Source organism: Eucyclogobius newberryi, unplaced genomic scaffold, assembly GCF_026437365.1.
Source record: "Eucyclogobius newberryi isolate DKJ021-1_F unplaced genomic scaffold, fEucNew1.0.hap1 SCAF_20, whole genome shotgun sequence".
Classification (NCBI taxonomy): domain Eukaryota; kingdom Metazoa; phylum Chordata; class Actinopteri; order Gobiiformes; family Gobiidae; genus Eucyclogobius; species Eucyclogobius newberryi.
In genome coordinates this window covers 6,421,662-6,493,750 of record NW_027315835.1, presented here as the reverse complement: position 1 = coordinate 6,493,750, position 72,089 = coordinate 6,421,662, and the positions used below count along the sequence as shown (strand labels likewise).

General features: G+C 44.4%; 2 protein-coding genes and 1 pseudogene across 2 annotated transcripts; 2 read left to right on the top strand and 1 right to left on the bottom strand.

The window, feature by feature from the left end:
- Positions 1-21,547: 21,547 nt before the first annotated feature.
- Positions 21,548-22,974, top strand: LOC140369420 (E3 ubiquitin-protein ligase TRIM39-like). Its single transcript, XM_072456769.1, has one exon. It carries the CDS (start codon positions 21,550-21,552, stop codon positions 22,972-22,974), a length of 1,425 nt encoding a protein of 474 aa, XP_072312870.1. The 5' UTR covers positions 21,548-21,549.
- An 11,869-nt stretch (positions 22,975-34,843) lies between these two features.
- On the bottom strand, positions 34,844-70,541 carry adam9b (ADAM metallopeptidase domain 9b). The gene is made up of 22 exons (XM_072456611.1): positions 70,416-70,541; positions 70,161-70,219; positions 69,969-70,042; positions 69,835-69,886; positions 67,869-67,945; positions 65,513-65,711; positions 57,900-57,962; positions 57,746-57,817; positions 56,636-56,805; positions 55,304-55,391; positions 53,839-53,966; positions 53,202-53,370; positions 52,219-52,308; positions 51,283-51,478; positions 50,277-50,388; positions 49,992-50,172; positions 41,250-41,336; positions 39,422-39,527; positions 38,632-38,761; positions 38,456-38,555; positions 37,546-37,577; positions 34,844-36,477 (listed from the first exon to the last, which is right to left on the bottom strand). The coding sequence occupies exons 1-22, from the start codon at positions 70,480-70,482 to the stop codon at positions 36,318-36,320; spliced, it is 2,412 nt and encodes an 803-aa protein (XP_072312712.1). The 5' UTR covers positions 70,483-70,541; the 3' UTR covers positions 34,844-36,317.
- Positions 45,706-47,608, top strand: LOC140368985 (E3 ubiquitin-protein ligase TRIM39-like; annotated as a pseudogene).
- Positions 70,542-72,089: the final 1,548 nt, after the last annotated feature.

Sequence of the window (72,089 nt, the reverse complement as noted above, 5' to 3'; positions counted from 1 at the left end):
AAACCAGGTCCAAACCAGGTCTAAACCAGGTCTGAACCGGGACTAAACCAGGACTAAACCGGGACTAAACCAGGACTAAACCGGGTCTAAACCGGGTCTAAACCAAGACTAAACCAGGACTAAACCAGGTCTAAACCAGGTCTAAACCAGGACTAAACCGGGTCTAAACCAGGGCTAAACCAGGACTAAACCAGGACTAAACCGGTCTAAACCAGGGCTAAACCAGGACTAAACCAAGACAAAACCGGGACTAAACCGGGACTAAACAGGGTCTAAACCGGGATTAAACCAGGACTAAAGGAGGACTAAACCAGGACTAAACCAGGACTAAACCAGGTCTAAACCAGGTCTAAACCAGGACTAAACTGGGTCTAAACCAGGGCTAAACCAGGACTAAACCAGGACTAAACCAGGTCTAAACCAGGTCTAAACCAGGTCTGAACCGGGACTAAACCAGGACTAAACCGGGACTAAACCAGGACTAAACCGGGTCTAAACCGGGTCTAAACCGGGTCTAAACCAAGACTAAACCAGGACTAAACCAGGACTAAACCGGGACTAAACCGGGACTAAACCAGGTCTAAACCAGGACTAAACCGGGTCTAAACCAGGACTAAACCAGGTCTAAACAAGGTCTGAACCAGGTCTGAACCAGGACTAAACCAGGACTAAACCGGGTCTAAACCAGGGCTAAACCAGGACTAAACCAGGACTAAACCAGGACTAAACCGGGTCTAAACCAGGACTAAACCGGGACTAAACCAGGACTAAACCAGGTCTAAACCAGGACTAAACCAGGACTAAACCGGGTCTAAACCGGGACTAAACCAGGACTAAACCGGGTCTAAACCAGGACTAAACCGGGTCTAAGTCGGTACTAAACCGGGACTAAGCCTGGACTAAACCAGGACTAAACCGGGTCTAAACCAGGGCTAAACCAGGACTAAACCAGGACTAAACCGGGTCTAAACCAGGACTAAACCAGGACTAAACCGGGTCTAAACCAGGAATAAACCAGGACTAAACCGGGTCCAAACCAGGACTAAACCAGGACTAAACCGGGTCTAAACCAGGACTAAACCGGGTCTAAACCGGGATTAAACCAGGACTAAACCAGGACTAAACCAGGTCTAAACCAGGTCTAAACCAGGACTAAACCGGGTCTAAACCAGGGCTAAACCAGGACTAAACCAGGACTAAACCGGGTCTAAACCAGGACTAAACCAGGACTAAACCAAGACTAAACCGGGACTAAACCGGGACTAAACCGGGTCCAAACCGGGATTAAACCAGGACTAAAGCAGGACTAAACCAGGACTAAACCAGGTCTAAACCGGGACTAAACCGGGACTAAACCAGGTCTAAACCAGGTCTAAACCAGGTCTAAACCAGGTCCGAACCAGGACTAAACCAGGTCCGAACCGGGACTAAAACGGGACTAAACCAGGTCTTAGTTGGGACTAAACCAGGACTAAACCGGGTCTAAACCAGGTCTAAACCAGGTCTACACCAGGAGTAAACCAGGACTAAACCAGGACTAAACCGGGACTAAACCAGGTCTAAACCGGGACTAAACCGGGACTAAACCGGGTCCACGCCGGGACTAAACCAGGACTAAACCGGGAATAAACCGGGACTAAACCAGGTCTAAACCAGGTCTAAACCAGGTCCGAACCAGGACTAAACCGGGTCTAAACCAGGTCTAAACCCGGTCTACACCTGGAGTAAACCAGGACTAAACCGGGACTAAACCAGGAGTAAACCGAGACTAAACCGGGAAAAAAACGGGACTAAACCAGGTCTAAACCGGGACAAAACCAGGACTAAACCGGGAATAAACCGGGACTAAACCAGGACTAAACCAGGTCTAAACCAGGTCTAAACCAGGTCTAAACCAGGACTAAACCAGGACTAAACGGGTCTAAACCGGGACTAAACCAGGTCTGAACCAGGATTAAACCGGGACTAAACCAGGAGTAAACCGGGACTAAACCAGGACTAAACCAGGACTAAACAAGGACTAAATCAGGACTAAATCTGGACTAAACCGGGTCTAAACCGGCATTAAACCAGGACTAAAGCAGGACTAAAGCAGGACTAAACCAGGTCTAAACCGGGACTAAACCAGGTCTGAACCAGGATTAAACCGGGACTAAACCAGGAGTAAACCGGGACTAAACCAGGACTAAACCAGGACTAAACAAGGACTAAATCAGGACTAAATCTGGACTAAACCGGGTCTAAACCGGCATTAAACCAGGACTAAACCAGGTCTAAACCAGGTCTAAACCAGGACTAAACCAGGACTAAACGGGTCTAAACCGGGACTAAACCAGGTCTGAACCAGGATTAAACCGGGACTAAACCAGGAGTAAACCGGGACTAAACCAGGACTAAACCAGGACTAAACAAGGACTAAATCAGGACTAAATCTGGACTAAACCGGGTCTAAACCGGCATTAAACCAGGACTAAAGCAGGACTAAAGCAGGACTAAACCAGGGCTAAACCAGGACTAAACCAGGACTAAACCAGGTCTAAACCAGGTCTAAACCAGGTCTGAACCGGGACTAAACCAGGACTAAACCGGGACTAAACCAGGACTAAACCGGGTCTAAACCGGGTCTAAACCAAGACTAAACCAGGACTAAACCAGGTCTAAACCAGGTCTAAACCAGGACTAAACCGGGTCTAAACCAGGGCTAAACCAGGACTAAACCAGGACTAAACCGGGTCAAAACCAGGGCTAAACCAGGACTAAACCAAGACTAAACCGGGACTAAACCGGGACTAAACAGGGTCTAAACCGGGATTAAACCAGGACTAAAGGAGGACTAAACCAGGACTAAACCAGGACTAAACCAGGTCTAAACCAGGTCTAAACCAGGACTAAACTGGGTCTAAACCAGGGCTAAACCAGGACTAAACCAGGACTAAACCAGGTCTAAACCAGGTCTAAACCAGGTCTGAACCGGGACTAAACCAGGACTAAACCGGGACTAAACCAGGACTAAACCGGGTCTAAACCGGGTCTAAACCAAGACTAAACCAGGACTAAACCAGGACTAAACCGGGACTAAACCGGGACTAAACCAGGTCTAAACCAGGACTAAACCGGGTCTAAACCAGGACTAAACCAGGTCTAAACAAGGTCTGAACCAGGTCTGAACCAGGACTAAACCAGGACTAAACCGGGTCTAAACCAGGGCTAAACCAGGACTAAACCAGGACTAAACCAGGACTAAACCGGGTCTAAACCAGGACTAAACCGGGACTAAACCAGGACTAAACCAGGTCTAAACCAGGACTAAACCAGGACTAAACCGGGTCTAAACCGGGACTAAACCAGGACTAAACCGGGTCTAAACCAGGACTAAACCGGGTCTAAGTCGGTACTAAACCGGGACTAAGCCTGGACTAAACCAGGACTAAACCGGGTCTAAACCAGGGCTAAACCAGGACTAAACCAGGACTAAACCAGGACTAAACCGGGTCTAAACCAGGACTAAACCAGGACTAAACCGGGTCTAAACCAGGAATAAACCAGGACTAAACCGGGTCCAAACCAGGACTAAACCAGGACTAAACCGGGTCTAAACCAGGACTAAACCGGGTCTAAACCGGGATTAAACCAGGACTAAACCAGGACTAAACCAGGTCTAAACCAGGTCTAAACCAGGACTAAACCGGGTCTAAACCAGGGCTAAACCAGGACTAAACCAGGACTAAACCGGGTCTAAACCAGGACTAAACCAGGACTAAACCAAGACTAAACCGGGACTAAACCGGGACTAAACCGGGTCCAAACCGGGATTAAACCAGGACTAAAGCAGGACTAAACCAGGACTAAACCAGGTCTAAACCGGGACTAAACCGGGACTAAACCAGGTCTAAACCAGGTCTAAACCAGGTCTAAACCAGGTCCGAACCAGGACTAAACCAGGTCCGAACTGGGACTAAAACGGGACTAAACCAGGTCTTAGTTGGGACTAAACCAGGACTAAACCGGGTCTAAACCAGGTCTAAACCAGGTCTACACCAGGAGTAAACCAGGACTAAACCAGGACTAAACCGGGACTAAACCAGGTCTAAACCGGGACTAAACCGGGACTAAACCGGGTCCACGCCGGGACTAAACCAGGACTAAACCGGGAATAAACCGGGACTAAACCAGGTCTAAACCAGGTCTAAACCAGGTCCGAACCAGGACTAAACCGGGTCTAAACCAGGTCTAAACCCGGTCTACACCTGGAGTAAACCAGGACTAAACCGGGACTAAACCAGGAGTAAACCGGGACTAAACCGGGAAAAAAAAGGGACTAAACCAGGTCTAAACCGGGACAAAACCAGGACTAAACCGGGAATAAACCGGGACTAAACCAGGACTAAACCAGGTCTAAACCAGGTCTAAACCAGGACTAAACCAGGACTAAACGGGTCTAAACCGGGACTAAACCAGGTCAGAACCAGGATTAAACCGGGACTAAACCAGGAGTAAACCGGGACTAAACCAGGACTAAACCAGGACTAAACAAGGACTAAATCAGGACTAAATCTGGACTAAACCGGGTCTAAACCGGCATTAAACCAGGACTAAAGCAGGACTAAAGCAGGACTAAACCAGGACCAAACCAGGACTAAACCAGGTCAGATGATTTGGAGGGCCGTATTTGGCCCACGGGCCGTGACTTGAATAGAACTACATTAGAGTGAATATATCGACCATAAATTCAATTCATTTTTGTAACGCCCAAAATCACAACAACAGTTTCCTCTGAGGGCGACAGTGAAAAACAGATGAAACAATGTCCGTGGGGACGAGGGACGATGTCCCAGAGTCCTCTGTCCTTAGCCCCTCCTTCTACAGGAAAAACTACAAAAAACCTCTTTGTGAAAAAGTCTAAACCTGGAGGAGTTCCAGATGAAGGAGAAATCTGACTCTCAGACACTAAAAGACTTCACTGTGTTTTTGTTTCATTCTTAATGTTGTTTTGGCTGAAGCAGCTCTGGACCTTTGATTTATGATGTTTGATTAAAAGATCTTAAATAATATATGTAATGGAATAATGTAATGGAATAATGTAATTAAATAATGTAATTAAATACATGCAATTAAACATGGACCGGCCTCCTGCTGGTGCCAGAGTCAGGACTAAACATGGACCGGCCTCCTGCTGGTGCCAGAGTCAGGACTAAACATGGACCGGCCTCCTGCTGGTGCCCAGAGTCAGGACTAAACATGGACCGGCCTCCTGCTGGTGCCAGAGTCAGGACTAAACATGGACCGGCCTCCTGCTGGTGCAAGAGTCAGGACTAAACATGGACCGGCCTCCTGCTGGTGCCAGAGTCAGGACTAAACATGGACCTCCTGCTGGTGCCAGAGTCAGGACTAAACATGGACCGGCCTCCTGCTGGTGCCAGAGTCAGGACTAAACATGGACCGGCCTCCTGCTGGTGCCAGAGTCAGGACTAAACATGGACCAGCCTCCTGCTGGTGCCAGAGTCAGGACTAAACATGGACCGGCCTCCTGCTGGTGCCAGAGTCAGGACTAAACATGGACCGGCCTCCTGCTGGTGCCAGAGTCAGGACTAAACATGGACCGGCCTCCTGCTGGTGCCCCGAGTCAGGACTAAACATGGACCGGCCTCCTGCTGGAGCCAGAGTCAGGACTAAACATGGACCGGCCTCCTGCTGGTGCCAGAGTCAGGACTAAACATGGACCGGCCTCCTGCTGGTGCCAGAGTCAGGACTAAACATGGACCGGCCTCCTGCTGGTGCCAGAGTCAGGACTAAACATGGACCGGCCTCCTGCTGGTGCCAGAGTCAGGACTAAACATGGACCGGCCTCCTGCTGGTGCAAGAGTCAGGACTAAACATGGACCGGCCTCCTGCTGGTGCCAGAGTCAGGACTAAACATGGACCGGCCTCCTGCTGGTGCCAGAGTCAGGACTAAACATGGACCGGCCTCCTGCTGGTGCCAGAGTCAGGACTAAACATGGACCGGCCTCCTGCTGGTGCCAGAGTCAGGACTAAACATGGACCGGCCTCCTGCTGGTGCCAGAGTCAGGACTAAACATGGACCGGCCTCCTGCTGGTGCCAGAGTCAGGACTAAACATGGACCGGCCTCCTGCTGGTGCCAGAGTCAGGACTAAACATGGACCGGCCTCCTGCTGGTGCCAGAGTCAGGACTAAACATGGACCGGCCTCCTGCTGGTGCCAGAGTCAGGACTAAACATGGACCGGCCTCCTGCTGGTGCCAGAGTCAGGACTAAACATGGACCGGCCTCCTGCTGGTGCCAGAGTCAGGACTAAACATGGACCGGCCTCCTGCTGGTGCCAGAGTCAGGACTAAACATGGGGAATCTGCGTTTCAGTTTTATGCAGCTAAAATCTGTTCTACTCTAACAATGTTCAAATCTAAGCTGAAAACAGTTTTGTTTAGCTGTGCATATGACTGAAAGGATTTTTCTTTGCACTCTTCTCTTTTATGACTTCAATTGTTTTTAATTAGTTAATTTTATTGTATTTCTGTTTCTGTAATATCTTTGTGATTTGAATGCATTTTTCCTGCTGTGAAGCACTTTGAATTGCCTTGTGTATGAAATGTGCTACAAATAAACTTGCCTTTACGCCTCTGAATTTGCTTCTAAAATTGTCACGATTGTTATTTTTTGGTCCTTTTAATTCATGTTGTGACTCAAATTGTTCGGTTAATCGTGATAATTCAGGTCACAATATAATAGTAAGGACTAAAAATGAATAATCGTGACAGTTGTAGAAGCAAAATTAAATATGTTTTGATCGTCAAAAAAATAAACCAAAATGTAAATAACTTTTTTATTTGGCTGTTTTATTTAAAGACATCAGAATACTTAAACACTTGTACATGCAGTGTCTTAAATACTTCTTAAATACTTTGTGTGGAAGTACGACACGTCCACGGTCCACGCACCTCCCCCGGCTCCTCCTCTCGCTCACGCCGGGACACGAACGCCTCCTCCGGGATCAGCTCGTCGTAGTTCACCGCCGCGGACCTCCAGCCGAGCTCCGCCGCGGGTCCACGGAGCTCCCGGGCCAGCGTGGACTTCCCCGCGGCCGGCAAGCCGCACAGGACCACCAGGCAGACCCCCGAGTCACGCGCCGAGAGAGATGCGGTCACGTGTTGTCGGCCCGAAGAAATAAAATAAATAAAGTGTGAAATTTATTTTACATTTCCGGACCATGAAATGGAAATGTAAAACAATAATTTAACTATAAAGTAGAAAATACATAATAGCTGAATATAAAACAAAACCAAAAAAGAAAAATTGTTTGAGGAATTAATTTAATTGGTTTTATACCGCTTTCTATAAATAGAATAGCAATATAGAAATGTTTATAATATTCTGAATGTTTGAATATCAAATACAGTTTTTAATCAAATAAACACCTAAAAATATGGCAAAAAGAGCAATTCTAAATTAATAAAATAAATTTCTGCACTTGAGTTTGTAATTTAAATAAATGTATTCAAACTATAATTTAGCACATTTCTGTCTGGAGAATATCAGCATATTTGTTTGTCGCAGCCTTGGTTAAAAATCTATCCAATCAAATCAAATCAAATCAATTTATTTTTGTAAGGCCCAAAATCACAACAACAGTTGCCTCTGAGGGCCACAGGGAGAAATGAATCAACAATGTCTGTGGTGGCGAGGGAGTCAGACAATGTCTGTGGTGGCGAGGGACGATGTCCCAGGGTCCTCTGTCCTTAGACTCTCCTTCTCGGCCAGGAAAATCTACAAAAAAACCCTCTTTGGGAAAAAAGCGTAGAAACCTGGAGGAGTTCCAGTGAAGGAGAGATCCGACTCTCACAGACGGACAGACGGACACGAGGGAGACTGGAGCTGGACCCACTCTTCAGGCAGATGAGGGACCGTCTGAGTCGAGCTGGACCCACTCTTCAGGCAGATGAGGGACCGACTGAGGCGAGCTGGACCCACTCTTCAGGCAGATGAGGGACCGTCTGAGGCGAGCTGGACCCACTCTTCAGGCAGATGAGGGACCGTCTGAGGCGAGCTGGACCCACTCTTCAGGCAGATGAGGGACCGTCTGAGGCGAGCTGGACCCACTCTTCAGGCAGATGAGGGACCGTCTGAGTCGAGCTGGAGCCACTCTTCAGGCAGATGAGGGACCGACTGAGGCGAGCTGGACCCACTCTTCAGGCAGATGAGGGACCGTCTGAGGCGAGCTGGACCCACTCTTCAGGCAGATGAGGGACCGTCGGAGGCGAGCTGGACCCACTCTTCAGGCAGATGAGGGACCGTCTGAGGCGAGCTGGACCCACTCTTCAGGCAGAAGAGGGACCGTCTGAGGCGAGCTGGACCCACTCTTCAGGCAGATGAGGGACCTTCGGGGGCGAGCTGGACCCACTCCTCAGGCAGATGAGGGACCGTCCACACAGGGCAGGGACCACTTCACCAGGGGAGGGGCATCTGGGTCCACAGGTCCTCAGGAGTGAGAGAAAGAAAAGAAGGCGGTGAACAGTTTGCAAGTGGAATCAAAAAATAAATATTGTTTGATAGCATAAGTAGTCAGGAGAAGAAGAGGATAGTGCTCAAGCTGCCATACTTCCCCCAGCATAGTTACTCCTAGGGCAGCGTAGCTGAAGCTGTGGGTTTATGTTTCTGTTCCTAACTACTCTGACCATAAGCGATTTCGAAGAGGAACGTTTTAAGCCTGGACTTAAATGAAGAGACTGTGTCAGCATATTTAACATGGGTCGGGAGCTGATTCCACAACACAGGAGCTTGGTAGCTAAACGCTCTACCTCCTACAGTACTTTTAGAGACTCTTGGCACCACCAGAAGGCCGGCATTCTGAGAGCGAAGAGCTCTGTTTGGATGATATGGTTCTATAGCATCTTTGAGGTAGGATGGGGCCATGTCATTTATGGCTTTGTAGGTCAAGAGTAGAATTTTGAATTTGATTCTAGACTCGACAGGGAGCCAGTGAAGAGACTTCAGCACTGGCGTAATGTGCTCTCTTCTTTTTGTTCCTGTTAGTAATCTTGCTGCTGCATTTTGAACCAGTTGAAAGCTTTTTATGGAGCTTTTAGGACACGCTGCAAACAGGGAGTTACAGTAGTCTAATCTAGTCGTTACAAATGCATGGATAAGTTTTTCGGCATCACTTTTAGGCAGAATTCTTCTGATTTTGGCTCTTGTTGCGCAAATGGAAATAGGCTGTTTTACAAGCTTGATTTATATGAGCTTTAAATGAGAGCTCCTGGTCAAATAAGACTCCAAGGTTTCTTACAGTAGAACTGGAGGCTACACTGACATTGTCCAGTGTGACTATCTGCTCAGATAGAGCGTCTCGTAGATGCTTAGGGCCAAGCACAATGACCTTGGTTTTTTCAGGGTTAAGAAGCAGGTAGTTAAGTGTCATCCAGGTTTTTATCTCCTTCACACAAGCACTAAGTCTGTCTACTTGATCGCTCTGATCAGGTTTCATTGATAAATACAGCTGAGTGTCATCTGCATAGCAGTGGAAGTTAATGTCATGCTTTCTGATAATGTTGCCTAATGGCAGCATATAGAGTAAACAGAATTGGACCGAGTACCGAACCCTGTGGCACACCGTAAATTACTTTAGAGCTTGGTGAGGAGCTCTTGTTTACATTAACAAATTGGAACCTATCAGATAAATAGGATTTAAACCAGCTGAGGGCTGTTCCTCCAACACCTACATCACATTCTAACCTCTGCAGTAGAATGTTGTGGTCGATGGTGTCAAACGCTGCGCTGAGGTCCAACAGAACCAGGATTGAGACCAGTCCATCGTCAGCGGCTAATAACAAATCATTTGTGACTTTTACTAGTGCAGTTTCAGTGCTGTGGTGGGCTCTGAACCCTGACTGGAAAACTTCAAATAAGTTATTGTCCTGCAGGTGGCGACAAAGCTGTTTTACTACAACTTTTTCAAGGATTTTAGAGACAAAGGGAAGATTTGAAATAGGTCTGTAGTTTACCAATAGGTCGGGATCTAGATTAGGCTTTTTCAGAAGAGGTTTAATGACTGCATGTTTGAAGGACTGTGGAACATAGCCACTTTCGAGTGAAGTATTTATTATATTAAGAATAGGGTCTATAATTAGGGGAAGAATGTCTTTGAGGAGTCTGCTTGGAATGGGGTCTAGGACACAAGTTGAGCTTTTAGAGGACATAATGGCTGAAGTGATCTCTGCTTGATCAACAGCTGTGAACCTTTCTAAGTTTACAGGTGGATTTATATGAGACGTTAGATTTACAGCTTGGGCTTGTTCAGGGCTAATAGCGGGGGTAATTTCATCTAATTTATCTCTGATTGTTTTTATTTTATTGTTAAAAAATAGGAGGAAATCATCAGAGCTGAGTGTAGCTGGGATTGAGGGCTCTACTGCGCTGTGACAGTTTGTTAGCCTAGCTACAGTGCTGAAAAGGAATTTAGTGTTACTTTTGTTGACTTCTATTAGATTTGAATAGTATCTGGTTTGGGCCTTACGCAGAGCCTGCTGATAGGACAGCAGGCAACTTTTGTGTGAGAGCGACGAAATAATCCCTCTAACTTTCTAACTCTTTGTTTATGTGAACGCAGTTATTAATGATAAAACAACAAGTTACATTTTCCTTCACATTATTTAGATTCCATATGTCAAATTGAACATTTATGAATAATTGTAACTTCTCTGCAGTGATGAACCACAAAAGTACAAACCAGTGACAAAACATGTTAGAAACTCTTTCATTTATAATTCATTCAAAAACGTCACACACAAAAATCCATTTGTTTAAAATCCATCATATTTACTCTTGTAACATACAATATTTCCATATTTGTCATATTTGACAACATTTATATTTTTTAATCCTTCATGTGAACTCAAGTGTTTATTCTGTAAAAAAACCTGAGCAGATTGAATTCATATTTAATTTCCCCCCAATCAAATATAAAGTGTAGAAACAGCACAAATCCATCTTCCTTGGATTTGTCTTTTGATTGAAAACTATAATATGAGTGACAGACAGGATTGTAGACAATTTGAAACTAAAAGAGAAACTACTTCATGAGCGACACATTCTTCCTGAAGCTGTTTTTATAAATGCTTCACATAAATAAGAGTAAAACCTGGATAAGAAGTAGAAGTTACTTATTCGACGCTCTGCAGCTAAAATCTAATCGTATTATTACAAAAACATGAGATAAACACAAACAAAAGACATCCATGATAAACATTGGGCCTGAGAATATAGTTTAGTCTGATATTACTGAAGTGGCTGCAGCACTTATCACGTGTTTAAGTGGTTGTACTGATGTGTCTGCACTTATTTAGTCTATTTTTAAATCAAAACAGGAACGGCATTGACATTTAAATCAGATAAACACGATAAACTACTTTAAAATAACATTGGAATCAGCTTTACTTTACGAATGTGCGATCGTCAAGTCGACTTTGGGGGATTTTAAAGGATTTATATTCACAACGGCAGAAAGGATCAAGTTTGTAGAGATGATTTGAGATTTGGGAGTTTAATCTAGTTTTAAACAGATAAATACACGGTTTACACTTGGTTTTCTGCAGAGACATGTGTAACTGTGCCGTCTGTTCAATTTATGAGAGCGTAAACGAGATTCTTGCTGCTCAGGATTTATAGTCGGATTCTTTTGGAGCATTTTCTTGAGCTGTAAAAAGCCGGATAAATCACTTGAAAACTGGCCGCACGTGTGTTTTATGCAGTTTGAGGCTCAGGGTAATTTTGACAGCGCGAACAATGCAGTAAAATAGTGTTAAATAGCACCCTCTAGAGGCAAAAATGTGGAGATTCGGGTGCAATTTAGACACTTTTCTGACAGTTTAAACCCTGATTGGACTAAATAAAGGTGTTTTATGGTGTTATTGTGTCAGATCAGAACTGTTGTGTCGTTTATGTGGAGTTTGGCTCTTGTTTACAGTCTGGTTGCTATGGTAACAGCTGTGGAATCACCTCTATCTGTGTCATATTTGTGCTCACGTCCAACCAGGAAGTACAATTATTAAAACAAATGGTCAAATAAACTGGAGACAAACGGGCCAAACGTTGAGTCGAATCTGAAATATGATGGTGTCGAGTGCGTTTTAGTCAAATGTGTCGTTCTAGACTTTAAAGCGTTTGAAGTTAGCGTTTTAGCCGCGCTTTCGATAAGAACTCCACGTACAGTCCGATAAGCGAGGGCCGATTGTGCGCTCCGGTTCCAGGGGTCACGCGTCCGCTTTGGGGGGTCTCGGCGGGATGGGTCTGGGGACTCCCGGACCCTGCCGGTGCGGCGGGGCGGGCGGGGCGGGCGGGGCGGGCGGGGCGGGCGGGATCACCTGGACCTGCGCCGGGTCCGGGACTTGGCCTTGGATGTTCCAGTAATCCAGCTCGCCGTACGTCCAACTGAGAGAGAGAGAGAGGAATAGGGCGTGGCGTTTGAATCCGGCGAGCGGCGACTTGAGAGAACGTGCTCGATAACGCGTGTACTCGGGATGTCACGAGTATTCGGTCGATGATGTCACGAGTATTCGGTCGATGATGTCACGAGTATTCGGTCGATGATGTCACGAGTATTCGGTCGATCGGGAGTATTTATGTCACGTATAGAAGTAAAACATAATGAGCGCGACTATTTTAGGATCAAAATGAAGTGGTTTTGATTCAATTCAAGGTTTAAAAAAATACATTTACAGAACTTCTAAGTCTAAAACAAGCTGAGCAATAGATTTGTGTTCAAATATTATGCTTTTTGCTTTATCATAAATGTATAAAAATAACTTTATTTCATCTTCAAAAATCAGTTCTATTCGATCGGTCGAGGCAATAACTGACGTATCGACTTTAAAAAAGTGTGTTAAATAAAATAATTCAATAACGATGCCACAATAGTCTTGTATAAACCTGTGGGAAACGCTGCGTTTCAATATAAATCTGTTCGTTTTTGTCACATTTAGGTTATTTTGTCACTCAGACAGTTGAATTTCATCAAACCTTGAGAAACTGTAACGTGTCAGACATTTTCACACTCAGTCTAATCGTGAGTCATGTTTTCACTCACAATAATCGTGACACCGTGACACCGTGACACCGTGACACCGTGACACCCTGACACCGTGACATCGTGACACCGTGACATCGTGACATCCTGACATCCTGACACCGTGACATCCTGACACCGTGACACCCTGACATCGTGACACCCTGACATCGTGACACCCTGACATCGTGACACCCTGACATCGTGACACCGTGACACCCTGACACCCTGACACCCTGACACCGTGACATCCTGACACCCTGACATCCTGACACCGTGACATCCTGACACCGTGACACCCTGACATCGTGACACCGTGACATCCTGACACCCTGACATCCTGACACCGTGACATCCTGACACCGTGACACCCTGACACCGTGACACCCTGACACCGTGACACCCTGACATCGTGACACCCTGACATCCTGACACCGTGACATCCTGACACCGTGACACCGTGACACCCTGACATCGTGACACCCTGACATCGTGACACCCTGACATCGTGACACCGTGACATCCTGACACCGTGACACCGTGACACCCTGACACCCTGACACCCTGACACCCTGACACCCTGACACCCTGACATCGTGACACCGTGACACCGTGACACCCTGACATCGTGACACCCTGACATTGTGACACCGTGACACCGTGACACCCTGACACCCTGACACCCTGACACCCTGACACCCTGACATCGTGACACCCTGACATCGTGACACCGTGACACCCTGACACCCTGACACCCTGACACCCTGACATCCTGACACCCTGACATCGTGACACCGTGACATCGTGACACCGTGACACCCTGACATCGTGACACCGTGACACCCTGACATCGTGACACCCTGACATCGTGACACCCTGACATCGTGACACCGTGACACCCTGACACCCTGACACCCTGACACCCTGACATCGTGACACCGTGACACCGTGACACCCTGACATCGTGACACCCTGACATCGTGACACCCTGACATCGTGACACCCTGACATCGTGACACCCTGACATCGTGACACCGTGACACCGTGACACCGTGACACCCTGACACCCTGACACCCTGACATCGTGACACCCTGACATCGTGACACCGTGACACCCTGACACCCTGACACCCTGACATCCTGACACCCTGACATCGTGACACCGTGACATCGTGACACCGTGACACCGTGACATCGTGACACCGTGACACCGTGACACCGTGACACCCTGACATCGTGACACCGTGACACCGTGACATCGTGACATCGTGACATCGTGACATCCCTCGTTCATAAATGTTCTTACCCAGGCCCTCCAGGCTGAGGTGGAGGTCCAGGCTGGAAAAGAGAAAAACGTCATTCATCAAAAGACACGATGCATCTCATGTTTTAGACAAGAGTAAATGATTTGGACATTTGCACCGCTTCTTCAGATACAATTTTAGTTCTTCTCGAGTTTCAATCTCTAACTCAATGTTTTGCCCTTTCAATTAAAGGACACATATTATGCAACATTGACTCTTTTAACCCTGTTCCAACATTGTCCCTCATCACAAACTCAGCTGGCATAGCATTTAGCTTCATTTGCGCTAGTTTGATGAATCCTGTTTAGAAAGTCTTCTCCCTCCTGTAGCTCCTCGATAACTGACGTTTCCTCCATAACCATCTTCTCTTCTGTTTTTAACTCCATAAATCGTCTCCAAACTCGCTCTGTGCTTTTCTATCGTCTTGTCATGATCAGTACAACTGCGTGCAGAGACCAGGAAGTGAAACCGCAGTGTGTTGTATGAAATATGCATCTTAAACTGTTGAGGTGGCACCATCTACCGGCTGCAAGGGGGAACTACACCATTTGGAGGGTTGGAAATAAGAGATCCAAATGTAATTTTGTTTGTTCTTTTTCTGTTCTAAAACATGAGCTGCCACTTGAGGCACTCGAGAGCGGGCTTAAAGGCCCAAAACAATAGAAATATTGCACAATGTGTGTCCTTTAAATGGAACAATTTATAAATCAGATGTTGCGTCCAGTTTCTCTTACTCGAGTAATAGTTTTGAAATACTTGAGAAACGATTACTTCTAAAAACATGATCTAGTGTGACCTCTGACCTCTGAGCGTCCTTCATGTTTGGCTGATAAAACTGACCCGTGTTAAACCCACAGACGCGGTTCGTAAAGGGCGGAGCTAAGCGGAGGATACATTTACCCTGTCCACGGTCTCCGGGGTCTGAGTGGTCGTGTGCGCCGGCGGCGGAGAGACGCTCCTCTGTGCGGCGGCAGATGTGCCGTTTGTCGAGCTGCGAGATCTGCAAAGATAGACAGAGTTTCAGCTGAAGCTTCTAGACAGAGAACATGTGCGTCTGTGCCGTCCAGAGCTCTGACTTGTGTCTTCTCTTGAGGCAGACGTCCAGCGAGTCTCGTCTGAACACGAAGAGAAGCAGCAACGCCGCGGCGACCAGCAGAGGGACCACCAACAGGAAGAAGATCAGGAGCCCGTTTCTCAGGGAGTGATCTGCAACACACACACACACACACACACACACACACACACACCTTCTTTGAGCGTTTAACGACCGTTCCCTCGTCAAAAACGCACCAGAGTCGCGTTTGGCGTCGTTTCACGCTCGATTCGTTAATCCCAGAGGTGAACAGATTTGTCTCATCATCAGAAAACCATAAATCATCTCCAGATTCATTCTGAGCATTTCTGACTCAAATCGCGATCGGTACAACTGCACTTTTACATTAACATGTCGGGCAAGCTAGCTTTTTCTCATCTCACGGCTGTAATTCCCTCTGCTGCCAGTAGATGACGCCCAAAGTCAATGGTGTTGGAGGCGACGTGTGGAGAATATTATAGTGTAGAGTATGTTTAACGGACAAGAATGATAAAAATAACACAATATTTGTCTAGTTTAGTCTCTAAACGTGACTCCAGACGCGTTCTCGGGCGAGGGAACGGCGCGGGAGCAACGTTACGAGGTCAAAAAAACACGCTGGACGACGGCGCGCGGGGCACAAACCGATGGTGGCCGGTCCGCTGTCGACGCTGCCCCCTCGTCCTGAAGCGGCGCAGTCTGGAGGGGCCCAGCCCACGTGGCAGTGGCAGTGGCCCCGGTTGTTACAGACCTGAAATGGACACAAACGAGGACATTACGACTGTAGTGCAGCGTTTACTCGTGTCCTCATTAAACGTCTTTGAGCGCCCCTCTCTCGCTCGTCGTTGTAAATCGGGTAATATTTTTGTAATCCATCAGAAATGTGCAGAAAAGTGCTGTTCATGTTTGTATTTGGATCAAAAAGTCAACGTCGTCGATACAAAGCATTTTCAACGGAACGCTTCACTAAGACGGCGCCGTTTTCACACATTTCCCGTGGATTTCAAAAACGCCATTTAATTATTGTTATCGGGAAAATCAGAACAAAGGTCGAGATGTTCATGATGATGTCATGCTTTGTGTGGCATTTGTGTGTTTTGACGACAAATGTTATTTATTTAAACCCCAAATGTAAAACCGGAAGTCTTCATTTTTCAAATAATACTAGATGAAACACTTGTTGGGCGGAGACAGGGCGGAGACAGGGCACAGACAGGGCACAGACAGGGCAGAGACAGGGCGGAGACAGGGCAGAGACAGGGCAGAGACAGGGCAGAGACAGACAGGGCAGGGCGGACACAGGGCAGAGACAGGGCAGAGACAGGGCAGAGACAGGGCAGAGACAGGGCGGACACAGGGCACAGACAGGGCGGACACAGGGCACAGACAGAGAAGCAGGAATCCACAACTTTGAGGAAACTGTCTCCGTTAAACCTAAATTATCCTTAAAATCCTGAACATCTTTCATCTTAAGTCTTTTGTGTTTTCAAACCTTAAAACCACTTCTGCTTCTAGATTAGATCAGATCACTACATTCCAATATTGCAGAAAAAGTATTATCTGTCGTGAAGATACTGCCCCAGTACTTTATTTATGTGTCTTGAATTACTTTTATTATTTGTACTTGTATGATGTTTTACAGTGCAGTGGGAAGTATGTCCAATGGAAACATGTCTTTGCAGTGCAGATATGTGTAAGTATTTTCCCCTGTACGTGTGGAATATGAGAGTTCTGTCAAAATCATGTCTAAATGAAGCCTCACTTTGTACTAATATTTGTCTTTTGGTCTTTTCTCTGCAGCTTCTTCTTACACTCATAAACTCTGATCAAACATGTCCTGTGGAAAGAGGGCGGGGCTAAAGACCACGTGTCCCTTTGTCTATTGTACTGTGTAAAAGTACTGTATACTGTGCAACTGTAAAAGTACTGTATACTGTGAAACTGTAAAAGTACTGTATACTGTGAAACTGTAAAAGTACTGTATACTGTGAAACTGTAAAAGTACTGTATACTGTGAAACTGTAAAAGTACTGTATACTGTGAAACTGTAAAAGTACTGTATACTGTGCAACTGTAAAAGTACTGTATACTGTGAAACTGTAAAAGTACTGTATACTGTGAAACTGTAAAAGTACTGTATACTGTGAAACTGTAAAAGTACTGTATACTGTGAAACTGTGTAAAAGTACTTTATACTGTGCAACTGTAAAAGTACTGTATACTGTGAAACTGTAAAAGTACTGTATACTGTGAAACTGTAAAAGTACTGTATACTGTGAAACTGTAAAAGTACTGTATACTGTGAAACTGTAAAAGTACTGTATACTGTGAAACTGTAAAAGTACTGTAGACTGTGAAACTGTAAAAGCACTGTAGACTGTGAAACTGTGTAAAAGTACTTTATACTGTGCAACTGTAAAAGTACTTTATACTGTGAAACTGTAAAAGTACTGTATACTGTGAAACTGTAAAAGTACTGTATACTGTGAAACTCTGTAAAAGTACTGTATACTGTGAAACTGTAAAAGTACTGTATACTGTGAAACTCTGTAAAAGTACTGTATACTGTGAAACTGTAAAAGTACTGTATACTGTGAAACTGTAAAAGTACTGTATACTGTGAAACTGTAAAAGTACTGTATACTGTGAAACTGTAAAAGTACTGTATACTGTGAAACTGTAAAAGTACTGTATACTGTGAAACTGTAAAAGTACTGTATACTGTGAAACTGTGTAAAAGTACTGTATACTGTGAAACTGTGTAAAAGTACTGTATAATGTGAAACTGTAAAAGTACTGTATACTGTGAAACTGTAAGGTATGTGTATTATTATTGTATTTGTCTATTATGTGTTTTAGACCTCAATAAATAATAGATAAAATAAATAAAATAAATAAAATAAATAAAAGTAAAATCAAAATTATCAATAATAATAATGAAAAAAAAATTATACAATACAAAAAAATACAAATAAATAAATAAATACAGATAAACACAAAAGTATATTGTAGATAGTAATACAATGCCAGAGCAGCTCAAAGGCGTGTGTATATACTTAGATCTCACCCCTCGTCCGTTGCAGGTGGTTTGGGCGTCGCAGTCGAGCTTTGGCAGAAGAACCGCGGCGTCCACACACTTAAAGTCCAGGCAGGTCTGAAACGGGAGCGTTTGACATGACTGAGAGCATTTGTGCCGTAACGCAGCGTCTCCATCCGGAACGAGGTACTAAATGTGAGTAAATGTGACTTCACTGTTGTCTCTGGAGGAGGCGTGTGAGAGCAGGAGGTCCTCTCTGCTGCACACTCAGGCTCAGAGCACATGGTGGAGCAGAGGAGGATATTTGGGCCTCGGGACTCTGTATTTGGGCCTCTTTTTGCTTTATTAATTGCTGGATGTCGACTGTTTTATTCTTCTGTGACGTTTGGCTCTCTGGTCTGGTTTTCGTATTTCATGGTGATTGTTTATATGTTTTTAAAAGAAAAATAATTTAAAAAAAAAAGAAATTCATCATCAGGAAAGAAAGATCCAGAGGTTTTGGTTTTCCAGGTTGAAGGAGCTCGTTTGTAAAGGAAATGTCTTGTTCTATTAATGATTGTCTGACTTTACTCGTTTACAACACGGTGTGACTCTTTAAGACGTTGAACATTAATCAAAATGATGATCTGTCGATGCTGTTTTATTTCTTCTGAGAAACAATAACCACATTATATTTGCTGAATGTCTCGTTTGAGCTTCACACCAAACATGACTGGACCGTGAAATTAAACTAAACTGTAGAAATATCAATTTATACAGTTGTTTGCAATGTTTCACAAGCTTTTCTTTATTTATGTATATATTTGTTTAACTCGAAATTGCACGAGAAAAATTGCAAATTGAAAAATCTAAAATAAGATAATAAGTAAGTGCTTGGAATAAGTGGTATTTATCTTGTTTCGAGTATATTTTTACCACCTTAAAGTAAGATTGCCAACGGAACAAGCATAAAATGTCTTGTTTTACTTATAGTTGTAACGGACGATTTTTCGCTGATTTGAGAACTCAAGTAGAAGGAAAGGGAAACATGCTGCTCTCCTGGGGACGAGCAGACGAGGCTCTGCAGGTGAACGAGGCTCTGCAGGTGAACGAGGCTCTGCAGGTGAACGAGGCTCTGCAGGTGAACGAGGCTCTGCAGGTGAACGAGGCTCTGCAGGTGAACGAGGCTCTGCAGGTGAACCAGGCTCTGCAGGTGAACGAGGCTCTGCAGGTGAACGAGGCTCTGCAGGTGAACGAGGCTCTGCAGGTGAACCAGGCTCTGCAGGTGAACGAGGCTCTGCAGGTGAACGAGGCTCTGCAGGTGAACGAGGCTCTGCAGGTGAACGAGGTGTCTTTGAAGATGGATGAAGACAATTTTTTTTTCTCCATTTTAGTTTTCTTCATTGTCGTGTTTCAACCTGGTTTTGTTTGTTTTTGCTTGAATATCTATGAAGTATTTTTACTCAAATATTTGTGTTTCAATGAATCGTCCCGACACTTTTGGACCATTGCTGCTGGTCATAAAATGTCATCATAACAGCGACTTTCCTGAGACGATTGTCCACAAATGTCTCAGCTGAGATGTGAGAATGTGCATCTGTTCACAACGCTACATTCATCTGCACAAACGCTTCAATCATCAAACTATTGATAATAAATATGACTCAAAGTTTATTTCCCTGTTATCTCAGTCTGTGATACAACGAGGCATTAATAAACTGACCTTTGGACCTTTTACAACATTCAAAGTGACCAAAGAGTGAACAATCTGAAGGTTTACAACATTTACAGCAGTTTTTCAGGCTGGAGCGTCTTTAGAAGGAGCCACGAGATTATCATTCACCTTTATTCAAAAGGATTTGTACAAGAAGTACTTTCAATACTTCATTTCTACTGCGAATACTTCAGTACTTCAGAGCAAGAGCCAAACTTACAAAAGGACTGACAGATAAAGGCGTTTGCTCAAAGGCACCTCAGCGGCTTCAAACCCTCAACAATCTGCTCCAGCACAGGTCAGTGTTACTAGGCCCACTACTATTACTGCTATTACTACTGCTACTACAACTACTACTACTATTGGTGGTGTAGTTTGGTACTTGGTCCTGCTCCAGGTCCATTTCTCTTCTGCTTCACACACTTACACTGTGATTCTCACTCTTATTCTTATTTAATACCACTAAAGAGAAAACTTCTGCTGCTGCTGTCAATCCTGCACTTTATGTCACCACTTCTTTCATTCAACTCAACATTAGTTTGTCAAATATCAAAATACACTGCAAGAAATGTCATTTCTGTGGAAGTGAAAGTCAAATTTAAAGTCCTCCATTTTGTCTTTGTTCTTTTTCTCTTCAAATGTGGATCTGGAACAGTTTTTACTCATGAAAGTTCAAAAGTTTGTTAGAATTTCATGTCAAACTGTGAAACTGGAGCAGAATGTAAAGAGGATTTAAATCTATCAATATATTTGATACTTTGATTCTCTCCAAATACCAAGAGTCAACAGCTTGTTTTAAATCTTTATGAAATCATTCTTTTAGAAGTGACTTGTTAAACCTTTATTTGATTGAACTCTGAGACTTTAAAGACATTTTGAAGCAGATAAAGGTGTAAATATGTGACTGAAGCTTCTCCACAGAGAATATTGATGAATAAAGTCTATTCTTGATGTTTCTTCTTTTTGGACACTTGAATGTCTCTGTGTTTGTTCTAAAAGCTCTTTTGGTTTGTGTTTTAGAGTCTGTTTAGTCCAGACAAACATGAACATGATTCAAACACTAGTTTAGTCACGATTAGTCCATGAATCTTCTGACGTTTGAATGTGGGAGAGAAAAAGATGAACAGAACACGAGAGAAACCAGATTTATGAAGCACAATGTTCATGTTCAACATGTCTGGACTCGGTCTGGACTCGGTCTGGACTCGGTCTGGACTCGGTCTGGACTCGGTCTGGACTCGGTCTGGACTCGGTCTGGACTCGGTCTGGACTCGGTCAGGTTCAGTTTTCTCTCTTTTCCTCCTGGTGTTTGACTTTTCTGATGGAAAAGACTGATTTTAGAGTCACTGATGTTGACCTTGTGTTTCAGAGATGTCCTCCACAAGTGAAAGGAGCTCTGAGGAGACGTTCTGGTGCTCCATCTGTCTGGAGGTGTTCTCTGAGCCAGTGTCCACTCCATGTGGACACAACTTCTGCAAACGCTGCATCACTGAGGGCCCCTGCACATGTCCTCTGTGTAAGAGGAGCTATGACAGAAGACCTGAGCTCAGCATCAACACACTGCTGCGAGAGCTGCTTTCAGAGGCTAAACTGGACAAGAACAAGAGCAGATCTATGAAGGACATGACCTTTAGTGAGGTCCAGTGTGACGTCTGCTCTGAGCCCAAGCTGAAGGCCCTGAAGTCCTGCCTGGTCTGTCTGTCCTCGTTCTGTGAGACCCACCTCCAGCCTCATCTCACAGTTTCTGGGCTGAAAAGACACCAGCTGATGGAGCCTGTGGAGAACCTGGAAGACATGATGTGTCCCACACACCAGCGCCCCCTGGAGCTCTTCTGTGGAACTGATGAGAAGATCGTGTGCATCACGTGCTCCGTTCTAGAGCACAAGAACCATGAGCTGTTGTCTCTGGAGGAGGCGTGTGAGAGCAGGAGGTCCTCTCTGCTGCACACTCAGGCTCAGAGCCAGCACATGGTGGAGCAGAGGAGGCTGAAGGTCCAGGAGATCCAGCGCTGTGTGGAGCTCAGTGACACAGAGGTCCACAGAGAGAGGGCTGTGGGGCTGCAGGCCTTCACTGATCTCATGCAGTCTGTTCAGAGGCGTCAGGACCGGTTCTTAGAGGAGCTGCAGGAGAAGCAGAGCCGGAGCCACAAACGAGCCCAGGAGCTGGTGCAGCAGCTGGAACAGGAGATCTGTGAGCTGGAGAAGAGCAGCACTGAGGCGGAGCGGCTCTCACGCTCTCAAGACCCCCTCCACTTTCTACAGAGCTGCCCTGCACTCACGCCCCCTGCTGGACTGAAGGAGTGGAGCAGCGTGAGCTTTGAGCCGGAGACGTGTGAGGGCAGTGCAGCCCGGGCTCTGACTGAGCTGGAGAAACATCTCTATAAAGACTTTAACAAAGTGTTTAAAGCTGAACTGAAGAGAGTGAAGCAGTTTGTGGTGGACGTCACTCTGGATCCAGACACTGCTCAACCTCATCTCGTTCTGTCTGAAGATCTCAAACAGGTTCATGACACTGATGTGTGGAAGAAGCTCCCAGATTCTCCTCTGAGGTTTGATCCTTGGCCTTGTGTTCTGGGAAAGCAGAGTTTCTCCTCAGGCAGGTTTTACTTTGAGGTTCAGGTCAAAGGGAAAACAGCCTGGGATTTAGGAGTGGCCCAAGAGTCCATCAACAGGAAGGGAAAGTTCACTCTGAGTCCTAAAAATGGATTCTGGTGCATCAGGTTGAGGAACAAAGATCAGTTCAAACTCTGCTCCTCTGGTCCTCACTGCAGTTTAGACTTTCAGAGGTCAAAGTGACTAAAACAAGAATAAAAGTTCTGAACTTCAGTCAAATGTAACTGTGGAACCTTTTGACTCCATTTTGGACTGAAAGTACAAAGTTCTTCTCTTTATTGTTTCAGTTCTTTTGAAATGTCTGAAGCTTTATTTGAATCCTGTTCATGGTGACCTCCTGTGAGAGGGTTTTGGGTTCAAGTCTCGGCTTTGAGCAAACTAAATATTTGTATAAAAATGTCTAGAAATTAGAAAATGTTTGGACAAACACTGAATTCAAAAGGAGATTAAAGACTAAAGGTCTAAACCAGATCTAAACCAGGAATACCCCAGGACTAAACCGGGACTAAACCAGGACTAAACCGGGACTAAACCGGGACTAAACCAGGTCTAAACCAGGACTAAACCAGGTCTAAACCAGAACTAAACCAGAACTAAACCAGGATTAAACCGGGACTAAACTGGGACTAAACCAGGACTAAACCAGGACTAAACCAGGTCTAAACCAGGACTAAACCGGGTCTAAACAAGGGCTAAACCAGGACTAAACCAGGACTAAACCGGGTCTAAACCAGGACTAAACCAGGACTAAACCAGGACTAAACCGCGTCTAAACCAGGACTAAACCAGGGCTAAACCGCGTCTAAACCAGGACTAAACCAGGACTAAACCGGGTCCAAACCAGGACTAAACCAGGACTAAACCAAGACTAAACCGGGAATAAACCGGGACTAAACCGGGTCTAAACCGGGATTAAACCAGGACTAAAGCAGGACTAAACCAGGACTAAACCAGGTCTAAACCGGGACTAAACCGGGACTAAACCAGGTCCAAACCAGGACTAAACCAGGTCTGAACCAGAACTAAACCAGAACTAAACCAGGATTGAACCGGGACTAAACTGGGACCAAACCAGGACTAAAACAGGAATAAACCAGAACTAAACCAGGACTAAACCAGGACTAAACCAGAACTAAACCAGGACTAAACCGGGTCTAAACCAGGACTAAACCGGGTCTAAACCAGGGCTAAACCAGGACTAAACCAAGACTAAACCGGGACAAAACCGGGACTAAACCGGGTCTAAACCGGGATTAAACCAGGACTAAAGGAGGACTAAACCAGGACTAAACCAGGACTAAACCAGGTCTAAACCAGGTCTAAACCAGGACTAAACTGGGTCTAAACCAGGGCTAAACCAGGACTAAACCAGGACTAAACCAGGTCCAAACCAGGTCTAAACCAGGTCTGAACCGGGACTAAACCAGGACTAAACCGGGACTAAACCAGGACTAAACCGGGTCTAAACCGGGTCTAAACCAAGACTAAACCAGGACTAAACCAGGTCTAAACCAGGTCTAAACCAGGACTAAACCGGGTCTAAACCAGGGCTAAACCAGGACTAAACCAGGACTAAACCGGTCTAAACCAGGGCTAAACCAGGACTAAACCAAGACAAAACCGGGACTAAACCGGGACTAAACCAGGACTAAACCGGTCTAAACCAGGGCTAAACCAGGACTAAACCAAGACAAAACCGGGACTAAACCGGGACTAAACAGGGTCTAAACCGGGATTAAACCAGGACTAAAGGAGGACTAAACCAGGACTAAACCAGGACTAAACCAGGTCTAAACCAGGTCTAAACCAGGACTAAACTGGGTCTAAACCAGGGCTAAACCAGGACTAAACCAGGACTAAACCAGGTCTAAACCAGGTCTAAACCAGGTCTGAACCGGGACTAAACCAGGACTAAACCGGGACTAAACCAGGACTAAACCGGGTCTAAACCGGGTCTAAACCGGGTCTAAACCAAGACTAAACCAGGACTAAACCAGGACTAAACCGGGACTAAACCGGGACTAAACCAGGTCTAAACCAGGACTAAACCGGGTCTAAACCAGGACTAAACCAGGTCTAAACAAGGTCTGAACCAGGTCTGAACCAGGACTAAACCAGGACTAAACCGGGTCTAAACCAGGGCTAAACCAGGACTAAACCAGGACTAAACCAGGACTAAACCGGGTCTAAACCAGGACTAAACCGGGACTAAACCAGGACTAAACCAGGTCTAAACCAGGACTAAACCAGGACTAAACCGGGTCTAAACCGGGACTAAACCAGGACTAAACCGGGTCTAAACCAGGACTAAACCGGGTCTAAGTCGGTACTAAACCGGGACTAAGCCTGGACTAAACCAGGACTAAACCGGGTCTAAACCAGGGCTAAACCAGGACTAAACCAGGACTAAACCGGGTCTAAACCAGGACTAAACCAGGACTAAACCGGGTCTAAACCAGGAATAAACCAGGACTAAACCGGGTCCAAACCAGGACTAAACCAGGACTAAACCGGGTCTAAACCAGGACTAAACCGGGTCTAAACCGGGATTAAACCAGGACTAAACCAGGACTAAACCAGGTCTAAACCAGGTCTAAACCAGGACTAAACCGGGTCTAAACCAGGGCTAAACCAGGACTAAACCAGGACTAAACCGGGTCTAAACCAGGACTAAACCAGGACTAAACCAAGACTAAACCGGGACTAAACCGGGACTAAACCGGGTCCAAACCGGGATTAAACCAGGACTAAAGCAGGACTAAACCAGGACTAAACCAGGTCTAAACCGGGACTAAACCGGGACTAAACCAGGTCTAAACCAGGTCTAAACCAGGTCTAAACCAGGTCCGAACCAGGACTAAACCAGGTCCAAACCGGGACTAAACCAGGTCCGAACCGGGTCTAAACCAGGACTAAACCAGGACTAAACCAAGACTAAACCGGGACTAAAACGGGACTAAACCAGGTCTTAGTTGGGACTAAACCAGGACTAAACCGGGTCTAAACCAGGTCTAAACCAGGTCTACACCAGGAGTAAACCAGGACTAAACCAGGACTAAACCGGGACTAAACCAGGTCTAAACCGGGACTAAACCGGGACTAAACCGGGTCCACGCCGGGACTAAACCAGGACTAAACCGGGAATAAACCGGGACTAAACCAGGTCTAAACCAGGTCTAAACCAGGTCCGAACCAGGACTAAACCGGGTCTAAACCAGGTCTAAACCCGGTCTACACCTGGAGTAAACCAGGACTAAACCGGGACTAAACCAGGAGTAAACCGAGACTAAACCGGGAAAAAAACGGGACTAAACCAGGTCTAAACCGGGACAAAACCAGGACTAAACCGGGAATAAACCGGGACTAAACCAGGACTAAACCAGGTCTAAACCAGGTCTAAACCAGGACTAAACCAGGACTAAACGGGTCTAAACCGGGACTAAACCAGGTCTGAACCAGGATTAAACCGGGACTAAACCAGGAGTAAACCGGGACTAAACCAGGACTAAACCAGGACTAAACAAGGACTAAATCAGGACTAAATCTGGACTAAACCGGGTCTAAACCGGCATTAAACCAGGACTAAAGCAGGACTAAAGCAGGACTAAACCAGGTCTAAACCGGGACTAAACCAGGTCTGAACCAGGATTAAACCGGGACTAAACCAGGAGTAAACCGGGACTAAACCAGGACTAAACCAGGACTAAACAAGGACTAAATCAGGACTAAATCTGGACTAAACCGGGTCTAAACCGGCATTAAACCAGGACTAAACCAGGTCTAAACCAGGTCTAAACCAGGACTAAACCAGGACTAAACGGGTCTAAACCGGGACTAAACCAGGTCTGAACCAGGATTAAACCGGGACTAAACCAGGAGTAAACCGGGACTAAACCAGGACTAAACCAGGACTAAACAAGGACTAAATCAGGACTAAATCTGGACTAAACCGGGTCTAAACCAGCATTAAACCAGGACTAAAGCAGGACTAAAGCAGGACTAAACCAGGGCTAAACCAGGACTAAACCAGGACTAAACCAGGTCTAAACCAGGTCTAAACCAGGTCTGAACCGGGACTAAACCAGGACTAAACCGGGACTAAACCAGGACTAAACCGGGTCTAAACCGGGTCTAAACCAAGACTAAACCAGGACTAAACCAGGTCTAAACCAGGTCTAAACCAGGACTAAACCGGGTCTAAACCAGGGCTAAACCAGGACTAAACCAGGACTAAACCGGGTCAAAACCAGGGCTAAACCAGGACTAAACCAAGACTAAACCGGGACTAAACCGGGACTAAACAGGGTCTAAACCGGGATTAAACCAGGACTAAAGGAGGACTAAACCAGGACTAAACCAGGACTAAACCAGGTCCAAACCAGGTCTAAACCAGGACTAAACTGGGTCTAAACCAGGGCTAAACCAGGACTAAACCAGGACTAAACCAGGTCTAAACCAGGTCTAAACCAGGTCTGAACCGGGACTAAACCAGGACTAAACCGGGACTAAACCAGGACTAAACCGGGTCTAAACCGGGTCTAAACCAAGACTAAACCAGGACTAAACCAGGACTAAACCGGGACTAAACCGGGACTAAACCAGGTCTAAACCAGGACTAAACCGGGTCTAAACCAGGACTAAACCAGGTCTAAACAAGGTCTGAACCAGGTCTGAACCAGGACTAAACCAGGACTAAACCGGGTCTAAACCAGGGCTAAACCAGGACTAAACCAGGACTAAACCAGGACTAAACCGGGTCTAAACCAGGACTAAACCGGGACTAAACCAGGACTAAACCAGGTCTAAACCAGGACTAAACCAGGACTAAACCGGGTCTAAACCGGGACTAAACCAGGACTAAACCGGGTCTAAACCAGGACTAAACCGGGTCTAAGTCGGTACTAAACCGGGACTAAGCCTGGACTAAACCAGGACTAAACCGGGTCTAAACCAGGGCTAAACCAGGACTAAACCAGGACTAAACCAGGACTAAACCGGGTCTAAACCAGGACTAAACCAGGACTAAACCGGGTCTAAACCAGGAATAAACCAGGACTAAACCGGGTCCAAACCAGGACTAAACCAGGACTAAACCGGGTCTAAACCAGGACTAAACCGGGTCTAAACCGGGATTAAACCAGGACTAAACCAGGACTAAACCAGGTCTAAACCAGGTCTAAACCAGGACTAAACCGGGTCTAAACCAGGGCTAAACCAGGACTAAACCAGGACTAAACCGGGTCTAAACCAGGACTAAACCAGGACTAAACCAAGACTAAACCGGGACTAAACCGGGACTAAACCGGGTCCAAACCGGGATTAAACCAGGACTAAAGCAGGACTAAACCAGGACTAAACCAGGTCTAAACCGGGACTAAACCGGGACTAAACCAGGTCTAAACCAGGTCTAAACCAGGTCTAAACCAGGTCCGAACCAGGACTAAACCAGGTCCGAACCGGGACTAAAACGGGACTAAACCAGGTCTTAGTTGGGACTAAACCAGGACTAAACCGGGTCTAAACCAGGTCTAAACCAGGTCTACACCAGGAGTAAACCAGGACTAAACCAGGACTAAACCGGGACTAAACCAGGTCTAAACCGGGACTAAACCGGGACTAAACCGGGTCCACGCCGGGACTAAACCAGGACTAAACCGGGAATAAACCGGGACTAAACCAGGTCTAAACCAGGTCTAAACCAGGTCCGAACCAGGACTAAACCGGGTCTAAACCAGGTCTAAACCCGGTCTACACCTGGAGTAAACCAGGACTAAACCGGGACTAAACCAGGAGTAAACCGGGACTAAACCGGGAAAAAAACGGGACTAAACCAGGTCTAAACCGGGACAAAACCAGGACTAAACCGGGAATAAACCGGGACTAAACCAGGTCTAAACCAGGTCTAAACCAGGACTAAACCAGGACTAAACGGGTCTAAACCGGGACTAAACCAGGTCAGAACCAGGATTAAACCGGGACTAAACCAGGAGTAAACCGGGACTAAACCAGGACTAAACCAGGACTAAACAAGGACTAAATCAGGACTAAATCTGGACTAAACCGGGTCTAAACCGGCATTAAACCAGGACTAAAGCAGGACTAAAGCAGGACTAAACCAGGACTAAACCAGGACTAAACCAGGACTAAACCAGGTCAGATGATTTGGAGGGCCGTATTTGGCCCACGGGCCGTGACTTGAATAGAACTACATTAGAGTGAATATATCGACCATAAATTCAATTCATTTTTGTAACGCCCAAAATCACAACACAGTTTCCTCTGAGGGCGACAGTGAAAAACAGATGAAACAATGTCCGTGGGGACGAGGGACGATGTCCCAGAGTCCTCTGTCCTTAGCCCCTCCTTCTACAGGAAAAACTACAAAAAACCTCTTTGTGAAAAAGTCTAAACCTGGAGGAGTTCCAGATGAAGGAGAAATCTGACTCTCAGACACTAAAAGACTTCACTGTGTTTTTGTTTCATTCTTAATGTTGTTTTGGCTGAAGCAGCTCTGGACCTTTGATTTATGATGTTTGATTAAAAGATCTTAAATAATATATGTAATGGAATAATGTAATGGAATAATGTAATTAAATAATGTAATTAAATACATGCAATTAAACATGGACCGGCCTCCTGCTGGTGCCAGAGTCAGGACTAAACATGGACCGGCCTCCTGCTGGTGCCAGAGTCAGGACTAAACATGGACCGGCCTCCTGCTGGTGCCCAGAGTCAGGACTAAACATGGACCGGCCTCCTGCTGGTGCCAGAGTCAGGACTAAACATGGACCGGCCTCCTGCTGGTGCAAGAGTCAGGACTAAACATGGACCGGCCTCCTGCTGGTGCCAGAGTCAGGACTAAACATGGACCTCCTGCTGGTGCCAGAGTCAGGACTAAACATGGACCGGCCTCCTGCTGGTGCCAGAGTCAGGACTAAACATGGACCGGCCTCCTGCTGGTGCCAGAGTCAGGACTAAACATGGACCAGCCTCCTGCTGGTGCCAGAGTCAGGACTAAACATGGACCGGCCTCCTGCTGGTGCCAGAGTCAGGACTAAACATGGACCGGCCTCCTGCTGGTGCCAGAGTCAGGACTAAACATGGACCGGCCTCCTGCTGGTGCCCCGAGTCAGGACTAAACATGGACCGGCCTCCTGCTGGAGCCAGAGTCAGGACTAAACATGGACCGGCCTCCTGCTGGTGCCAGAGTCAGGACTAAACATGGACCGGCCTCCTGCTGGTGCCAGAGTCAGGACTAAACATGGACCGGCCTCCTGCTGGTGCCAGAGTCAGGACTAAACATGGACCGGCCTCCTGCTGGTGCCAGAGTCAGGACTAAACATGGACCGGCCTCCTGCTGGTGCAAGAGTCAGGACTAAACATGGACCGGCCTCCTGCTGGTGCCAGAGTCAGGACTAAACATGGACCGGCCTCCTGCTGGTGCCAGAGTCAGGACTAAACATGGACCGGCCTCCTGCTGGTGCCAGAGTCAGGACTAAACATGGACCGGCCTCCTGCTGGTGCCAGAGTCAGGACTAAACATGGACCGGCCTCCTGCTGGTGCCAGAGTCAGGACTAAACATGGACCGGCCTCCTGCTGGTGCCAGAGTCAGGACTAAACATGGGGAATCTGCGTTTCAGTTTTATGCAGCTAAAATCTGTTCTACTCTAACAATGTTCAAATCTAAGCTGAAAACAGTTTTGTTTAGCTGTGCATATGACTGAAAGGATTTTTCTTTGCACTCTTCTCTTTTATGACTTCAATTGTTTTTAATTAGTTAATTTTATTGTATTTCTGTTTCTGTAATATCTTTGTGATTTGAATGCATTTTTCCTGCTGTGAAGCACTTTGAATTGCCTTGTGTATGAAATGTGCTACAAATAAACTTGCCTTTACGCCTCTGAATTTGCTTCTAAAATTGTCACGATTGTTATTTTTTGGTCCTTTTAATTCATGTTGTGACTCAAATTGTTCGGTTAATCGTGATAATTCAGGTCACAATATAATAGTAAGGACTAAAAATGAATAATCGTGACAGTTGTAGAAGCAAAATTAAATATGTTTTGATCGTCAAAAAAATAAACCAAAATGTAAATAACTTTTTTATTTGGCTGTTTTATTTAAAGACATCAGAATACTTAAACACTTGTACATGCAGTGTCTTAAATACTTCTTAAATACTTTGTGTGGAAGTACGACACGTCCACGGTCCACGCACCTCCCCCGGCTCCTCCTCTCGCTCACGCCGGGACACGAACGCCTCCTCCGGGATCAGCTCGTCGTAGTTCACCGCCGCGGACCTCCAGCCGAGCTCCGCCGCGGGTCCACGGAGCTCCCGGGCCAGCGTGGACTTCCCCGCGGCCGGCAAGCCGCACAGGACCACCAGGCAGACCCCCGAGTCACGCGCCGAGAGAGATGCGGTCACGTGTTGTCGGCCCGAAGAAATAAAATAAATAAAGTGTGAAATTTATTTTACATTTCCGGACCATGAAATGGAAATGTAAAACAATAATTTAACTATAAAGTAGAAAATACATAATAGCTGAATATAAAACAAAACCAAAAAAGAAAAATTGTTTGAGGAATTAATTTAATTGGTTTTATACCGCTTTCTATAAATAGAATAGCAATATAGAAATGTTTATAATATTCTGAATGTTTGAATATCAAATACAGTTTTTAATCAAATAAACACCTAAAAATATGGCAAAAAGAGCAATTCTAAATTAATAAAATAAATTTCTGCACTTGAGTTTGTAATTTAAATAAATGTATTCAAACTATAATTTAGCACATTTCTGTCTGGAGAATATCAGCATATTTGTTTGTCGCAGCCTTGGTTAAAAATCTATCCAATCAAATCAAATCAAATCAATTTATTTTTGTAAGGCCCAAAATCACAACAACAGTCGCCTCTGAGGGCCACAGGGAGAAATGAATCAACAATGTCTGTGGTGGCGAGGGAGTCAGACAATGTCTGTGGTGGCGAGGGACGATGTCCCAGGGTCCTCTGTCCTTAGACTCTCCTTCTCGGCCAGGAAAATCTACAAAAAAACCCTCTTTGGGAAAAAAGCGTAGAAACCTGGAGGAGTTCCAGTGAAGGAGAGATCCGACTCTCACAGACGGACAGACGGACACGAGGGAGACTGGAGCTGGAGCCACTCTTCAGGCAGATGAGGGACCGTCTGAGTCGAGCTGGACCCACTCTTCAGGCAGATGAGGGACCGACTGAGGCGAGCTGGACCCACTCTTCAGGCAGATGAGGGACCGTCTGAGGCGAGCTGGACCCACTCTTCAGGCAGATGAGGGACCGTCTGAGGCGAGCTGGACCCACTCTTCAGGCAGATGAGGGACCGTCTGAGGCGAGCTGGACCCACTCTTCAGGCAGATGAGGGACCGTCTGAGTCGAGCTGGAGCCACTCTTCAGGCAGATGAGGGACCGACTGAGGCGAGCTGGACCCACTCTTCAGGCAGATGAGGGACCGTCTGAGGCGAGCTGGACCCACTCTTCAGGCAGATGAGGGACCGTCGGAGGCGAGCTGGACCCACTCTTCAGGCAGATGAGGGACCGTCTGAGGCGAGCTGGACCCACTCTTCAGGCAGAAGAGGGACCGTCTGAGGCGAGCTGGACCCACTCTTCAGGCAGATGAGGGACCTTCGGGGGCGAGCTGGACCCACTCCTCAGGCAGATGAGGGACCGTCCACACAGGGCAGGGACCACTTCACCAGGGGAGGGGCATCTGGGTCCACAGGTCCTCAGGAGTGAGAGAAAGAAAAGAAGGCGGTGAACAGTTTGCAAGTGGAATCAAAAAATAAATATTGTTTGATAGCATAAGTAGTCAGGAGAAGAAGAGGATAGTGCTCAAGCTGTCATACTTCCCCCAGCATAGTTACTCCTAGGGCAGCGTAGCTGAAGCTGTGGGTTTATGTTTCTGTTCCTAACTACTCTGACCATAAGCGATTTCGAAGAGGAACGTTTTAAGCCTGGACTTAAATGAAGAGACTGTGTCAGCATATTTAACATGGGTCGGGAGCTGATTCCATAACACAGGAGCTTGGTAGCTAAACGCTCTACCTCCTACAGTACTTTTAGAGACTCTTGGCACCACCAGAAGGCCGGCATTCTGAGAGCGAAGAGCTCTGTTTGGATGATATGGTTCTATAGCATCTTTGAGGTAGGATGGGGCCATGTCATTTATGGCTTTGTAGGTCAAGAGTAGAATTTTGAATTTGATTCTAGACTCGACAGGGAGCCAGTGAAGAGACTTCAGCACTGGCGTAATGTGCTCTCTTCTTTTTGTTCCTGTTAGTAATCTTGCTGCTGCATTTTGAACCAGTTGAAAGCTTTTTATGGAGCTTTTAGGACACGCTGCAAACAGGGAGTTACAGTAGTCTAATCTAGTCGTTACAAATGCATGGATAAGTTTTTCGGCATCACTTTTAGGCAGAATTCTTCTGATTTTGGCTCTTGTTGCGCAAATGGAAATAGGCTGTTTTACAAGCTTGATTTATATGAGCTTTAAATGAGAGCTCCTGGTCAAATAAGACTCCAAGGTTTCTTACAGTAGAACTGGAGGCTACACTGACATTGTCCAGTGTGACTATCTGCTCAGATAGAGCGTCTCGTAGATGCTTAGGGCCAAGCACAATGACCTTGGTTTTTTCAGGGTTAAGAAGCAGGTAGTTAAGTGTCATCCAGGTTTTTATCTCCTTCACACAAGCACTAAGTCTGTCTACTTGATCGCTCTGATCAGGTTTCATTGATAAATACAGCTGAGTGTCATCTGCATAGCAGTGGAAGTTAATGTCATGCTTTCTGATAATGTTGCCTAATGGCAGCATATAGAGTAAACAGAATTGGACCGAGTACCGAACCCTGTGGCACACCGTAAATTACTTTAGAGCTTGGTGAGGAGCTCTTGTTTACATTAACAAATTGGAACCTATCAGATAAATAGGATTTAAACCAGCTGAGGGCTGTTCCTCCAACACCTACATCACATTCTAACCTCTGCAGTAGAATGTTGTGGTCGATGGTGTCAAACGCTGCGCTGAGGTCCAACAGAACCAGGATTGAGACCAGTCCATCGTCAGCGGCTAATAACAAATCATTTGTGACTTTTACTAGTGCAGTTTCAGTGCTGTGGTGGGCTCTGAACCCTGACTGGAAAACTTCAAATAAGTTATTGTCCTGCAGGTGGCGACAAAGCTGTTTTACTACAACTTTTTCAAGGATTTTAGAGACAAAGGGAAGATTTGAAATAGGTCTGTAGTTTACCAATAGGTCGGGATCTAGATTAGGCTTTTTCAGAAGAGGTTTAATGACTGCATGTTTGAAGGACTGTGGAACATAGCCACTTTCGAGTGAAGTATTTATTATATTAAGAATAGGGTCTATAATTAGGGGAAGAATGTCTTTGAGGAGTCTGCTTGGAATGGGGTCTAGGACACAAGTTGAGCTTTTAGAGGACATAATGGCTGAAGTGATCTCTGCTTGATCAACAGCTGTGAACCTTTCTAAGTTTACAGGTGGATTTATATGAGACGTTAGATTTACAGCTTGGGCTTGTTCAGGGCTAATAGCGGGGGTAATTTCATCTAATTTATCTCTGATTGTTTTTATTTTATTGTTAAAAAATAGGAGGAAATCATCAGAGCTGAGTGTAGCTGGGATTGAGGGCTCTACTGCGCTGTGACAGTTTGTTAGCCTAGCTACAGTGCTGAAAAGGAATTTAGTGTTACTTTTGTTGACTTCTATTAGATTTGAATAGTATCTGGTTTGGGCCTTACGCAGAGCCTGCTGATAGGACAGCAGGCAACTTTTGTGTGAGAGCGACGAAATAATCCCTCTAACTTTCTAACTCTTTGTTTATGTGAACGCAGTTATTAATGATAAAACAACAAGTTACATTTTCCTTCACATTATTTAGATTCCATATGTCAAATTGAACATTTATGAATAATTGTAACTTCTCTGCAGTGATGAACCACAAAAGTACAAACCAGTGACAAAACATGTTAGAAACTCTTTCATTTATAATTCATTCAAAAACGTCACACACAAAAATCCATTTGTTTAAAATCCATCATATTTACTCTTGTAACATACAATATTTCCATATTTGTCATATTTGACAACATTTATATTTTTTAATCCTTCATGTGAACTCAAGTGTTTATTCTGTAAAAAAACCTGAGCAGATTGAATTCATATTTAATTTCCCCCCAATCAAATATAAAGTGTAGAAACAGCACAAATCCATCTTCCTTGGATTTGTCTTTTGATTGAAAACTATAATATGAGTGACAGACAGGATTGTAGACAATTTGAAACTAAAAGAGAAACTACTTCATGAGCGACACATTCTTCCTGAAGCTGTTTTTATAAATGCTTCACATAAATAAGAGTAAAACCTGGATAAGAAGTAGAAGTTACTTATTCGACGCTCTGCAGCTAAAATCTAATCGTATTATTACAAAAACATGAGATAAACACAAACAAAAGACATCCATGATAAACATTGGGCCTGAGAATATAGTTTAGTCTGATATTACTGAAGTGGCTGCAGCACTTATCACGTGTTTAAGTGGTTGTACTGATGTGTCTGCACTTATTTAGTCTATTTTTAAATCAAAACAGGAACGGCATTGACATTTAAATCAGATAAACACGATAAACTACTTTAAAATAACATTGGAATCAGCTTTACTTTACGAATGTGCGATCGTCAAGTCGACTTTGGGGGATTTTAAAGGATTTATATTCACAACGGCAGAAAGGATCAAGTTTGTAGAGATGATTTGAGATTTGGGAGTTTAATCTAGTTTTAAACAGATAAATACACGGTTTACACTTGGTTTTCTGCAGAGACATGTGTAACTGTGCCGTCTGTTCAATTTATGAGAGCGTAAACGAGATTCTTGCTGCTCAGGATTTATAGTCGGATTCTTTTGGAGCATTTTCTTGAGCTGTAAAAAGCCGGATAAATCACTTGAAAACTGGCCGCACGTGTGTTTTATGCAGTTTGAGGCTCAGGGTAATTTTGACAGCGCGAACAATGCAGTAAAATAGTGTTAAATAGCACCCTCTAGAGGCAAAAATGTGGAGATTCGGGTGCAATTTAGACACTTTTCTGACAGTTTAAACCCTGATTGGACTAAATAAAGGTGTTTTATGGTGTTATTGTGTCAGATCAGAACTGTTGTGTCGTTTATGTGGAGTTTGGCTCTTGTTTACAGTCTGGTTGCTATGGTAACAGCTGTGGAATCACCTCTATCTGTGTCATATTTGTGCTCACGTCCAACCAGGAAGTACAATTATTAAAACAAATGGTCAAATAAACTGGAGACAAACGGGCCAAACGTTGAGTCGAATCTGAAATATGATGGTGTCGAGTGCGTTTTAGTCAAATGTGTCGTTCTAGACTTTAAAGCGTTTGAAGTTAGCGTTTTAGCCGCGCTTTCGATAAGAACTCCACGCACAGTCCGATAAGCGAGGGCCGATTGTGCGCTCCGGTTCCAGGGGTCACGCGTCCGCTTTGGGGGGTCTCGGCGGGATGGGTCTGGGGACTCCCGGACCCTGCCGGTGCGGCGGGGCGGGCGGGGCGGGCGGGATCACCTGGACCTGCGCCGGGTCCGGGACTTGGCCTTGGATGTTCCAGTAATCCAGCTCGCCGTACGTCCAACTGAGAGAGAGAGAGAGGAATAGGGCGTGGCGTTTGAATCCGGCGAGCGGCGACTTGAGAGAACGTGCTCGATAACGCGTGTACTCGGGATGTCACGAGTATTCGGTCGATGATGTCACGAGTATTCGGTCGATGATGTCACGAGTATTCGGTCGATGATGTCACGAGTATTCGGTCGATGATGTCACGAGTATTCGGTCGATCGGGAGTATTTATGTCACGTATAGAAGTAAAACATAATGAGCGCGACTATTTTAGGATCAAAATGAAGTGGTTTTGATTCAATTCAAGGTTTAAAAAAAATACATTTACAGAACTTCTAAGTCTAAAACAAGCTGAGCAATAGATTTGTGTTCAAATATTATGCTTTTTGCTTTATCATAAATGTATAAAAATAACTTTATTTCATCTTCAAAAATCAGTTCTATTCGATCGGTCGAGGCAATAACTGACGTATCGACTTTAAAAAAGTGTGTTAAATAAAATAATTCAATAACGATGCCACAATAGTCTTGTATAAACCTGTGGGAAACGCTGCGTTTCAATATAAATCTGTTCGTTTTTGTCACATTTAGGTTATTTTGTCACTCAGACAGTTGAATTTCATCAAACCTTGAGAAACTGTAACGTGTCAGACATTTTCACACTCAGTCTAATCGTGAGTCATGTTTTCACTCACAATAATCGTGACACCGTGACACCGTGACACCGTGACACCCTGACACCGTGACATCGTGACACCGTGACATCGTGACATCCTGACATCCTGACACCGTGACATCCTGACACCGTGACACCCTGACATCGTGACACCCTGACATCGTGACACCCTGACATCGTGACACCCTGACATCGTGACACCCTGACATCGTGACACCGTGACACCCTGACACCCTGACACCCTGACATCCTGACACCGTGACATCGTGACACCGTGACACCCTGACATCGTGACACCCTGACACCCTGACATCGTGACACCGTGACACCGTGACATCGTGACATCGTGACATCGTGACATCGTGACATCGTGACATCGTGACATCCCTCGTTCATAAATGTTCTTACCCAGGCCCTCCAGGCTGAGGCGGAGGTCCAGGCTTGAAAAGAGAAAAACGTCATTCATCAAAAGACACGATGCATCTCATGTTTTAGACAAGAGTAAATGATTTGGACATTTGCACCGCTTCTTCAGATACAATTTTAGTTCTTCTCGAGTTTCAATCTCTAACTCAATGTTTTGCCCTTTCAATTAAAGGACACATATTATGCAACATTGACTTTTTTAACCCTGTTCCAACATTGTTCCTCGTCACAAACTCAGCTGGCATAGCATTTAGCTTCATCTAGCTTCATTTGCGCTAGTTTGATGAATCCTGTTTAGAAAGTCTTCTCCCTCCTGTAGCTCCTCGATAACTGACGTTTCCTCCATAACCATCTTCTCTTCTGTTTTTAACTCCATAAATCGTCTCCAAACTCGCTCTGTGCTTTTCTATCGTCTTGTCATGATCAGTACAACTGCGTGCAGAGACCAGGAAGTGAAACCGCAGTGTGTTGTATGAAATATGCATCTTAAACTGTTGAGGTGGCACCATCTACCGGCTGCAAGGGGGAACTACACCATTTGGAGGGTTGGAAATAAGAGATCCAAATGTAATTTTGTTTGTTCTTTTTCTGTTCTAAAACATGAGCTGCCACTTGAGGCACTCGAGAGCGGGCTTAAAGGCCCAAAACAATAGAAATATTGCACAATGTGTGTGTCCTTTAAATGGAACAATTTATAAATCAGATGTTGCGTCCAGTTTCTCTTACTCGAGTAATAGTTTTGAAATACTTGAGAAACGATTACTTCTAAAAACATGATCTAGTGTGACCTCTGACCTCTGAGCGTCCTTCATGTTTGGCTGATAAAACTGACCCGTGTTAAACCCACAGACGCGGTTCGTAAAGGGCGGAGCTAAGCGGAGGATACATTTACCCTGTCCACGGTCTCCGGGGTCTGAGTGGTCGTGTGCGCCGGCGGCGGAGAGACGCTCCTCTGTGCGGCGGCAGATGTGCCGTTTGTCGAGCTGCGAGATCTGCAAAGATAGACAGAGTTTCAGCTGAAGCTTCTAGACAGAAAATATGTGCGTCTGTGCCGTCCAGAGCTCTGACTTGTGTCTTCTCTTGAGGCAGACGTCCAGCGAGTCTCGTCTGAACACGAAGAGAAGCAGCAACGCCGCGGCGACCAGCAGAGGGACCACCAACAGGAAGAAGATCAGGAGCCCGTTTCTCAGGGAGTGATCTGCAACACACACAACACACAACACACACACAAACAAACAAACAAACAAACAAACACACAAACAAACAAACACGAACACACACAAACGAACACACACAAACGAACACGAAAACACAAACACACACAAACACACACAAACACGAGGATTTAAAAAGACACAAATATTAAACAAAATGGACTTCTTTGAGCGTTTAACGACCGTTCCCTCGTCAAAAACGCACCAGAGTCGCGTTTGGAGTCGTTTCGCGCTCGTTTCACGCTCGTTTTGTTAATCCCAGAGTTGAACAGATTTGTCTTGTCATCAGAAAAACAATAAATCATCTCCAGATTCATTCTGAGCATTTCTGACTCAAATCGCGATCGGTACAACTGCACTTTTACATTAGCATGTCGGGCAAGCTAGCTTTTTCTCATCTCACGGCTGTAATTCCCTCTGCTGCCAGTAGATGACGCCCAAAGTCAATGGTGTTGGAGGCGACATGTGGAGAATATTATAGTGTAGAGTATGTTTGACGGACAAGAACAATAAAAATAACAGAATATTTGTTTAGTTTAGTCCCTAAACGTGACTCCGGACGCGTTCTCGGGCGAGGGAACGGCGCGGGAGCAACGTTACGAGGTCAAAAAAACACGCTGGACGACGGCGCGCGGGGCACAAACCGATGGTGGCCGGTCCGCTGTCGACGCTGCCCCCTCGTCCTGAAGCGGCGCAGTCTGGAGGGGCCCAGCCCACGTGGCAGTGGCAGTGGCCCCGGTTGTTACAGACCTGAAATGGACACAAACGAGGACATTACGACTGTAGTGCAGCGTTTACTCGTGTCCTCATTAAACGTCTTTGAGCGCCCCTCTCTCGCTCGTCGTCATAAATCGGGTAATATTTTTGTAATCCATCAGAAATGTGCAAAGAAAAGTGCTGTTCATGTTTGTATTTGGATCAAAAAGTCAACGTCGTCGATACAAAGCATTTTCAACGGAACGCTTCACTAAGACGGCGCCGTTTTCACACATTCCCTTGGATTTCAAAAACGCCATTTAATTATTGTTATCGGGAAAATCAGAACAAAGGTCGAGATGTTCATGATGATGTCATGCTTTGTGTGGCATTTGTGTGTTTTGACGACAAATGTTATTTATTTAAACCCCAAATGTAAAACCGGAAGTCTTCATTTTTCAAATAATACTAGATGAAACGCTTGTTGGGCGGAGACAGGGTAGAGACAGGGCAGAGACAGGGCAGAGACAGGGCGGAGACAGGGCGGAGACAGGGCAGAGACAGGGCAGAGACAGGGCAGAGACAGGGCGGAGACAGGGCGGAGACAGGGCAGAGACAGGGCAGAGACAGGGCGGAGACAGGGCGGAGACAGGGCGGAGACAGGGCAGAGACAGGGCAGAGACAGGGCAGAGACAGGGCAGAGACAGGGCAGAGACAGAGAAGCAGGAATCCACAACTTTGAGGAAACTGTCTCCGTTACACCTAAATTATTCTAAAAATCCTGAACATCTTTCATCTTATTTAAGTCTTTTGTGTTTTCAAACCTTAAAACCACTTCTGCTTCTAGATTAGATCAGATCACTACATTCCAATATTGCAGAAAAAGTATTATCTGTCGTGAAGATACTGCCCCAGTACTTTATTTATGTGTCTTGAATTACTTTTATTATTTGTACTTGTATGATGTTTTACAGTGCAGTGGGAAGTATGTCCAATGGAAACATGTCTTTGCAGTGCAGATATGTGTAAGTATTTTCCCCTGTACGTGTGGAATATGAGAGTTCTGTCAAAATCATGTCTAAATGAAGCCTCACTTTGTACTAATATTTGTCTTTTGGTCTTTTCTCTGCAGCTTCTTCTTACACTCATAAACTCTGATCAAACATGTCCTGTGGAAAGAGGGCGGGGCTAAAGACCACGTGTCCCTTTGTCTATTGTACTGTGTAAAAGTACTGTATACTGTGCAACTGTAAAAGTACTGTATACTGTGAAACTGTAAAAGTACTGTATACTGTGAAACTGTAAAAGTACTTTATACTGTGCAACTGTAAAAGTACTGTATACTGTGAAACTGTAAAAGTACTGTATACTGTGAAACTGTAAAAGTACTGTATACTGTGAAACTGTAAAAGCACTGTAGACTGTGAAACTGTGTAAAAGTACTTTATACTGTGCAACTGTAAAAGTACTTTATACTGTGAAACTGTAAAAGTACTGTATACTGTGAAACTGTAAAAGTACTGTATACTGTGAAACTAAGGTATGTGTATTATTATTGTATTTGTCTATTATGTGTTTTAGACCTCAATAAATGATAAAATAAATAAAATAAATAAAAGTAAAATCAAAATTATCAATAATAATAATGAAAAAAAAATTATACAATACAAAAAAATACAAATAAATAAATAAATACAGATAAACACAAAAGTATATTGTAGATAGTAATACAATGCCAGAGCAGCTCAAAGGCGTGTGTATATACTTAGATCTCACCCCTCGTCCGTTGCAGGTGGTTTGGGCGTCGCAGTCGAGCTTTGGCAGAAGAACCGCGGCGTCCACACACTTAAAGTCCAGGCAGGTCTGAAACGGGAGCGTTTGACATGACTGAGAGCATTTGTGCCGTAACGCAGCGTCTCCATCCGGAACGAGGTACTAAATGTGAGTAAATGTGAGTGAATGCAGGTGAATGAAAGAGACAGAATTAGACACGAGCTCAACTAATGCTTATGATGTCGTGATTATGAGCTCTTGATGTGTTAAAGGACAAATATTATGCATTATTTCTGTTTTTATTGGCTTTAAACATTAGTTTAGCATTTCATGTTTTAGAACAAAAAACACAATCTTAAGCCTCGGACAGACCGCGGCGGCCGAAGCGTCCAGTTTACATTCAAAGTCTATGTAAACGCGCGTCGAGCACGTCGTGCGTTTCCCGCGGCGCGATTTCTTCGTTTTTACGCTCTTGACGCTTTGCGGGAGGCGCCCGAAGCGGCCGGCGCGACATGTTCAGTTTTGTTCAGCTTTCTGCAGCAGATGCGCCGCAGCAGCCAATCAGAGATGACGAGCCGGAAAAAGACCCAAAACAAACCCGCAAAAAAAAAAAAAAAATCCTTAAAACGCAGCTCTTGGAGCAAATAATGATATTGACTAAACTCTGCTCAGCTCTGAATTATGTGCGGGTCCCAGACGGGCCCCGGGGCCCATCACCTCCGCTTTTGGACTTTGTAAAGTTAATAAACCAAAACCATCGTCCAACATTAAACTCCATTTACACCACGAGAAAAGTAACACAGCACAACTCCTCCACTGAGCATGTGCAGGATGACTCGACTCCACTGAGCATGTGCAGACGACTCGACTCCACTGAGCATGTGCAGACACACGTCTGCTGCTGAGTGTTTTTTACGGACATGAGTCCGAGGCGTTTGTCTTTCAAATGTACACGCGCTCAACAACTTCTGCGTCGGGCGCGATTCGGCCGCCGCGGTCTGTACGAGCCATAACTTTTCCACAGCCTTGGGATAAACTGAGCTTTGGCTCCATCTATTGGCTGCAGAGGGAATTACACAATGAAGTTGTCTCATGGTTTAGTCCTGGTTTAGTCCTGGTTTAGTCCTGGTTTAGTCCTGGTTTAGACCTGGTTTAGACCTGGTTTAGACCTGGTTTAGACCTGGTTTAGACCTGGTTTAGGAACGGGTGAAGTTCAGAGCTGGTTTTGTAGATAGTGTCTGTGACGTTTAAGGATTAAAACATACAAATCTAAAGCCTAATATAATCCTGCTTCATGTTCCATAGGTGTTTCCTGATGTGCAGAATGACACTCAAAGCACTAAACAAGCTGCTACAGATATAAGAATTACTCATGATGTTTCTGTGTTGGATTTGAGTCACTTTTTGTGCTTCCTGAACCTCAACACAAACATTTCCAGGTTTTGCATATTTCTGATGAGTAAAAAAAGGTCTGATTATGTTTGATCCTGAGAAGATAATAAACTAGAATTTGCAATGGCTGAAGCCATTGCGAGTGTCTGCATTCTTGCTAAAAGTGTGTAATAGTAAAACATGTGTGTAAGTACTAATTTGTTGACGTGTGAAGTTGTTTGAAGTAGTTTAATTGTGAAAAATTGCTGAATTTGTGTAAAAGTACGTTTGTGTAAAAGTACTTGTGTGTAAAAGTACTTGTGTGTAATAGTACTTTTTGTGTAAAAGTACTTTTTTGTGTAAAAGTACTGCATGTGTGTAAGAGTACTACATGTGTGTAAGAGTACTGCATGTGTGTAAGAGTACTACATGTGTGTAAGAGTACTGCATGTGTGTAAGAGTACTACATGTGTGTAAGAGTACTACATGTGTGTAAGAGTACTATGTGTGTAAATATTAATTTGTTGAAGTGTGAAGTGGTTTAAAGTAGTTTAATTGTGTAAAATTGCTGAATTTGTGTAAAAAGTACTTTTGTGTGTAAAAGTACTGCATGTGTGTAAAAGTACTACATATTTGTAAAAGTACTACATGTGTGTAAGTACTAATTTGTTGAATTCTGAATGTGTTGAAAGTGTTTAGAAGTGTGGAAGGGTTTCATATTTGTTGAAAAACTGAATTGTGTTCAATGCCACATTTATTACAATGGGATAAAGTACTTTTGAAAATACTGCAAAAAGTACAAGTAGTACAAATGTCAAAAGTAATAGCAATAATGAGGTATAACTTGTTGAAATCGGTTGAAGCGTTAAGGAGTTGAAACGCGCCGAATGGAAAATATAATAAAAATAAAAAACACAAGAACATATAGTGACATGACGGAGACTAAATAAAGAGTCGTTTGTCAAAGTCGCTCAGCTCGAGCCTGAATCTGCTTCAGTTTGAGGCGTTTTCATGTTTGGACAAAATAGAATGAAGAATTTACAACATTTGAACATTTAAACGTTTAGTTTGCTTTGTTTTTATTCAGTTTAAGTCAAATGTTGTGTTGTTCTTTCAGTTGGAGCCAGAACTGAGGTGATTTGAGTCCCTGGACCAGAGACCGGGTCCAGCCCAGGTCCAGATCTGGATCAAGTCCAAAGACCAGACCAGGACTACAGTCCAGACCAAGTCCAGACCAACAGCGCTCTGAATGCTTTTTACTGACTCATTTATTTATGAGGACAGATCTACTTTCTTCTGAGTTTGTCTTTTGTCTTTTCTTCAATTTTTTTCCTATTTTTTCCTATTTTTTTCTAATTTTGAAGTTGTAGCACATCTTATTTTTGATCCTTCTTCTTTTAAAGTGAATAAATCAGAATCACAAATAACTCCAAACTGTCCTTCAGCTCACGACTGAAGAATGTGGAGTACAAAAAGCTCAGGAGAGTTTATTAACAAATGTAAATGAGTCTAAAAAAAACGCAGTATTCTCTTGTGTGAATGTGAAACTTTCAAAATAAAAGCACACCTGACTTTTCTCCAGTTTGTTCTTTTATTTAGGAGAAAACTTTATTTGGAATTTTTCTAAAGTTTGAGGCTCTTTTTTGCCCCAAAAACTTTTCTCAAGCATCTTGTTGTATCTTAATCAATCTTTAGTAAAAATGTCAACACTGTAGCAGTACTTGTACTGCAGTACAAGTACTTTGTTACTTCCTTTGCAGACTGTGTTTTTTGTAGTTGCTCCAGAGCCGTTTACAATGTTGTACAGTGTGATTTAAACTGTCAACGTCACATGATCAGAGCCAGAACCAAAGTCTGCAGATAAACCTGTCTCACCTGTGCCCCGCCCCTCTGCCCTACCTGACTCCTCCCTCTTCCCTCCCTGACTCCTCCCTCTGCCGTCGCAGACTGAAGCAGGAAACACTCGTTTGCTCAAAGGCACCTCAGCGGCTTCAAACCCTCAACAATCTGCTCCAGCACAGGTCAGTGTTACTAGGCCCACTACTATTACTGCTATTACTACTGCTACTACAACTACTACTACTATTGGTGGTGTAGTTTGGTACTTGGTCCTGCTCCAGGTCCATTTCTCTTCTGCTTCACACACTTACACTGTGATTCTCACTCTTATTCTTATTTAATACCACTAAAGAGAAAACTTCTGCTGCTGCTGTCAATCCTGCACTTTATGTCACCACTTCTTTCATTCAACTCAACATTAGTTTGTCAAATATCAAAATAAACTGCAATAAATGTCATTTCTGTGGAAGTGAAAGTCAAACTTAAAGTCCTCCATTTTGTCTTTGTTCTTTTTCTCTTCAAATGTGGATCTGGAACAGTTTTTACTCATGAAAGTTCAAAAGTTTGTTAGAATTTCATGTCAAACTGTGAAACTGGAGCAGAATGTAAAGAGGATTTAAATCTATCAATATATTTGATGCTTTGATTCTCTCCAAATACCAAGAGTCAACAGCTTGTTTTAAATCTTTATGAAATCATTCTTTTAGAAGTGACTTGTTAAACCTTTATTTGATTGAACTCTGAGACTTTAAAGACATTTTGAAGCAGATAAAGATGTAAATATGTGACTGAAGCTTCTCCACAGAGAATATTGATGAATAAAGTCTATTCTTGATGTTTCTTCTTTTTGGACACTTGAATGTCTCTGTGTTTGTTCTAAAAGCTCTTTTGGTTTGTGTTTTAGAGTCTGTTTAGTCCAGACAAACATGAACATGATTCAAACACTAGTTTAGTCACGATTAGTCCATGAATCTTCTGACGTTTGAATGTGGGAGAGAAAAAGATGAACAGAACACGAGAGAGACCAGATTTATGAAGCACAATGTTCATGTTCAACATGTCTGGACTCGGTCTGGACTCGGTCTGGACTCGGTCTGGACTCGGTCTGGACTCGGTCTGGACTCGGTCTGGACTCGGTCTGGACTCGGTCTGGACTCGGTCTGGTTCAGTTTTCTCTCTTTTCCTCCTGGTGTTTGACTTTTCTGGTGGAAAAGACTGATTTTAGAGTCACTGATGTTGACCTTGTGTTTCAGAGATGTCCTCCACAAGTGAAAGGAGCTCTGAGGAGACGTTCTGGTGCTCCATCTGTCTGGAGGTGTTCTCTGAGCCAGTGTCCACTCCATGTGGACACAACTTCTGCAAACGCTGCATCACTGAGGGCCCCTGCACATGTCCTCTGTGTAAGAGGAGCTATGACAGAAGACCTGAGCTCAGCATCAACACACTGCTGCGAGATCTGGTTTCAGAGGCTAAACTGGACAAGAACAAGAGCAGATCTATGAAGGACATGACCTTTAGTGAGGTCCAGTGTGACCTCTGCTCTGAGCCCAAGCTGAAGGCCCTGAAGTCCTGCCTGGTCTGTCTGTCCTCGTTCTGTGAGACCCACCTCCAGCCTCATCTCACAGTCTCTGGGCTGAAAAGACACCAGCTGATGGAGCCTGTGGAGAACCTGGAAGACAGGATGTGTCCCACACACCAGCGCCCCCTGGAGCTCTTCTGTGGCACTGACCAGAGCTGTGTCTGTTCCCTGTGTGGCCTTCTAGAGCACAAGAACCATGAGCTGTTGTCTCTGGAGGAGGCGTGTGAGAGCAGGAGGTCCTCTCTGCTGCACACTCAGGCTCAGAGCCAGCACATGGTGGAGCAGAGGAAGCTGAAGGTCCAGGAGATCCAGCGCTGTGTGGAGCTCAGTGACACAGAGGTCCACAGAGAGAGGGCTGTGGGGCTGCAGGCCTTCACTGATCTCATGCAGTCTGTTCAGAGGCGTCAGGACCGGTTCTTAGAGGAGCTGCAGGAGAAGCAGAGCCGGAGCCACAAACGAGCCCAGGAGCTGGTGCAGCAGCTGGAACAGGAGATCTGTGAGCTGGAGAAGAGCAGCACTGAGGCGGAGCGGCTCTCACGCTCTCAAGACCCCCTCCACTTTCTACAGAGCTGCCCTGCACTCACGCCCCCTGCTGGACTGAAGGAGTGGAGCAGCGTGAGCTTTGAGCCGGAGACGTGTGAGGGCAGTGCAGCCCGGGCTCTGTCCGAGCTGGAGAAACATCTCTCTGAAGACTTTAAACAACTGTCTTCAAGATTAGAACTGAAGAGAGTGAAGCAGTTTGTGGTGGACGTCACTCTGGATCCAGACACTGCTCATCCTGATCTCGTTCTGTCTGAAGATCTCAAACAGGTTCATGACACTGATGTGAACTTCTTCACATCAGTGTCATGAACCTGTTTGAGATCTTCTCTGAGGTTTGATTATTGTGTTAATGTTCTGGGAAAGCAGAGTTTCTCCTCAGGCAGGTTTTACTTTGAGGTTCAGGTCAAAGGGAAAACAGGGTGGACTTTAGGAGTGGCCAAAGAGTCCATCAACAGGAAGGGAAGGATCCATCTGAAAAAAAATGGAATCTGGTGCATCGTGTTGAGAAACAAAGATCAGTACAAAGCTTGTTCAGACTCTCTTGTCCCTCTGTCTCTGCAGCGAGCTCCTCAGAAGGTCGGGGTGTTTGTGGACTATGGTGAGGGTCTGGTCTCCTTTTATGATGCAGATTCTGCAGATCTTCTCTTCTCCTTCAGCAGCTGCTGCTTCAGAGAGAAACTGTTTCCATTTTTCAGTCCCAGTAACAATGCTAAAGGTTCAAACTCTGCTCCTCTGGTCCTCACTGCAGTTTAGACTTTCAGAGGTCAAAGTGACTAAAACAAGAATAAAAGTTCTGAACTTCAGTCAAATGTAACTGTGGAACCTTTTGACTCCATTTTGGACTGAAAGTACAAAGTTCTTCTCTTTATTGTTTCAGTTCTTTTGAAATGTCTGAAGCTTTATTTGAATCCTGTTCATGGTGACCTCCTGTGAGAGGGTTTTGGGTTCAAGTCTCGGCTTTGAGCAAACTAAATATTTGTATAAAAATGTCTAGAAATTAGAAAATGTTTGGACTGAATTCAAAATGAGATTAAAGACTAAAGGTTTAAACCAGGTCTAAACCAGGACTAAACCAGCTCTAAACCAGGTCCGAACCGGGACTAAAACGGGACTAAACCAGGTGTAAGTTGGGATTAAACCGGGTCAAAGCCGGGCCTAAACCAGGACTAAACCAGGTCTAAACCGGGACTAAACCAGGTCAGATGATTTGGAGGGCCGTATTTGGCCCGCGGGCCGTGACTTGAATAGAACTACATTAGAGTGAATATATCGACCATAAATTCAATTCAATTCATTTTTGTCAAGACCAAAATCACAACAACAGTTTCCTCTGAGGGCGACAGTGAAAAACAGATGAAACAATGTCCGTGGGGACGAGGGACGATGTCCCAGAGTCCTCTGTCCTTAGCCCCTCCTTCTACAGGAAAAACTACAAAAAACCTCTTTGTGAAAAAGTCTAAACCTGGAGGAGTTCCAGATGAAGGAGAAATCTGACTCTCAGACACTAAAAGACTTCACTGTGTTTTTGTTTCATTCTTAATGTTGTTTTGGCTGAAGCAGCTCTGGACCTTTGATTTATGACGTTTGATTAAAAGATCTTAAATAAATGTAATTAAATACATGTAATTAAATATAATTAAACAGGGACCCGCCTCCAAATAAACTTGACTTGAACCTTTGTGAACTTTGTCCATTTGGCTCCTCCCATGAACCACTCCGTCACCTTTAATACCGACAAACTTGCTTTTTTCTTCAGTTTCAAAGCTCAACATTTGACCATCTTAGTTCTTCCCCTCGAAAAACGGCTTCTTCGCTCGCCACAAACGCGTTTGACTTCACGTGCCACTTCCTCAAGTCAACATTATTCAATGGTATAAAGGTGTGATGGGCCCTTTAAAGCTCGGGGGCGTGGTTACAAAGTGCACTCTGACCTGAACCCGGTCGTCTGTGGCATTGTGGATGTGACAGTTTAAACACAGAGCTGATGATTCTAACCAAGAGCTTTATTTGAACATGTACACGCTCTGAAGACACGTGTGGATGAGGGATGCAGACCTAAACCCACGTTCAGGTTCAGGCCCGGACCTAATGAGTCCGGGCCTGAACCCATGACAGATTTGCAGAATGTTAACACAGCATAACACAACTTGGCTCAGTTAAAAGGTGTAATGGACAATTTTTGGCGCCAAATCTGAGTCTCATTTCCTCGTGGCGTGGACTGTCCATTAGTCCTGCCACGTATCCTTCTGGCTCGTCCACAGGAGAGCGAGTTTACGAGTACTTTTCTGTATATATGTTGTTTTTTTGCGTCGACTACTCGGTTGAGAGGGCATGTCTTTGGTCTACTTGGAGTTTCTTTAGCCTTAACGGTCGTTGTATTTGATGAAAACACTCTTCAGTCCATAAAACGGCTTCACTTCAGCTTCATCTACGTCAAATCCAGTGAAAATACTTCCACTGTGTGACTAAACAACTTATCAGTTAATCAGAACAATAGCGCATTATCCGGAGCATGAGTTGCACCAGCCAAAAAATGCATAATAGAGAAGAAAAAAACATAAGTTGCACTGGAGTAGAAGTCGCATTTTTTGAGGTAATGTATTTGATCAAATCCAAGACCAAGAACAGACATTTCATCTTGAAATGCAGTTTAAAATAATTAAAGAAAATGGTGAATAGGTGTACGTATGCTAACGCTAACACCTTCAGCTACATGACGTATGCTAACGCTAACACCTTCAGCTACATAAGATAAGATAAGATAAGATATTCCTTTATTGTCCCACATGGGGAAATTTCATTGGTGCAACGCAGGTAGATACAGAGGCAGATACAGAAGAACAGATCACTTATAGGAAGTCTGAAAAACACTTTCAGTAGAAGATCTCCTATGAATAAATAAAAACTCCCATAGACAAATAAATAAATAAATACATGAGGCACAGACAGAACTGTGGTAAGTGTCTGGTATGTTAGCGTAACATATGAACAGTTATTCAGATAACTATAGCATAAAGAACATGCTAACAAGTTTAGCAAAGCATCAGTTTTACCCCAAATCACTAAATCCATTGAATTCTTCTTCCTCTGTGTCACTTCTAAACAACTCCACAAACTCCAGAGGAAGAGGAAGTGCAGATTCTTCTTCTGCGTCGCTTAGAGCCTAGAGCGCCCTCTTGTGGTTGTCAGTGTGAAAATAACGAATAATATCACATATAAGTCGCTCTGGAGTATAAGTCGCACCCCGACCACACTATGAAAAAAGGTGCAACTTATAGTCCGGAAAATACGGTATTCACTGGACTAAATAATGAGCGAAATGGCCATCAGTCGCAGAGCTGGTGTGAAACTTCGTGCACATGTATTAATCGTTTGTCTGTACTTTGTCATTTTCTTTTGTCAGTTTCTCTCACCATTCCCGGAGCGCAGGGGCTGCCCGGGTTACTGTAGCCCGGGTCCAGCACGTCGGGGCCCAGGTTGAAGTGGGCGTTCACGCAGCTCGACCCGTTTATCTCCTGGATGCTGATGCTGCCCCCCGGTGGAGGGTTGTTGGCGTCCACGTTCGTACACTGCACCTTCCCGCACATCACGTCTCTGCGGCCAAACAGAGTTATATAGATATTATAAGCGACTCGTTTCCATGCCGCTGGAGCAGCTCGAAGCCGCGGTCGGTGACGCCAGCGGGGCGGGCGACTTACGCTATCGGGCACTTGATGAAGCCTTCGGAGTTGGTTGGACCGCAGTTGCCGAACTCTGTCCCTTTAATGTTCGCCGTCTTGAAGCAAATGTCTGCGGCTTTGATGGCCGGGTCTGCGAAATAAGAACCAGAAGAATAAGAACCGGGAGAACAGGCTTTTAGATAGAGGGACGTCCTTCGGTATTTTGGATGGGGTATTTTAAAATGTGGACGGGCATTTTTGAGTGCAGGGACGGCGCACACGGCACACACACGGTAAACGAGCGCACGGCGTAACTTCAGATGGCGCACGGCGTTAAAAGCGCCGCTTTAGTTAGTAAAAGATACGGCGCAATATGCCGCTCCTAAGTGGTGAAGTGTGATCATAATTTTGGCTTTCCACATTCGGCTCGCGCGCCGTAGGCTTAAGTACTTTTTGCAGACAAAATTATTTGGACGGGGTGTTTTCAAATCCTATCTAAAAGCCTGCGGGAGAATAAGAACCAGAAGAAGAGCGGTTTGTTTCAGCAGCTAATGCTAACGCTAGCGGCTATGCTAATAAATGTTTGCCTACTCGCAGACAGTTTTAAGGAGCCTCATTTCCAACTGTTCAGTTGTTATATTTTAGGATCAGACACAAAGCTTTGAGGGCGTGTCCAGAGCAGAGGGCGTGTCCGGAGCAGAGGGCGTGTGGACAACCCTTTTCATGTTCACTTTTAAGCTCTGTTCTTTGTCACGACTCTCAAACAGCGAGAGGCGACAATCATGTGACCTTTTCAACATTTGACAAGAACCAATGACAAGCACGTGAACAGTATGATTACTACACATTCTCTGGATCGTCAGCTGTTCACAGACACTTCTTATGGCTACTCGAGTTCCCTACTGACAAATCATAGTCCGTCTCTTGTGTGTAACTCAAAATTTATTGCCCAAGTCCGCATTTCAAAGGACCATCTTTCCGAGCGGCGAGGAAGCGTCCCGTTGAACTCAAAGCCACACCCTGGAGCAGAAAAGGGGGTGTGGACCTGGGCTGAAGAGCTGCCTGCACTGGTAGTCGTAGGTCTGGCAGCGTCCCTCGTAGCAGTATGCGGCGCCGCTCTGACACTGAAGCCCGTCCATCAGGTAAAAGTCGTCGGGACAGAAGGCGTCCGTCCCGTTGCAGAACTCGGGCAGGTCGCAGCCGTCCTCGGAGCTCCTGCAGGGGGAACCGGCCACTTTGAGCTGGAAACGAGAGGCAAACGAGACGAGCTTGACTAGGATTCATCGCGTTTGATTGAACTGTGAGCAAATACTTCATCTAGTTACTCTGTTGTTATGCATTTACATTGAATCACAAGTAAATTTTATTTCTAGTAACTTATTTTATGTATACAATTGTCATCTAGACTTTGCAAATGTTAAAACGCATAAGAAAAGACCTTTAATAACACAGACAGCAGCATTTTCAAATCAAAATGTCCCAAAAATCATTAAAAATGGCAGATTTTCATCAATAAAACACTTTATTCATAGATATTCTCCATTTAGAAGCAGTCAATCCCCATATTTCAACTCTTATTTGGTTAAAAATGCAAAAAAAAAGAATAATGTGACTAGTCGACTACTAAAGTAATTGTTGGTCGCAGCCCTACATTTTATTTTCTCACATTTTACCACCATTTGTCGCCACAGTACATTCCTATTTTCAAAATGTTGTTCACTATCAAAGGCAATAAAGCGTGTAGGATTAAGTGTTGTCGACTGTGATAATAACCGTGGGGGATTTTAATCTGCATTTCCAATATCGTAGCAGTTATTCTTGTTCCTCATATTTACGCCACATTTTGTCACATAAACCGCCAGTTACCGCTTCACAATCCCTCATTCGCTCGTAAACCTCGTCTCTAGCTCTTAAAACCGACATATTTTGGAGTCATTTGTGGTATTTCTCCAGGTTGAAAGTCCAGTGAAGCGTTACTGACCTGACAGTTCTCACAACACCTCCCGGCCGCGCACACCGAGCCTCGAGTGAAGCTGCAGGTCGCGGCGTCGCAACATTTGTCTTTGCACTTCTGAATGAAAACAACACAAGTATTCATAAGAGTGTGAGAGAGAGAGACAGACAGACAGACACACACACTCACTAAGTGAGTATGCTAACGCTAACACCTTCAGCTACATGACGTATGCTAACGCTAACACCTTCAGCTACATGAGGCACAGACAGAACTGTGGTAAGTGTCTGGTATGTTAACGTAACATATGAACAGTTATTCAGATAACTATAGCATAAAGAACATGCTAACAAGTTTAGCAAAGCATCAGTTTAACCCCAAATCACTAAATCCATTGAATTCTTCTTCCTCTGTGTCACTTCTAAACAACTCTACAAACTCGAGAGGCAGAGGAAGTGCAGATTCTTCTTCTGCGTCGCTTACAGCCTAGAGCGCCCTCTTGTGGTTGCCAGTGTTAAAATAATGAATAATATCACGTATAAGTCGCTCTGGAGTATAAGCCACAACTATGAAAAAAGGTGCGACTTAAAGTGCGGAAAATACGGTACAAAAGTGTTTACGTCCTTTAAAAAAAAAAAAACCTTGGTGCGTCTCTTATTTGCAACAACTTATGCGTAACTAGCGTGAATTCCTAACGCGAGTCAAGTTCTGTCAAAACAAAACTCAGTTGGTCATGTAGAGTAGATAACCAACCGGGAGATCATAAAGTTGAATTATTGTTTTAATTATATCATTTTTTGGGTTTGCCATATATGCCAGGCCATCGAGGACTACATGACGATACAATGAACTTAGAGCGCCCCCTACAGGTCGGACGAACCATTGAACTAAAACGTAAAAAACGTATAATTGTACTTCCTGGTTGGACGTGAGCACAAATATGACAGAGGTGATTCTACAGCTGTTACCATAGCAACCAGACTGTAAACACGCCCTTCCTCCGTTCTCACCTGGGGCGTCCCGCAGTCGCACTGCTCCCCGTCCTCCAGGAGGCCGTTGCCGCACTTGGCGACGCCCACGATGTCCGAGTGCGACGGGACGTTCCTCAGGCACGCGCCCCTCCCCAGAAAGATGAGCTTCTCGAAGTCGCTACCGCTGCAGGAGCTGAAGGTCGAGCCGCTGCAGAAAGAACCGACACAAGACGGCGGCTGAACATGCGGGAAACTTTACTTTTACAAACGGAGGTCGAGAGTGAGTAATTTAACCCTGGACGGCGAAAAGGTTCAGGTTTTAACTCTTCAGAATGTGTGAATCTGGCATGATCATGGGGCCGCGTCTTTGGCGTTCGAGACCGTCCGGTACCGCATTTCCAGCACTATAAGGCGCACTGGATTATAAAGCGCACTGTTAATGAATGGTCCATTTTCGATCAATTTTTCATGCATAAGGCGCATTAAGAGAAACAAAACGTGTACCACACAAAACTGCTTCCAGGTCCGTAAAAACAACCAGAATCAATCCATATATAATATGGATTATAAGGATTAAAGGCTTTCAAGTGCGCCTTATAGTGCGGAAAATACGGTAATCGTGTCCCTGCCGTTCAGCTGAAGGTTTTACTTAAGAATAAAGAGTGCTGCGTCCTACCCTCCTCCTCCCATGATGCAGCCTCCGTCACAGGTGCATCGCTTGTCGTCGTGGTTCATGCCCAGGTTGTGCCCGATCTCGTGAGCGACGATGGTGGAGAAGTACGGCAACTTCGCTGTGTCTGTGAACTGCGGAGAAAAGACTTTGGGTTCCCGGCTCGCTTTGGGTTCCCGGCTCGCTTTGGGTTCCCGGCTCGCTTTGGGTTCCCGGCTCGCTTTGGGTTCCCGGCTCGCTTTGGGTTCCCGGCTCGCTTTGGGTTCCCGGCTCGCTTTGGGTTCCCGGCTCGCTTTGGGTTCCCGGCTCGCTTCGGGTTCCCGGCTCGCTTCGGGTTCCCGGCTCGCTTCGGGTTCCCGGCTCGCTTTATCAAAGTAACATCAAACTTGGGAAACTGGTGCGTAAGCTGTCACTGAACCGCTGTCGTTAAAAGCCGCTAACCAGAAGCACACCGAGTCTCTTTACATTTGTTGACTTTAAACGGCTTGTATTATTGCGTTATTGAATTCGCTCGTGCATCCTTTCTGAACTGGTGCAATAACTTCACACCTAAATTGTTGTTCTTTCATATTCAGACCCTCAGACTATCATTTTGACTCCTTTGGTACGTTTTGTGATTTTAATGCATCCCACTTATTCCCGTCAAGTATTTTGAGTTACAGATTGCAAACGAGCCCTTGGACGTGCTTCGAGCCTTTTGTCAGCCAATTTTCCACAAAGGAAACTGGATATCTCGCGAGTAAACGTGCCACAAAACCAGCCGCTTATTGCGTTTTCTCAGAGGAATGTTTGGAGTGGAAGAGCGGCTTCACGGCGGCACTTTCAGGAGCACGTTCAACCCGTTCGGCGTCTGTTATGGAGAAAGACTTTTCATAAATTATGCAAAAGCGGGGATCGGTTTCTGTCGAGACAAAAGGAGAAGGCGGCAGGTGTCGGCCCGAGTTAAACGTGAAAAAAGCATTTGACCTGGTGAAATAAAAAAAGAGGGAAATCCACTTGAAATTCCAACGCGAATAAATACAAATGGGAATGATTTACATAAAATGACCAAACTAAATGTCCTTGCGTCTCCATGGGTTCTTGTTCGGAGTAAACAACCTGATAATAAAGTAGTTTAGACCAATCTACACAAGTAAATGTTTCGAAGTACTCCTTTAAAAATGTACTTTAAGAGGAAAAAGTACTTCATATGGATTTTGAAAGCTGTTCAATGGCGGTGATGTGTATATTTGGGACGTGAACTCAAAACCTTTAGGTAGAGCGTCACCAAAAGTACAGTTTACTTTTCCTTTTCAGTTCTAAACTTTGACGGAGTAGAAAGTACAAATCCTGCTCTCAAATGTAGCGACGTAGAAAGTTGAAAAGTATTCACGGCAATAGTACCTGAAGCAAAGTACAGATACCTACGTTCCTCCGAAGAACAGTACTTTTACTTTACCTACTTGTACTTTGTTGCGGGGTTTGAACTCACCACGTTGATGCCGCCGCCGGAGGCCACGGAGCAAACGGTCCCGACGAAGGCCATTCCCAACACGTTTCCGTAAGCGCCGGGGCGACCGCTGGAGCGAGCGGCGGGGCGAGGGCGGGGCAAGGCGAGGTCAAAGCGTGGCAAAGTTAAAACGTGTTAGAGGACAGACAGGACAGAAAGAGGACAGACAGAGGCCCGTGTAAATATGGGCCGTTGGTGAAGGAAATACACAAACAGAAACGACACGAATATTGAAGTTTGTGATTTTAAATCGTGTTTTTCTACAATTTTCACCCAATTATAAAACTTTACTCTACATCACATCCCTTTGATTAATAAAAGTGAATTCTTGAGCAGCGTTTCTCCAGTAGGTCTAGTGTTTAGTCACACTTTTACACACATTGTTGTTCATTTCACAGGTTAAACTACTGTGGCAGAGGTGTTTTCCGACTTAAGACCGGGTTTCGGCCTTATTTACACCTGCAGGAGTGTTTTACAGGCACGATTTAGACCTGGTGCGACACGGAAAGCCACTTGTTTTCAATGCCTTGTAATGTCGAGATTATTGGGTTTTCACGTCACAATAGAATCGTGAGAACTAAAAACTAAATCTCAATGTAAAGAACTTTATTTTATCTGGCAGTTTTTGTCACATTTAACTATATTTTGTCTTTCAGAGAGTTCGGTTTCTTGAAGCTGGTCACAAATATGAGGAAATATAACATGTTAAAACAACAAGCAATTAAAGAGTTCCCTGTTTGGTCACAGTTTCAATAATCGCGAATAATCGTTAAGTCGTGATACATTTTCTCACAATGATGGTAAAACTAAAAGTCGATATCGTGACATCTCCAGTCCTTTGCTAGTGCTGTGGACACTAATTTTGTATTATGATTTTAGCATAAATTGAGCTCTACAAATAGCTCCGAGCTCTTCCATTCTTATAATAAAGACAGTAAATTAAAGTTCTTGGGGTCAAAATGAGTCCACTGTGCACCGTCTGCATCTAATAATACAGGGTTTTAATCCCTTTAAATCAGGACGTGCAAAACGCCACTTAGAGCTCTGAAAAGTTGTAAAAAACGACCTCAAACTCCTCGCAGTGAAGAGTTATGATGCTAGGACAGTGTTTGGAAAGTGAGGAATAAGTTTGTACCGCTGCAAACTATTTAAAATTAATTCGTTTTTAGACAAAATCTGTGAAAAAAATGTGCACAAAAGCTGTTCAAGTTGGTAAACATGTAAAAAAACGTGCGTTAATCCTGCGCAGTATTAACACAAATGTCTGACTGAACCCGTCTCTTTACCTCACGTCAAAAACAAAGCTGCACTCACATCACAAACTGCCCCACGTCGTTCCGCACTCGGGGCATCAGGTTCTCTTTACGCCACGCGACGAAGCGTCCCAGGACTTCTCCGGCCGTGCCCTCCACGCTGAACGGATTGGACTCTTTGAAGATGTCCAGGTGAACCAGCATCACGCGGATGTTCAGGCGCTTGTAGTACTGAGGGAGGCCACACGAGGGACAGGTTCAATACGCGATACTTTCTCAGACAATACACACCGAGTAATAGTACTTTAGTAGCATCACACGGATGTTCAGGCGCTTGTAGTACCGAGGGAGGCCACACGAGTAATAGTACTTTAAGATAAGATAAGATAGTCCTTTAGTAGCATCACAAGGATGTTCAGGCGCTTGTAGTACCGAGGGAGGCCACACGAGGGACAGCTTCAATACGCGATACTTTCTCAGACAATACACACAGAGTAATAGTACTTTCTTCTTGTTACCTAGTGGTTTTCTGCTAGTTCTGGTAAAGCTCGAGATGGTTCTAAAACGTTTCGGGAAAGGTCCAATTCTGTCCCGTTTATGTACTTTTAGCTATCGATGAGTTCTAATGAGTTTTAGTTTTGTTAGTATCTGATTTTCAACGAATACTACAACTAATACTCAATTAATAGTGCTCAATTTTGTCAAAAGTACTAACACAGGAGCAAAAAATAAACAAATACTCCAGTGAAAGTAAAAGTAGCGCGTACGAAAATCATCGTTTGACTTTGAGTCTAGTATAGTCTAGATAACTTATTATGAAAACACAACTACAATAAAAATGTGTTATAGTTGACTGGTCACGATAAGTCAGTTAATCGTTGAAGCCAGATTGATTTCTCTGCAAAAAACACATGTAAAACTTTAAAAATTCAAAAAATAATAATAATAACCAAGCGGTTTTTAAATTAATTAATCAGATTTTGAATTAAATTGAAGGCCTTTTGTTCATTAGTTTCCACATCACAAGTACTCAAGATTTTAATATATATCCTTTTTCAAATGGCCTTTGGGAAAAATAAAAATTTACTTCCAGCACAAACAGAAATCCTCTCAATCTGGAAATGTTATCTACTTATTAATGGTGCATATGAATGTTGAAATCACCCCTCACCCCATCGACCAAATTGACCGTTTCCACCATCTCCTCACGAACCGCCGTCTCGTTTTTCTTCTTGAAGTTATACTGAAAAGACAAAAAACACCATGAGCGATTTGAATTCATCGACAAAGACGATGTAGAAAGAAGATAAAAAGTGGCGAGTCACCCTATTATTATCCACGAGCAAAGCCAGCTCCACGTAACTGGTGGTCGGCAAATCCCGCTTTTTCTGTTCACAGACAAAACAGAAGAAATTGTGCTTTAAGTTAACGTTTAAAACAGGTAAAACGTCTGCAAATGTGACACGCTTGATAAAAATTCTATTAGACGTTTTTTATGTCATTTTTGAGACCGAACCAGGACAGACAGAACCACGACAGGCAGAAGCAGGACAGACAGAAGGCTCAACACATTTAGTAGTCTCATTGACACGTTCAGTAGTCATAATATTATTATTATTAATATTATTAATATTAATATTAATATTAATATTAATATTAATATTAATATTAATATTAATATTAATATTAATATTAATATTAATATTAATATTAATATTAATATTAATATTAATATTAATATTAATATTAATATTAATATTAATATTAATAATAATAATAATATTAATATTAATAATAATAATAATAATAATAATAATAATAATAATAATAATAATAATAATAATAATAATAATAATAATAATAATTAATATTAATTATTATTATTATTATTATTATTATTATTATTATTATTATTATTATTATTATTATTATTATTATTATTATTATTATTATTATTATTATTATTATTATTATTATTATTATTATTATTATTATTATTATTATTATTATTAATAATAATAATAATAAATATAGCCGCAAGCGGCAATGATCGGCCCTCGCCACGCCGCCGCCACGCCGCAAGAGGAGGGGGCGCTAACGCGCCCCAATTGTCCTTTTATCACACCTACTGCTGAATCTGTGACGCTGTCACATGTTCTCCCCTTTGTTTTACCATCAAAAAGCAATTTTATTTTGAATTCTTGGCAAAATGTGCGGCTTTGCCGCACAGACACCGTGACTCTTTGAATGAAAATGTGGATAACTTTTGATGGTCCTGAAGATGAGTCTCACCAAATTTCAGGTTAATAGGGCTGACGCCCTGGGAGGAGTTTGTGAAAGTCTAAAGTGTAAACATGTTCTGGCCCCATTGGAATAACATGGGAGGTTTCGGTCATCGTTACGGCAACGCCATAACAATTATGACATGGGTCTCATTGACTTTTTTGATGGGGATGCTAAAATTGAGTTGTGTGTCAAATTTCATATAATTTCGCAAAACTAAACATTTAACCTCCATATAAAATCTGTAGGGGGCGCTGTGGCGCCAAATGAATTTATTTCACTTCAAGTAGGTTTAGGGCAAAGAGTTTAACAACTGATTCTAATTTGACGCAATTCGGACTTTATCTGCGCAAACGGCAGAAATTTTAAATATGGGAGATTTCTGAAATTTTAGTTACAGTTTGCGGCTTCGCCGCACAGAGACCGTGAGAGGTATCAATGTAATTTGGATAACTTTTGATGTCCCACTCCTCAGTAGCATTTTCACCAAATTTCAGCTTTTTAGGGCCAACGCCCTGGGAGGAGTTCGTAAAAGTACGACGTTTGGAAAAACTCCGAAGTCATGTTTAGCCATTTTTGAAGCAATATGGCCGACATTTGGTTCGGGGGACGGCGTTGCCGTAATAATATTTTTTACTTCTCTTGTCACCATCTACCTCTGCGCCAAATTTCATGATTCTACGATCAGATTTTTTTTGGGTCATTTCCCATCTCTCAATGCATTTTTGGTACATTTGGTGGCGCTGACGCGCCAATTTTTTTTATTTTAGAAAAGGGAAATAGCCAGAATGTAGAGAGGCACGATTTTTAGAGGTGTGCAAATTTTTGTGACTTTTCGTCAATGTTCACTGGGTGAAAAATAGGGGGGTTGGTCCCGAGAAGAAGAAAGAAAGAAAGAAAGAATAATATTCCGATGCGAAAACAATGTTTCCCATTTTTCAAATATCATAAACTATACATTTTCGGAAAGCGCTCGCGCTTTCCTACCTCATGGTGTGGGTCCCTGGTCACTGACGGGTACTTTCGATAATTTTGAGTGGGCTCCGCCCACTTTGTGTTTTTGGCCCTCTATACAGTAATAATGTTCAATTTTTGCATTACATGCTTATATGCACGGAACATGCAAGAGATGGGGAACGTATTCGTGAGCTACTTAGCGCAAATGAGTGCTTTATATGGGGATGACGACCGCTTCGCGGTCGTCATCCCAATGTAAAGTGCTCGTTTAGTGCGAACTTTTGCACGGGCTTCGCCCGTTTACAACGGTAATGTTTCATTTTCCTACAACTAATTAGTATGCACGGGGCGTGCATGAGTGGAGGAGTGCGTTAGTGAGTGTTTGGAAGTGGGCGAGCGCTTTGCGCTCGATTTCGTGCGCACTACGTGCGCACTTTCGCAGCCGTGCTTCGCACGGCCTTACGAGATTAATAGGCCTCTCGGCAGCTTGTGGCGCTCGGGCCTAATAATGATAATAATAACTTTTATTTATATAGCGCTTTGCAGTGACCCAAAGACGCTGAACATAATAAAAACAAGGGGGGGTATTTACAGACAGGGGGGGACAACACGTACAATACACATTAATATACAGATAAAATGAACAAGACAGAAGAAGTAGAGAGAAAAAGATGGGGATGTAAAAGGGGGTAGAAGAGTAGGCAATGGGGTAGAGGAGGCTAGGGGAGGTCATAGGCTTGGGTGAAGAGGTATGTTTTTAGGCGGGATTTGAATGTTGTGAGTGAGGGAGAGTGGCGGACAGGTTGGGGGAGGGAGTTCCAGAGTCGGGGTGCTGTTCGGGAGAATGCTCTGTCGCCAAAAGTTTTGAGTCGGGATGTTGGTGCAGTCAGGGTGAGAGAGGAGGAGGATCGGAGAGCTCGGGTGGGGCGGTGGGGGATGAGGAGGTCAGACAGGTAGGGGGGGGCAAGGTGGTGAAGAGCTTTGAAGGTGAGGAGGAGTATTTTAAAGTTTATGCGCTGCTTGATGGGGAGCCAGTGGAAAGAGCGGAGAACGGGAGTGATGTGATCACGGGACCGGGTGTGGGTGAGGAGGCGGGCAGCGGAGTTTTGGACCATTTGGAGTCTGTGGAGGGAATGGGAGGAGATGCCTGTGAGGAGGGAGTTGCAGTAGTCGAGGCGGGAGGAGATGAAGGCATGGATGAGGGATTCAGCAGCGGGGAGGGTGAGGCAGTGTCGGATTTTGGCGATGCGGCGGAGGTGGAAGTATGAGGTCTTGACGATGTGGCTGACATGGGGAGTGAAGGAGAGGGTGGGGTCCATGATGACACCGAGATTGCGTACCAGGGTAGAGGGGGTGATGGTCGAGGTGTCGATGCTGAGTGAAAAGGGACCAGTTTTATTGAGAGTGGATTTGGTGCCAATGAGGAGGAGCTCTGTTTTGTCACTGTTCAGTTTGAGGAAGTTGAGAGTGAGCCATGATTTTATTGTAGAGATGCAGGTTTCGATGTGGCTGAGGGGAGGGTTTTGGGTGGATTTGGTGGTGAGGTATATCTGGGTGTCGTCAGCGTAGCAGTGAAAGTCCAGGTTGAGTTGGCGGAGGATGTGACCAAGGGGGAAGATGTAGCAGATGAAGAGGAGGGGGCCGAGGACTGAGCCCTGGGGGACCCCTGCGTTACTGGGGAGAGGGTGGATGAGTGATGGAGTTAATGGAGACGGCAGTCATGGAGCTGTTGATTTTGGAAATTTTGTCATTGAAGGCAAGGAGGAAAGAGTTGCAGAGGTCAGGGGAGGAGGGTGGAGTGATGTCCGGTGGCTGGAGCAGCTTGTTGACGGTGGAGACCAGGGTGCGAGGGCTCCGGTGGGAGCTGTTGATGAGGGTGGAGAGGTGGGCAGATTTGGCGGCTTGGAGAGCGTCACGGTAGGAGGAGATGTGTAATTTGAAAGCTTCGGCGTGGACGGTGAGGCGGGTTCTTTTGAGGAGTCGTTCGAGTTGGCGGCCAGTCTGCTTCATGGTGCGGAGTTCAGGGGTGTACCAGGGGGCGGGGTTGATGTATGAGACGGAGGTTTTCCAGGGGGCTAGGGAGTCAAGGGAGTCGGAGAGGGTGGTGTTGAGCATGACAGCATAGTCGTCGGGGGAAGAGGGGGGGAGTCAGGGGGGAAAGCAGAGGATATGAGCTGGGAGAGCGTGATGGGGGTTGACTGACTTGATATTGCGGTAGGTGATGGTGCGTTTTTTGGGGTTGTGGGGCGAGGGTAGGGGGGCGGAGAAAAGGATGCAGAGATGATCAGAGAGTGGGAAGGGGAGGGGGTGGGGCTTAGATATGGGTAGGAGAGAGGAACAGACTAAGTCCAGAGTGTGGCCTTTGGTATGGGTGGGGAAGTCAATATGTTGGGTGAGATGGAAGCAGTCCAGGAGAGAGAGGAAGTCGGATGTCAGTGGGGCATTGGGGCAGTCAATGTGGATGTTGAAGTCACCAGTGAGTAGGAGGCGGGCAGAGAGAGAGGATGCGATGGTGAGGCGTTCAGACAATTCAGTGAGGAAAGAGGGGTGGGGCTTTGGGGGACGATAGATCAGGATAGCGGTGATAGAGTTGGGGAGGGAGAAGGCGAGGTATTCAAATGATGAGATGGATGGAAGGTTGAGGTTCAGTTCAGTGATGGATGTAGATTTTTTATGAATAACAGCAAGACCTCCCCCACGCCCGGAGAGGCGGGGTTTGGCAGTGTAAGTGTAGTTGGAGGGAGTGGCTTGGTTGAGAGCATAGAAGTCCAGGGGCTGTTGCCATGTTTCACAGAGGAGAAGCAGGTCAATGTTATTGTCCAGTAGCAGTTCAGATATAACAGGTGATTTGTTGGCGAGGGAGCGGCAGTTCAGCAGTGCAAGGGAGATGGATGGGGGCGCGGAGATGGATGGGGGCGCAGGGGTGGGGGGGGCAGAGGTTGCTGAGGTTGGCAGTGCGGCAGGTGGGGGTGACGGGGGGGCGAAAACTAGTCCAGAGTGAGGGGATAGGTGAGCCGTCGTCGGAGTGGTGGTTATGGGAGAGACCAGAGCCCCTGTGGATGTAACGGGGCCGGCGAAGGATCCCAGCTGAGCTAGCTGCAGAGGCAGCAGCAGCTGGGAGACGGTGGTTATGGTTGAGGAGGTGAAGGTCAGCAGCGGTGTAGGTGAGTAGGCGAGGAGGAGATGGAACGTAGCAGCAGATGAGAGTAATCCAGTTAGTATGTTGGCGGTGGCTAGAGGCTGGTTAACTAGAAGCTGGTGGGCAGAGAGTTGTGAAAAAGCAGCAGTGGACCGGGTGTTGAAGCCGGTGGAGTGAGTGGCGTTGGTTGCCCCAGACCTTGTCTGCACGGCAGGGAGGCCCCGCGATATCATGACGGACCTCAGCAGGTGTTAAGCCAGCTGTTAGCTGGCGGCTAGGGCAGTAGATGGTCCAGGAGTGAGGGAGGAGATGAGCGATGGACGGTGCAGTAATGTCCGATGAAGTTAAGGAACAGGGATGTAGACAGAAGACAACACAGAGACGCGGGAACAAAACAAAACAATGGAAACGACTAACAAAACAAAGACGTTGGGACAGAAGCGGCAGTCCACATACCAGACGCCGGCGTTGCTCTAGCCCAATCAAGACGCATTTGAGTCCAGTTTTGTGACCAGATCGCCCCCGTCTGTGGAGCGGGGAAAGCAGAGAAACGGGGCTGTACCTTGGTTGTATGGGGCTGCTTTTCTCCGGGTGGAGCCGGTGCCCCGCTCTCCGTGTCTGCTCCTGTGGCGGGCTGGGGCCACACCTTCGCCCAGGTACAGACCTCCGGGGCGGCGGGTGCGGGAGCGCGGAGCCGGTGTTCGGGCGTGGAAACGCCGGTGCAGCGGAGGAGAAGCGGAGCCGCGTGCGGCTCGTGGCGGTGCGTGCCGCTCGTGGTGGAGCCGGTGATCGGACACGGAAACGCCGGTGCAGCGGAGGAGAAGCGGCGCCGCTCGCTCGTGGTGCGTGCGGCTCGTGGTGGTGCGTGCCGCTCGTGGTGGAGCCGGTGCATTGACATGTTCAGTAGTCTCATTGACACGTTCAGTAGGCTCATTAACACGTGCAGTAGTCTCATTAACACGTGCAGTAGGCTCATTAACACGTGCAGTAGGCTCATTAACACGTGCAGTAGGCTCATTAACACATGCAGTAGGCTCATTAACACGTGCAGTAGTCTCATTAACACGAGCAGTAGTCTCATTAACACGTGCAGTAGTCTCATTAACACGTGCAGTAGTCTCATTAACACGTGCAGTAGTCTCATTAACACGTTCAGGTCCCATCTCGTGAACACAGACAAAGTATGACCTCGCTGCTCCTGTTTCTCTGCTAGCGTCTCTATTGTTGGTCGTCCCTCAGGGCTACGTCGTGGAACCACTCAAGTTCTTCCCACTGTGGCAGACTCACGGGCGCCAAACTGCAGGATGTCGTTCAAGACTCGCCTCAATACTCTCAATTTGTCAAAGTAAAAGTAGTAAAAGTAAAAAAATAAAAGAAACACAAATAAGCAAAATAAGAACGGTACAGGCCTCGGCATAAAGTATAATACAAAATAACCCATGATGTTACGTTCTTACATCATGTCATCAGGATTAAACCAAAGGCCAAATAAAGTTATATTAAAGATCTATAAACTGTTTTAAATCGATGTTTACGTCCAGGTGCAGAGAAAGCAAACGGAAGGAATCACATCGTTTTAGAGAGAATTAAAGGGGAAAAGTAGAAAGTTGCATTGTTGGCAGCTTTAAAGCAGAATAAAACCCAAACACAAGGACAATTCATTCATTAAATAACTAATCTGGAAGGCTAATTTTGAAATATAATACAAATGTACTTATTTTTTAAGACATTGGAATAGGATTAAATGATTGATTTTGTATATTTTTTGTGTCAGTTAAAGAGCGATGAGACAAAACATCAATTAAGATTTTTTTAAATTCAAAACAAATAAAATTGCTTTCAATATTAATTTCCTGAATATAAACAAGACAATTAATCTGTTATAGTGATATAAAATTCCAAAGCGTTTTATCGACATTTATTCAAAAAAGCCGTTTTGTTGATGTCTTATTGTAATTATTATTTTTTAAATCCTAATTTGCCTCTCTCGTCCTGTAGGTCTGTTTTGTGTTATAAACAAAATAACATAAATAACATAACATAAAATAACATAAAGAACATAAATAAAATAAATAAATAAAGATAAAATTAAATAAATTAAATAAATAGACAAAAGACTGTCATTTTCAATATAAAATAATAGCATTTACTTTATTAAACCCTGTGGTCTCATCGTCATTTTAAAAGATCTTTGCAAAACTGTTCAGGAAAAGACAAATTTGATCCCGTTTCTTACTTTTTTCGTATCTATATTTGACAAACGAGCATTTAGTTTGGACACTAGTTTTAGTTTAGACTTGTATCAGATTGTCACTCACCTGCACACTCACCTGCACACTCACCTGCACACTCACCTGCACACTCACCTGCACACTCACCTGCACACTCACCTGCACACTCACCTGCACACTCACCTGCACACTCACCTGCACACTTAGATCAAGATTTAAGCCACAGAAACTAGTCCTTTGATATTCAGTTTAACCTTTCCCATGACCATAACACCCGGACGTCGCTTCTGACCGTTTACACATGAAACACGCCGGAGCGGCTCCTCACCCGCAGCAGCCACGTCAGCGAGTGTCCAAAGTAACTCTCGTTTCCACTCTGGTCGTCTTCTCCACCTCCTCCACCCGAGACGCCGCAGACGCTCGGCTCCTGTTCGACGTCGCTCAGCCGGTACAAACGGTGTCGGCCCGAGCTGGCCCCCGGGAGCGCCTCGAGTCCGAACGCCTCGTCTCCCAGAACGACGACTCCCCTTCCAAACGAAAAGGAGAACGGTTAAAACTCTTGGACTTTTAGTCATTTTCACATGTCGTACGTGTAGTTTTCGGTCACATCATTGCTCCTGCTGCTCGGTCCCCCGTTGCCACGACAACTTCTTCTACTTGCTGTTATGTGTTTTTTTTTCTTCCCCTTTTTGTTTGTAGACTAGGGTAATTATTGTAGACTAGAGTGATCAGTCGTCCCCTTTTACCCAGGACAGTCACCGTTTTGAGCCCTGTGTCCCATGTCCCAACAAATACAGTATTTTCTGGACTATAAGTCGCACCTTTTTTTTTAGATCTGGCCGGGGTGCGACTTATACGTATATATTTATACTCTGGAGCGACTTGTGTGATATTAGATGTTATTTTCACACTTGCCACAGCATTTCATACTCCAGTGCGAATTATTTATGTTTTTTTCTTCTCTATTATGCATTTTTTATGTCTTATAGTCCGGAAAATACGGTAATTCTCTTTTATTCGACTCTTCCTCAAGTTTGTGACTAACTTTTACGAAATTGAACTCTCTGAACGACAAAATGAAGTAAAATGTGACAAAAAACAGCCAAATAAAAAACAAGTTCTTAACATTTATGTCTATTTTTGGACTTTAAATTATACAAAAAATACCGGATGTTCCGGATTTTAAGTCACACCTTTTTAGTTTTGGCCGGGGTGCGACTTATACTTATATTTATACTTATATACTTATACTCCGGAGCGACTTATGTGATATTATTTGTTATTTTCACACTTGCAACTGCATTTCATACTCCAGTGAGACTTATTTATGTTTTTTTCTTCTCTATTATGCATTTTCCCGACTGCGACTTTTACTCCGGAAATAGGGTACATTGATTTGCCCCAGTTGTCCCGCTTTCTGACCACTTTGACGCCCGCCAACAGTAAAGAGGGGAATATATTGTCATTTATTTAGACAAAATAGAGAAAATCTGCCTCTAGAACAACCGGAACACAAAAAAATGCACTCAAAATGCTCTAAATTCCACAGATTATATACAGAGTCATAAGTGAGCCATCAAAAGGTAGAAAATTAATAAATTCTGCATAACCCTCGACTGGAATGTGATGTGAATCCTGGTGTGACGTCACTTCCTGTCATTTGACAGATTTTTCATCGTTTTCTCCACATATACCTGCTCGATTGGCGTAAAACTATCATTTCTAAGTATGACAGGTATAAATACGTCACTTTAAATCACAGTCAGAGCCTCGGGCGGGGCCAGATTCACTCGCGGAGCGCAGAGTGAACCGATAAACTGCTCATGACATTGGACGATACGGCCCAGTATTTTGAAAGAACGACACATTTGACCCACGTTTTCCCATCATTACGGGCACTTTGACGCGGCGTTGTGAAAATCACCGCGCTCTTTCGGACAAAGGGAACGCGATACGATTGGGAAGTCGCCGTGGTGAAAACACCGCAAGATTCAGTTTCACCCTCGACATTACAATATGGAGTAATGAGAGCGCCGCACTTAAGTCCCAACTGTATATTATAGAAGCGTTTGTAGAAGTAACAATAGTGAAAAGAAGAATGGTGGAAAAGAACACACTGTATCGACGCGATTTGAAATAAAGCGGTCGCAATTTTCAAACGGCGAAAGCGGCAATTGTTTGAAATGATGCTCTCCAAAGAAGTAACATTTCTAAACTTTTTGAAAATGTAGTTTCAGTTCGTAGTCATACATTGTCTTCTCTCAAATGTAAATGTAGAGGTAGAAATTGGAGTAAGAAGCAGCAGTAATAGCAGTAGCAGTAGAAGTAATAGCTTTAGCAATCGTAGTAGCAGTAGCAACAAAGTAACAATAGTAGTAACAGTAGTAGTAGCACTACTAGTAGTAGTAGCAGTAGTAGTAACAGTAGTAGTGGCAGTCGTAGTAACAGTAGTAGCAGTAGCAGTAGCAGTAACAGTAACAGTAACAGTAACAGTAACAGCAGCAGCAGCAGCAGCAGCAGCAGCAGCAGCAGCAGCAGCAGTAGTAGTAGTAGTAATAGTAATAATAGCATTAGCACTAGCAGTAATAGCAGTAGAAGTAGTAACAGCAGCAGCAGCAGTAAAAGTAATAGTTGTAGAAGTAGTAGCAGTAAAAGTAGTAGAAGTAGTAGTAGTATTTGTATACCTGAGTCCATAACATGTGCTGACGGCCACCATAGAGTCTGCGTATCCTTCCACGTTGCCATGGTAATAGCAGTTTACCTGAAGGACAAAACAAAGTGAACACCTGACCGAGCCTCGTTTCCCCCGCGGCACCGACAGACTCGTTAGGCTCGTTTCGACCGCCGCACCGACAGGCTCGTTTAGACCGCCGCACCGACAGGCTCGTTTCGACCGCCGCACCGACAGGCTCGTTTCGACCGCCGCACCGACAGGCTCGTTTCGACCGCCGCACCGACAGGCTCGTTTCGACCGCCGCACCGACAGGCTCGTTTCGACCGCCGCACCGACAGGCTCGTTTAGACCGCCGCACCGACAGGCTCGTTTAGACCGCCGCACCGACAGGCTCGTTTAGACCGCGTCGGGAGCGTCTCTCCGGTTCACGGCGTGCGTTAGGCTTCTTCAGAGTCTTACACTTTATGCCACGCCGGATCGGCCCGATGAAACTGGAAGGGCATCTGACGTAAACTTCTCTGCTAAAGAATAACCAGCGCTGCATTTGCTCCGCCTACGTCCGCCTCGGCTTTATCGGAGCTCCGCCTCCAGGAGATCAAGTCATGTTCAACGAGATGTCTTACACTAAATAACGTTATGAATTATTCCATGCGGCATAAGAAAATGATCAATCCTTGAGTACGAGTTATGAATTTGAGAGTACCGTATTTTCCCGACTATAAGACGCACTTTTTTTCATAGTTTTGGCCGGGATGAGACTTATATTTATACTTGTATACTTGTACTCCAGAGCGACTTATATGTGATTACTTGTTATTGTCACACTTGCAACTGCATTTCATACTCCAGCGCGACTTATATGTTTTTATCTTCGGTATTATGCATTTTTGGCTGGTGCGACTAATAGTCCGGAAAATACGGTAATTCTCTTTTATTCAACTCAAAACTACAAAATTGAACTCTCTGAACGACAAAATGAAGTAGAATGTGACAAAAAAAAACAGATTAAAAAACAAAGTTAACATTTATGTCTATTTCTGGGCTTGTACAAAAAATACTGTACTTTCCTGATTTTGAGTCATACTTTTTTTCCCGGAGCGACTTGTGATATTATGTTATTTTCACACTTGCAACTGCATTTCATACTCCAGTGCCACTTATGTTTTTTTCTTCTCTATTATGCATTTTTTGGCTGGTGCGACTTATACTCCAGTAAACACGGTATGTAATTTGGCCGATTCTGTTTCATTTCGGCGTCACACTCGAGGGATTTCAGACACGTGATACTTTTATACCTTTTAGTTTTATTAGAAATCCCTCTCACATTCCATGAAATCGTATCAGTTTAGGCCGTCAAACAATTATATACTTTCTATTGTGCACCAAGACTTTTTAAACACATTATCGACAAAGTAAAGGTTGAAATACTGCGATTAAAGGCGTCTGGACAGAGAATATTGATGAATAAAGTGTATTGTTTATTCTTTTTTGGAAATTTTGATTCAATAACGCCTCTGTATTTCTTATAAAAAGGTCTTTTCGCATTCGTTTTCCAGCCTATTTAGTCCGGAGAACGATTACGACGATCAAAATACGACTTTTTCGCAGTCGAACGATCACAAAAAGTCGATTATTCGTCACCCGATTTTAGTTCGTCGAGGTCTAAAAACGGCAGACACAACAAAGCGTAAATAAAAAGGCAGTGATATCTCGTTCTTCGCGGAGGAGGTTAAATAACTTCCCGATTTGATAACCGCGCCGAAGCGAATTCCAGTCATTCTACTCGAGTAACGACATTTCAAACATGTTGAGAAATCGCACAGTCATCCGAACGTCTTAATCAAACCCAATGCGATGACGTAATGACTTAAGGGCCGTTTTAAAGCTGGAAATACAGGATCTGTTCACCTTAAATCAGCGCATGACAAGCATTACGTTTAATTAACCAAATAAAAGGAGAAATGGAGCAAACTTACAGGGATTTTTCTCGACTCTGCGTCTGAAAACACGTCCGGATGCAGGAATCCTCTGCGAAAAAGACATTAAAACGTGGTTAAAAGCTAAAAATGAACACAACATCTGTGATAATTTGCTCTCACAGTTCACTCACCTGTTCTTTTGTAAACGTAGCAAGTGTTCCTTGCCATTTATGTCAATTAAATATGAAATTGATTCGTCCGGCTCCTTCAGTAAAGACAAATAAAGTTAGTAAATGGCCACAATTTGTCAAATAAAGTTAGTAAATGGCCACAATGTCAGATATTTAAAAGATTTTGGCTGAAAAAACCACACATTTGCTTACTTTTGTCACTGGGTCCGTTGAATATCTTGGCAATTTGTAACGATACCCATTTAAAACATCTAGAAAAACAAGAGAAAATGAACATTAACACTCACAATATGCGGGACAGACTGAGCTGAAGCTGGTTTAGTCTCGGCCTCGTCTCGTTTTCACCGCAAGGGAAACAAAACACAGATAAAGACGAAGGACGCGCGTTTTCTCCCGTGTTTCTCGAGCCGTTTCGCGCACATTCTGCGACCAAAAACACGCACGTACCTTCGCCGAACGCCGCGGACACGTGACAGAGCAGGAGACACGCGGATATTGCGTGTTTTGCGCCCATAATCCCGGTGGAAAACGCGCTTGTTTCACGTGTCCATCGGGGAAGAGTCACCGGGAGGATGAGCTCGTGCGACTGGAACTGATGCGGCGACGGAACAGGTGCGTCACGGTGGGCGGGGCTTGTGCACAGGTGAGGGGGGGAGGGGCTTAGGCACAGGTGCACAATAAAGTATTGCGCAAAGACGGGCGCGGTATGAAAACGGCATGCAAAGTATTGTTAGATAAGTATTGTTTGTTTAAGTGTCGTTTGTCGCGATCAAAGTATAAAACGGGTTCAACTACTTTTTTAATAATGACTTAGTTTGGGATGTGGTGAATGTTTATCGTAGTCTTACGTAACCGGTTTTACTTCCATTAAGTTGCAGTTTGTGAAGCAATTTTTTAAAAAAGAGTTTAAAATGACGGGAAATGGAGCTGAATCCCTCTGTGATGTCATCATTGTGCGACACAGAGACACTTTAACCGTCGTTGGACTAAATAAAGGTGTTTTATGGTGTTATTGTGTCAGATCAGAACTGTTGTGTCATTAATGTGGAGTTTGGCCCTTGTTTACAGTCTGGTTGCTATGGTAACAGCTATGGACTCACCTCTACCTGTGTCCAACCAGGAAGTGCAATTATAAACTTTACACAAATGGTCAAATGGGTACAAAAAAAGATAAAAGAATTGACAAAAACAAAAATCTAAATAGAAAATAATAACCTAATATTAATGGATGCACAAAATAGCAATACAATGTGTGATATTATATTTAAAAAATAAATAAATAACTTGACTTGAGGATAACCCAGATTTGACACTGTTAACATACATTTAAATCGTAATAAAGTCGAGAAACATAAATAGAACAGCACCAAACAAACAGCGCGCCCTGCTGTGCACCAGTGGTTAATGCACTGCAGTTATTTGCTTGGGATTTTTAGTTTTCAGGAAGAGTTTGGTGCAAATTAACACAAATAACCAAATTAAATTAAAATTGAACGAATTTATGTTTGGGAAAGAACATGTTACAACAGTTTTTAAAGTAAAAATAAATAGTGCAGACGGATTGGAAAGTGTTCTCACATTTACACATGTGATAGTGACAAATAAGCAGGAAATAGACTCAAGACTTAATCAAATAAGCCTTTATTTGTAAATTCCAGTGTTGCAACATAAAGTAGGCACAGAAGTGAACAATAAAACTCTTATAAAAAACCTCTTGTACTATATAATAATAACAATGGTGACACTATATTTACAGCTGTTATTTGGACAGAGAATATTGAAAAAAGAGTATTGCACATAATTATTAAGGTCTGTTTATAGAAGTACCTTTAATTTAAGAACAAAAACCTAAATCAGACGGTGGAGAAGCAGTATGAAGGTTATTTTGTGTTTTAATTACGAATAATTTTTTTTGACATCAAATGTTTGTTTTTTTTGACATCAAATCTAGTAAAAAATATTGATTGTATATAAATACGATAAAAAAAAATGTTTTTAATTTGATGTCCCAAAAAAAATCGAAGTAAAAAAAAATGAAATTCGATGTAAATAAATAAATGAATTTGATGCCAAAAAAATTCAATGTCAATTTTTTTTTTAATTCAATGTCAAAAAAAAGTA

Coding starts and splice junctions, on each gene's coding strand:
- LOC140369420 (XM_072456769.1), top strand. CDS start 21,550: ATGTCCTCCACAAGTGAAAGGAGCTCTGAGGAGACGTTCTGGTGCTCC.
- adam9b (XM_072456611.1), bottom strand. CDS start 70,482: ATGGGCGCAAAACACGCAATATCCGCGTGTCTCCTGCTCTGTCACGTG. Junction 65,712..67,868: donor AGCACATGTTATGGACTCAG/GTATACAAATAC, acceptor TTCGTTTGGAAG/GGGAGTCGTCGTTCTGGGAG. Junction 57,963..65,512: donor CGCTGACGTGGCTGCTGCGG/GTGAGGAGCCGC, acceptor GTCTGTGAACAG/AAAAAGCGGGATTTGCCGAC.